The sequence below is a fragment of the Stegastes partitus genome, unplaced genomic scaffold (genome assembly GCF_000690725.1).
Source record: "Stegastes partitus isolate 25-593 unplaced genomic scaffold, Stegastes_partitus-1.0.2 Scaffold1912, whole genome shotgun sequence".
Classification (NCBI taxonomy): Eukaryota; Metazoa; Chordata; class Actinopteri; family Pomacentridae; genus Stegastes; species Stegastes partitus.
Window position 1 is genome coordinate 33349 of NW_007579643.1, and position 69236 is coordinate 102584.

The following is a 69236-nucleotide window of genomic DNA, read 5'->3' on the forward strand; positions in this document are numbered from 1 at the left end:
TGATTGCAACCGTAATGATTTCCTTGATAACAATATACATTAAAATATGTATGCAACTAGCATCATATTGAACAATCAAATAAGTGCTCATCTTATTGAACCAAATCATGTTAGGTGTGATATGTTTGACAGCTTGATGAAGGCTTGTTGCTGATACATATCACAGTTTATTTTAAAGGTCCCAAATGACCATGCCATGACAATACAGGCTATTCCACAATTTTAAAGGAGCCTTGTAGCTTTTTGAGATTTTTTAATATAATAAAAACAACACTGAACTTTTGCCTAGCCTTCATCACCTGTTTCATTGTCCACTTCGCCTCATCCGGTGGACAAGACTCTTTCATTTGTTTCCTGAGAAAGCTGTGAGCCACCTCGAATTCAGAGTCTGCAGCAGGTGTCTTGGTCAGGTCAAGTAAAGGCTTCACCTTGACGACATCCAAGAATGCGGCTTGAGTGGGATCCAAGGCATTGAGTGCTTCCATCAGCTCACGATTATGTTTTCCGAATCGATTTTTCATTTCCCCACATACTGAATCAATGCAACTGTAATAAATCCTACGCAGCTCTGTTTCATCATTACAATCTGCATGTGTGCTGATTTCTTCAACCACATCGTCAGCAAGGGCAGAGTTTTGTGTGCGTCTTCTCTTTGATGGCCTCGTTGTGACACTCTCACAATGCACTAGGATTGCCTGGAATTCTGTCTCAGTGCAGATGTTCCAGGGCAGGTGCATGAGCTGCAAACCTAACAGAACAGACACCCCGCCTTATTGTTACTGTACTGATTACAACTAAATCTACAGTGCAGAATGGCATGACGAGACACAGGGAAATGCAACAAAACAAACAAATGCAGCACTAAATGCACCCGAGGCAGACCCAGAACCCGACCCTGGATAAGTGGAAAAAAATGGATGGATGGATTTTTAAATTCTTGACATAAAAACAGAAGCTCAGTGATACATTAGCAAATAAATAAAGCGAGCTAAAGCTTCGGCATGCTAAGATATTGCTTAAATATACAGATACATATAGTCAGCTGGTTAAAAAAAAAGTCAACCATTATCAGTTCAGACAGATAATACTTCTTTTTTTTTTAACTGCTGGTTAGCTATTATGCTACTGTATTAGATAATGGTGCTCATGATTTATCATTATGTTAAAATTAGCAAGGCTAGTGTCATAGATGACTTATATGATTCTGAAGTCAACCCTAAAAACAATTTGTATATGTATATTCCTACTAAAAAAAACAACAACAACAAAAAACGGTGGCTTACATACAGTGTTAAAATGTGATATTAACAAACCTGAAACCCATTTGATATTCTTAGACCAGTAAAAAGGATTTTAGCGCTATTTGAAGATCAACATCATCCCAGAAAGGAGCTGAAATGAAAACAAAATGGCCAGAAGAATTATGGTTGGCGGGGCCTCATACCTAGTTTTATCCTACACACCAGCTGATTGTTATTTTAAAGTGAATCCTAACGGGGGCAGTTCACAGAAACGTGTGTTTTGCAGCAGTTTCCTTCGCAACTCATTCAAATGACGGGGCTTTTATTTTGTACAGGAACATCCGCCGGAGCGCTCGGACTTTTGTTTTGGAAAGCCGCTCCCAGCGGCCGCCATTATTCTTCGTGACTTGACGGTCGACATAAAGACGGTTTAACACTTTTAAACATTATATTTGTGGGTAAACCGCCACATTCTCAGTCCGTTTGGTGCGTTCTGTTGAATTAGCGGCGTACCCAATGTACAGAATGGAGAAACGCTCCGATACTGCAGGTACGTTGCTAAGCTAACGTTAGCAAGCTAACAGTAGCTGCCGCTGAGTGTGGGGCTCAGAAAATAAGATGCAACGGAGAGCACGCTGTTTGCTGTGAACCGCTGTATAACATGAGCAAAGCTACGTCTGTCCGGTCAATTGTGAGGAATTGTGGTAGTTAGCTAGCTAGCAAGCTTTACAGGGCTGTCCAGGCGGTTGGGTTTCAAATTAACTTATACATCCATCCATGCTCGGATCGCCCGCTGCATCAGGTTCTATCAGCTACAGTGAGGTAGTGGTGTGATGGGTGAACCATCTGCTTAAAGTTTGAAGCTAACTTCTGCACTTTGGCGCCCATTCTCTTCATCTCTTTTCCAAACCCGCTGCAGCTTATCTGCAGCCTTCAAAGCATGTCTTTAGCATCTACTGTATATGCCCGTCCGCACTGCAGCACCACCTACAGCTACATGAAGCTCCACCTCACAGTCCAGCTCTCTGTTGGTGGCAGTTTGCATGATCTCTTTGATTCTCAAGCAGTTTCTTGCCATTTTATTTGCTCCTGTCATGTTTTTACTCACTGCTGCTCAGTTTTTGTTTTTTGTTTTTAATTAAAAAGCCCTGGACCTGTATGGAAACAGCACAAGCAGCCAGAAGCAGAGAGAACCCAAACATGTCTTCTGTGCAGTATGGCACCGTTGTTATGCCATCAATCAAATTAAGATGGATTTCTTTAAATTATTCTTTTCATGCAAAAAACAAAACAAACAAACAAAAAACTGAACAAACCGAATCAACACAAGCAGTGTTTTCCAAACATCCAGATGTGTGGACATACAGGGGTTTGGATGAAACTTCATTTCAAGCTTAGATTTGATTTAGTTTCTCATCAGAACTGCACACTCTCAGTGGTTCCTTCATGGACTTACAGGAAGCTTAAAATCTGATGATTATTTCTATTTTTACAGCTTCTGGTGCTGATTTGTGGTTAGTTTTTTTATTTAGGTATTTTTACAAGTGAACATACTTTTTGGCTGGTTTGGGGGATTGTAGGGTTAAGCAAATTCATTATCATTATCATTCATAGATTTACATTATATTTACCTTTTTACAAACAAGGGATGGGGTTGGTAATATCAACTTTTAGTTCTAAAAAGGTATCAAGTGCAGAACTGTAGCTCTTTTCCCATTGTGCAACAGGCTCAATGTAACAGTGTCACTTGTAAGCTTTTAAATACATATTTTTTCAACTCACTTTCAGGAGGAGGACTTCCCCTGGCGTCCCTTCGCCTCATGGCTTCTCCTCTGCAGCTGACCTACTCGTACATATGGCAGGTCATACGGCAGCGAAAGGTGAAACAGTACTGGAAAGTGGAGGAATTTGTAACCATGGTGACGCAGACTGTTCCTGAGGTCCTGAGTTTTAAGCAGACTGCCCAGCTTATCTTGGGTTTGAGAGCAAGGGTGAGAGTTTGTTTTCACTTGTGTATGAAAAAGTGCAATGTAATTTGCGTGAGAAGCAGATTTTAAAGCAGTGCATTTAACTATCCATCCATTATCTATACACCGCTTAATCCTCAGTGGGGTTGCGGGGGGCTGGAGCCTATCCCAGTCAATCGCAGGGCTACACACAGAGACAGACAACCAAGCACACTCACATTCACACCTACGGACAATTTAGACTCACCAGTTAACCTCGGCATGTTTTTGGACTTGTGGGAGGAAGCCGGAGAACCCGGAGAGAACCCACACTGCACAGGAAGAACATGCAAACCCCACGCAAAAAAATCCTGGGTGATGCGAACCGGCAACCTTCTAGCTGCGAGGCGACAGTGCTAACCACCGCTCCACCTTACAGCCGTGCATTTAGCTAGAGAGAGATCAAACTGACAGACACACTTTACAAGAATCAGGCTTGGTGTTGATTAATTGCCTCTTTAACACTGAAGTACATTCTCACTTTGTGCTGGTTATGTTGTGTTGTTCATTGAAGTTTTGTGTTTTCAAAGGTTTTACCTTCTCTGGTGTCCAATCTGTGCTCTTGTACTATAGATTATTTTGGATTTGCTTCACAAGGAAGGCCAACCAGATGCCAAGGCTATTCAAGCTCTTATCAATAAATTGAAGGTCACCACATCCTCAGGGGTAAGCATGCAAACTTGTTTCTCCTTAGGAACATGTACAGTTGCACCAGCTTTATGAAAGCAGGTTAAAATGTAGAGTTTTTATTGTATGAACTATATTTGCTGTCCTCTGTTTACAGAAGGATGCAGAAGTGGAGAAATCCCAAACAAACTTCATGGTGCTGGTCCAGAATCTGCTTAAAAACCCTGCTGAGCGGAAACGCTTCTTCCAGGTGTCCACATCTGTCTTAATGTCATATTACTCACAGTTAGTGGATCTCATCATGCAAATGTTTTTTGTGCTTTTTGCACATTTAAATGCGGTAAAGCTTAGCTATGTTCAATGCCCAGCCTGTCCTGAAACTTTACCTGTACATTTGGCTGCATTAAAGCACAATGCATGTGAAGATATAAGACATTTAATTCTTAGACCTTTCCTTATTAACAAAGTGTTCCCAATTTGAAAGTCATGCATGGTTTAACGTGTTTCTGTCTCTGCAGGAAGTGTTTCCTGTTCAGTACGGCACAAAGTTTGACACGGCACTGCAGACTCTGACTGCAGGCCTGGTGTGCAAGCTGGAGCAACTTCTTCCTGTTCCCAATTTGTCCCAGGTATGCACATCTGACGTCACTCGGTTATGATATTTACCCTGGGGCAGGCACAGTAGAATGGGCAACTGGTTGGTAAGGTTAGTTTCCTGGTGCTTAATGGGCCCCCAGGCTAAGTAATTCAAGATCATAGTATCGATGAGCTCAGGTGTTAGTGGCAGCGGAGAAATTACAAAAATAAATTCGCATTTTATCGTACCACCTCTGTCCCTAGTTCGTTTATGATGCATTTTGCGATTTCTTATGATCCCACCTTTTTTTTTTGTCACATGCTGCAGCACTGTGAAGCACACACAGAAACTCTTAGTAAGAGTGATGGCGAGAACTAAATGTCCAAAAGTGCGATTACACTTCAATAGAGTCGATGCTGACAGTTGCTACAAGTGCAACAAGTCTTTTGCATGTAAGGACAAAAAAAGAAAAAGCAGTGTGTTAAAACATTCAGTAAAACTTGATCACATACAGGCAGAGAAATTCAGTTTTCAAGTTTAAATGTTGATGTTGGGGGAGGTTTCAAAGGCATGTTTTTTTTTTTCTTCCGAAAAATTAAAAAAACAGAAAGAAATGTCAGATTTTCAATTTGTCCACGGTCCTCCCACTACTTCTCTGTGACATGCTGTTCTGTTGTGAAATTGACCCATGTATAAACCTAAAATTGTCATATTTCATTGAAACCACTGTATTTTACATGTGATATTTAAAAATGTGTAGGGTCTGTAGGGTCACAGGGGGGCTGGAGTCTATCCCAGCTGACTTAGGGCGAAGGCAGGCGAAACCCTGGACAGGTCGGTCCACCACAGGGCTACACTTAGAGACAGACAAGTACACTCACATTCACACCTTTGAGGCGACAGCACTAAGCACTGCATCACTGTGCTCCCCTTGCAGAACCCAAATTCTGCACTCCTTGGTGCAGCAGGGAAGCCATGACTGACTCAGCTGCAGTCAACAGTCAGCAGAAATTCAGGGATTTTTCAACTGAACTGCAGGCTGTACTCACACAAAACACATAGGAGTCAGGAATGAAAACAACCTAAAATATTAAGTAGAAAAATATCTATAGTAGTAGAGTCACTATTTTTTCTCCAGTATTTTTTCCTGTTGTAACAAGCCTTATAGAATAATGTGTGCTCTGTGTATGTGGTGGCTTTATACATGATTTTTTGATGTTTTATGAAATCACATAAAATGTCTGATCTCAGAGGGTAGAATGAAATCTGCACGTTGTATTCATTACTTCCCTTACTTGCCTCTCTACTTCAGCTGGGTGCCATGATCTCCACGGAGCCCGCTGTCCTGGAGGCGTGTGGAGGCTTCATTCCTGACCCGGGTGACCTGAAGACTCTCCTTCTACACCAGCAGGCCAAAGGGCTCATTGGTGTTAAAGGTATACTTCAGGTCGTCATTTGATGAAAGATGGAAAATAAGGAATATGTCACTAAGTAGTAAAAACTCATATCAAAACATAATTTGTGTAAACAAGGTCAACAGACATTAGATCGGTGTATGGGTGACTAAACCTCTTAAATGCAGTGAAAAAGAAATTTACACAGCCTCTCCTTTCTCTGCAGCAACCATCTCGTCTTCGGTGGGTGACTGTGTGCTCTCTTCACTTGCCTTTCGGCCCAAACCAGTAGAACCACCGCTGCCGCCGCCACCACCACCAGAATCACCAAAGCCATTAGAGGTCACCTTCAGCGAAACAAGCCAAGCCTCCCTCAGTGACGCTGAAGACTTGGGCATGATGTCAGATGACTCTGACAGTTCAGCAGCTCCTGTTCTTGGACCTCAGCAAGGAGGAAAATCCAGCCATGAAGCAGCTGTTAGCATTGCAGCAAAAAATAAGAGCATGACTGTAACACCTCAGAAAGAGAATCTGCTGCCAGAGAAGAGTTCTACGCCGGTTCAGTCAGCCACACCTCTGCAAAGCAGAGAGAACGAGGGAGCACCACCACCAGAAAAACCAGACCCACCACAACTGCCTGTAAAATCAATCCCTTTCAAGGTAGTTCCAGTGCCGATCAAAACAGTCTCCCCCTCTCAGAATGCCGGCAGTGCAGTAACAAAAGATGGCCAAAAGCCCCAGACTCAACGAGTCACACTGCATCAGTGGGTGTCACAGATTGCCACCAACTCACTGGCACTCCCAGCCTTACCACCGCTTCCTCCTGCCAGGCTCAGTGCTGTAGATGACATAAGGCCAAGCATAAGAAGAAAAAAGCCATTCAGGCCTCTAGCTGACAGATTTACTTGCAGCGTGTGTGATAAGAGCTTCCCCTACCAGTCCAAGCTGTTGGACCATGAGCGCATTCACACAGGAGAGAAACCATTCTTGTGCACGGCATGCAACAAAAGTTTCCGAACACAGGCTTTCCTCAACAACCATCTGAAGACCCACAGCACGACGCGGCCCTATGCTTGCGGCCAGTGCGGCAAGTGCTTCATAAAGCTGCAGAGTCTGACGAAGCACATGCTCGCCCACAGCGGCCAGAAGCCCTTCTACTGTAACATCTGCAGCAAGGGCTTCACACAGTCCACCTACTTCAAAAGACACATGGAGTGTCACACCAGCCAGATGACGTTTCCATGCAAGCAGTGCAACAAAAGCTTCCCGACGGCATTCAAACTGTCAAACCACGAGCGCTGGCACACCAGAGATCGTCCTCACATGTGCGAACGTTGCGGGAAAAGATTCCTCGTCCCCAGCTTGTTGAAGAGACACATGGGCTACCATATCGGTGACCGCCAGTATCTCTGCTCCCAGTGCGGGAAGACCTTCGTTTATTTGTCTGACCTGAAGAGGCACCAGCAGGACCACGTGCCCAAAGCAAAGATCCCATGTCCAGTCTGCCAAAAGAAGTTCTCCAGCAAGTACTGCCTGAGGGTTCATCTGAGGATCCACACCAGAGAAAGGCCCTACCAGTGCACTATATGCGACAAGACCTTCACTCAGGTCGGAAATCTGAAGGTCCACATCAGGTTGCACACCAACGAGCGGCCCTACAGCTGCGATGTGTGCGGGAAGACCTACAAGCTGGCGTCCCATCTGAACGTCCACAAAAGGACTCATACATGTAAGAAGCCCTGGACGTGCGACACGTGCGGGAAAGGATTCTCGGTCCCCGGCCTTCTGAAGAAGCACGAGCAGCTGCACACGAGGGATGCCAACCCTGACTTTACCGGTAAACGGAGGCACAAGGGAAAGCACAAGAAGCAGTCGCTCAAGAGGAAGTATGACGAGGAAGACGAGGGCAGCGATGATTATTAACCAAAGAAGCACTTGGTTATGAGTAGAGAGGCTCAGATCAGGTTTATGCTGATCACTGACAGAACAGGTTAATCTAGAAAGCTACAGAACAGGCAACCATGTAGTTTTCAAAGTTGGACTTGCTACCTTGTGGTTGATATTAAGCGACCGTGTGGTTTGGCCAGTGAAAACACATTTTGAGTTAGAATTTGACTTATACGGTGTATCAGCAGGCTCTGACCATTGCCTGACCAGCTGCAACTAACAAAGTCCATTGTTTTAGTGCTCTTTTTCATATAATAAGGTGACTTAACAAAGCGAGTTTAGGTAGTAAAGCTACCCAAAGATGTTAGATTTTGAGAAAAATAAGGTAGCAATAGAGCATTTCTGATTACTTTCTCGTCCATTTTTTGAGTTCATCCTTATATATGGTGATCATTTCCTTTACAAAGAAAATGATGCTTTTTGAAAGTTGAGAAAATGTTTTCCATGCATCATGCTTGTCAAGAGGCTTAATATAGCGAACGTTCAGTAGATGACCATCATGTAAACAATCCAAGTATTTCAAAGCATGTGATTGTAGATCATTTATCTCCTGTGTAATAAAATGCTGTAGTGTCTCTATGAAACATTGAAATATGTTACTGTGTCCGTGTTGTGGAAATTGGAGTAATTCAAAACTACTTTCACCACACGCTTTTCTTATGCAACTCTGAACTGTAACCATTTCACCAGCTCTGCTTTTTTTTGTTTAGGGTGAAAGAGGCTCTTTTGTCTTTATCACTATGTAACATTTACAACTTTAATGCAGGTTGAGTGCAACCGTTTGATAATATGCAGGTGTGTGATGAGGTTGTGCCGTGATTCCCATTTTTCCTTTACTTACTGTAGTGTGAGCAACCATGTATATAACCCACTAAGTCGTGTACCTGTTCTCTGTATTTTTGTTGTTTTTGATGCTTTTCAAAAAAAAATAAATGCACTTGGCAAAGAACTGTTTTCTTCCTGGTGCATCATGTGAAATTCTAGAGCACTGCACACCTGAGCAAATTCACCATTATGAGATGGGAAATAGATAGAGATTTGTGATTAGTCAGCTGTGGTGGGGGAAGCATTCAGACCTATTACACTTACAGTCATGCCAGTTGCATTGAAGTCAATTAGTATTATTCGAAAAAAGTGCTTAACCCTAATCCTGGGATCACCAATAATAAACAACTTAAAGAAACAACCATCATTGCAAAATATTAACTTATTTTGTCTGAAAACATCAGTTATTTAATTAATCTATTATATATTATTGCAACTTTTATCCCAGTTGAATGAAATTAATAAATAGATTTCCTTATAAGTCATATGTGCAAATAAACAATTTAATTGTAAATACATTTTTTATGTATTATTGCAGAGCCTACCAAATACATTAAGCCAGACATGTTAAAAAAAAAAAAAAGTGCCAATAAACGTCCTAAAAATGTTAATTTTTTGCAATAAAACTAATAAGGCAGTCTTTTTTAAAGCCGTATTTAACAGGAAACTTGATTTTATTTTATTTTTTACTTGGCTCCATTGTAAATGAGGCCTCCTTACCTCAGTGTACTCTGAATTTAAATAAAGTTACAAATAAATTACTATTATTTATAGTAGTTAGATAGTCAGATAGACTGTGAACGGATTTTGCAACTATTTTTTATTTTCTATATTTTTGGGATATTAAGTTACTGGGGAGGTTCTGTCACCGACATTACTATTCAATTAAATTTATGAAAGCAAGTATTTTCAAGGCACACTTTTACATATAGTGATAGCACTGAAAGCCATATAAATCACTCGCTGTAACATTATTGTGAGTTTTTAAAAATATATTTATTTTGCAATTTTAAAATTGATTACAACAATCCGAAAATTGCACAATTTAGAGTTTAAAATCTAAATGCTGATTCAGTTTTCGCCCCCAATCGCAAGTATAGTCCAGCACATGAAAGCACATTTCCACTGGCCCGGCACGGCACGCCTCTGCCCCGCTATGCGAGCCAAACCGTTATCACACACACCTCCCGTTCATCTTCACGGCCGCCGTCTCCGCCCACAGCCGAGCCCAGCCGAGCCGAGCCGAGCCGTATCCAGGCAACGCGCCACTGACTGGCTCGAATTACATGACGTGTGCAGGCGCCGGGCGGAGGGAGCGCCATTTTGAAAAAAAAAAAAAAAGAAAAGAAAAGAAAAGTGAAAACACTCCACAGGAACGGTTTCTATTTCTGCTTTTCTCTCGGTTTCAGAAGCAAAAAGGAAGGAAAAAAAAGAAGATGGAGCCTCAAATGAACTGGTCCCAGGCGGAGACCCGGGCGCTGCTCGACGTGTGGTCGGAGGAGAAAATCCAGAGGGACCTGGAGGAGTCCTTCAGAAATGAGAACGTTTACAGAGAAGTGTCAGGCAGGCTGGCCGCCATGGGCATGAGCCGCTCTGCAAAACAGTGCAGGGAGAAGATAAAGAAGCTAAAGCAGGAATACAGGAAAACGAAACAGCACGGCGAGAGGAGTGGCGCCGTCAAGAGGACCTTCAGGTGGTACGACGCCATGGACGCCATCTTGAACGACAAACCCGCTGCGACAGACGAGTCGGCCGCTATGATACTTGAATTCATGATTTCAGACGTGGAGACAGGTCGGTTTTATTTGCAGTATGTGGTACACAACTTAAAATACAATAAATAGTAGTGCAAAATGCCACATATACTAACCACAGTCCACAAATAAGTCTCATAAAACCTTTTAGAACATGGGCGTCTGGTGTTTTGCATGCTAGTTCGATGTCACACTGTCATGGTTTAGATATAATGGAGCCTCTAATCTTAGTAACACCTGTGCTGTGTCTCCTGCGACACGTCAAAATTAGCCCTTTCTACTAATCTGGTAGAATCTAAATGTACCAGCTTCGTGTGTGAATGAGCGTCCCAGTTGTGTTTTTATAAAAGTCGCAACAACAGCGACACCAGATCTGACCGAGTAACATTTCGCCGTCACTTTCATTCAACTGCAGCTAGTCACAGTGAACCACGACTACAAGTGCAAAAGGCAACGTGCGTCTGCCAATATCATAAAACATCTTTCTGTTTTACATTGTACGACAACTTCACATCTGTAATGAACTTTACTGCAGGTAAAAACACACAAACTGCTTATGAACAATAATGAAGGTAACCTTTTTGGTTTCCCCACAAGACGTTCACATGAGCTGAAGTTCAGTTTGTTGCTTCCAGCTGTGTGGAGGAGTCTTCTAGTTTATTAAATACCAGCAGCATGAAAGAGCAGCAGGATCCATGTGAGTGCCTTCATTGCAAGAGAGTTGAATGTTTTGCACGTGTGGAACAACAGTAGCTTCACTAAGCACTTAGAAATTAAACCTGACATGGAGACAAGATCGATCAGGCTTCAACAACACTTCACGCTGTGTGAGTTTCTCAGACACACAGGTGAGTGCTGCAGTTAAAGGTGGAGTTCTGGGCTCCATCACAGATGGCGGGATATTTTTGTTTTACAGTTGGCATCGTGGAGTTCGATTATTTATTTATTTATTATTTATTACTTGTCTGCACTTTGTCCACGTCCATCCATCCATTATCTATACACCGCTTAATCCTCACTAGGGTCGCGGGGGGCTGGAGTCTGACTGAAGGCAGGGGACACCCTGGACAGGTCACCGGTCTATCACAGGGCCACACTTAGAGACAGACAACCAAGCACACTCACATTCACACCTACGGACAATTTAGAATCACCAATTAACCTCAACATGTTTTTGGACTGTGTGGGAGGACTTTTTTTTATTTTCTATTATTTTTTTATTGTATGCTTTTATCTCTTACACACTTATATCATTCTAATCTATTCTGGTTTTTAGCTGTTTTACTCAGTTTTAATCTAACTTACTTTGTCGGTACTGTTTTTGATTAATTTCATTTATTAATTACATTTTGATTACAGAGTTTATTTCAATTCCATTTCAATCTACCTGTAAAGCACTTTGAATTACCTTGATGTATGATAAAGGTGCTGTGTAGATAAACTTGCTCACTTGTGCAAATTTTTGTGTAGTATACATTACTTGATGTGCGGTCTAATCTCATATGAATGCCACATTTCATGCGTACTGTGGTTTTCTCTGTCGCTGTGGTGGCAATATCTGAATGAAGCCATGAACAACATGGTGCCTGAGTAACGAAATGTTGTCACTCATGTCTGACTCTTTAGATTCTATTGTTTGGCTTTGTTCTATACATTTTAGCTTCTGTCACTATTTTAGTGGTTGTTCTGAGAAATCTAGACACTATTGATGTTCATTCACAAAGCCAGCAGCCCGTATTTGATCAGTGTGCAGGATACTGCCAGCTTTGATCTGGCTTGGATGCCATTAAACAAACACACCTGACGTTACACAGCAGCTATTTATACAGCACAATATTTGTGAAAAGTCTGAGAACGTGCCAAATGTGATTCTGTTTGGAGGACTGCAGTAGCAAAACTGACCAATATCTATGCAGAAAAACAACCATCACACGTGTAGTTTATCTCTGTTATAAAACATTGTGTAGTGAGTGTGTTGTGTTGCCTTTTTTGTATAAGATTCACACTGCCCAACTTAAATGAAGTGGAAAAAAGTCAGATTGATGCAAAAACAGCTTTTACTGGTACCACATCCTCTTGTTTTGGCTTTTATTGAATGAGAAAATCAAACCGGCCTTATTATTTGACTCAACAGCAGCAAAACAAATAATGTTATATTGTAGTGAGTTATAGCATCTATTAAAAGAGTTCTTTATTTTTTCTTGCTCTCGTCTAAAGCACTATGCGACTGATCATTTTAGCTTAAGGTGTTTTAGTCTTTATGTAACTACAGTATGTTAGAAATCTGCACAGACCCGGAGCGACGATGAATGTTGCTGGAGATGATTATTAAAACTCCATATTGGCTTTTTCAAACATGTAATACTGAACATTGCTGACCTTATCAGTCTGTTCACGTGATGACATTCTGTCATTCAGACATTGGCCACTTTCACATTAAAATTCCTCACTAATTCATTCAGATGTGTAAATGCTTACAAGTTGTCTTTCTTTGTTTATGCTCATATTGATCCTGCTGCTGTTACATCAGGTGACATAGCACTGTAACAACTCACCTTTTTGAAAGAAAGAAATACACAGTGTGATGTGCTGTTAGATCCTAACCGATCCTGTCTCCATATCAGCGATCATTTAGAATTAACTTGTAAGTAATTATTGAAGTTATTTCAGTTGTTTTTATTTACAGTAAGTAGCAGCAAATTAGCTCCTGTCAATGTTTTGTCAAAGCCTGGATTAAAATGGCTAATCTGTCCTTTTAATCTGTTGTCACCACAGGAAAGGTTTATTTTTATGGACATTTCAGTTTTTAATAGATGTGAAATTGTAGAGCAAAGCGGATAAGAAAGCTGTTTTATGATTTTTGCAGGTCAACTGTGTCTTTTGTACTCAGTGATGGTTTTGGATTAATGTTGGTGCTGAATTGTGGCAAAAGTTTTTCCCAGATTGCTTCACAAAACATGAAGTGTGTTACCTGTGTGTGCCTGTGATGTCATGCAGATCAGTATTGTGCTCTGTTGAAATAGGCAGATGTTACTAGGTCCAAGCCCATGCACCTTTTACGTAAAAGTCAGCAGAGGGCTCATTCAGGCGATAAACAGACATGTTCGAATGCTGTCAGGGAAAGGAGTGCATGTCCGAAAGGTGCTATAGTCATGTTTTAATCATACAATTACAACACCATTCCTCACTTTCAAGGTGTGCAATGTGGATGTTTAATAGTTTAGCAGAGTAGTTTCCTAAATAATTAATAAACTGTATGTACAATATTATACAGAATGTTGTTGAGGTACACAACCTGATAGGTTAGTTTAGCGTTTAACTAAGGTCTGTTCACTCAGGTGTATTTCTCTCGCAGATTCACCCGCTATGACAGACATTCATGAAAGCTGCACTACGCCGGGCCATGTTCTGCCATTTACTATGCCTGGTCCAACACCTCATCCCATGGAGAACCCACAAGTACCTGACTTCTACTCTGTTCAACCAGAAGACTGTGACGGTCCGTCTACAAGCACCGCAGTGACCTCCACTGCAGTGCAAACATCAGTCAAAGGCAAGTAGTACTGCAGCCTCTCAAGAGCAATAAATGAAGTCTTATAAAGATACATGCATAATGCAGTGTTTTTTCCTGGCTCAGAAACGGCCATGGCAGTAGGCATGATCAGTCCGCCTACAGCAAAGGCAATGAGTCCACTTTACTTTATTTGACAGAAATCTATGCCTTTTCATATATCCGGTCATTAGATAAACTAAAATGTGAGAACCCAATCAACAGGCTTATTAAAACACTGAATTGCTATTTTTCATTATCATTTTTTTTTTTTTTTATCAGTTTAGTACTTCTGATGTTTATTTAACACTAGCTAAAGCCTCTTTGGGGGCACCAAGGATTCCTCTGCAGGAAGAACTCTGGTATGTGCTAAATTAGACGTGTTGGTCCGAGGCTAAAGGCTTTTTAGAATAACTATGTGTTGGAACCTTTGGCAATCTCACGATTCAGTTTTGAGTTAATTCTTGATTAAAAACTTTTTTTTTTTAAACTTTGAGTGCCAAGCCGCGACCCTTATTTGTAAAAATACTTTTGGTATTTATGAATCAATTCAGACTGTACAGGATAAGAATGGAGGTGCATATATATAAACTTTTCCTCCACCTTTCCTTAAGAAAAAGTAGTAAAAAATCATGTTTAATGTTAATTTACTTCACTCAAGTATATGCACTCTTTATTCAAATATACTTGTTATTGTGCTGCATTGACTTGATAAATTATGTTCTGTTTCCTTCACAGATACGCCCTTGTGTTGTTGGTCAAATAGAGAGGTCCAGGCATTGTTGACACTTTGGGCAAATCCCACAGTTCAACAAGAGCTGCTCCTCAACGTGAGAAATAATAAAGTTTACACATGCCTCAGTGCCAAACTGGCTTCACTTGGATTTAACAAAGCGCCAAAGAAGTGCAGAGAGAAAATCAAAAAACTGAAGCAGGAATACAAGAGGATCAAGAACGGTCATCACATGGGTGGGAGCAGCAGTGTTTGGTTTGCCATTATGGATGAAGTCCTCAGTTCCCAGCCTGCAGCAGTGAAACATTCAGAAACAGCAGATCCTTCCTCCACAGAGCCCTCTCTGCCCACTGAGTCAGTTGTCTTGGATGTCGACACGGATGGTGAGTGGAATCTTAACTAGAAACCAAGTAAATGCAGATTTGATATTTGTCACCAGCTGAAGATTGCTCTTTTCATGCACACATTTTTCTTTTATGCCATTTCAAACGAGCCACAGCAAGGCAGGCAGAGGACGTATTAGCTCCAGAGAGTTGAAGACTTTGTGATGCCTCGGCAGAAAATACAGTGCAGGAAGTACTGCTTAAAAATGAGGAGTCTTTTCACCAGCATTCACTCCCAGGTCATGGGCCGAGATTTTATTAAGAAAAGATTCAAAGTATAGTGTTGATTCTTGGATATCAAACATAGTTATATTCCTCATTGTGCCAGAGCAAAGAGCAATTCAGTGATGGGATGTGAGCTATCTCTATCTTTTGACCTTTTAAGTAGGGGTTGATTAGTAATTGGTCTGATCAATTATTGGATCTGATGTGCAACATTTTTGCATTATATCATATCGTTTTATGGTTTTGATTTTATCAGGTTTTCCAAGAAATAACTTAATCTCATAATGAGCCTAAATGTTTAGATTTTGTCTTTAAGTTAAACATATGTTAAACATAAATAAACAGCATTTCAACAGTTTAGTGTTGAAACAACAAGTTTTTACTTCAAATAAGTATCGGTTTCCTTGATTACTGATAACTGGTGTTGATATCAGCCCCAACAAAAACAGGTTGGTCAACCTCTACTTAAACCCAGAACTCTTAACTCTTCTGCTCCCCCGTTGTTGAACTTGTCACAGTTTGTTAAAGCTGATCAAGTTTACCGCTGCTGACAAATTCTCATTGGTTCAAATGAGAAAAAAAGTACAATCAGGGGAATGTTGTATTAATATTTTTTATATTTAAAAAAAATAAAAAATCAAATACTGATCAACATCATTTTCACTGCATCTAAATTAGGTAACGTTTTGCAAAAACATTTTTCGAAATAGAGCAAGAAATGATCTGGCTAAACCTAATTTAATTTTATTGATAATGTTTAAATAACAAAAAGAGCAACATGAAACAAAAACAACATTAAATATCAACCTCATTATCTTTTTTTAAAAATTGTATTTTCACAGATGAGCTCCAGTGGCTGCCTGATGAAATCCAAGTGTTGATGACTCTCTGGGCACAACCCAACATTCAGAAACAGCTTCTCACCTCAGCGACCGACAATCAAGTTTTCACGTATCTCAGCAGCGAACTGGCTTTGGTGGGATTTAACAAGACGCCGCATCAGTGCAGTCTGAAAGTGAACAACCTTAAAGAGGAGTACAAAAGAATCAAGCAATTCGGACTATTTGGGGATGTGAAAAGCGACTGGTTTGCTATTCTGGACAGTGTCCTCGGCCCTGATGGAGAGGCGTTGAAAGAAGTGGATTCATCTGCTGTGCTGACAGAACCTAAATCACCAGAAGATGAGCATGTGAATGGTATGTTGCTTTGATCCTAATGAAAACATGTTCAGCTGAGTCTTTGCGAGATGACACTGTACTAACTCTCTTGCATTGCTTTAACCAGATTCACTCCGAGCTGTTTGGACGTCCGATGAAGTCAAAGTGCTGCTCACTCGATGGGCAGAGGAGAGCATCCAGGAGCAGCTCAGATCAACTCAAAGAAATGAGAGAGTGTTCGCCCAGCTGAGCTCAGAACTTGCCACTCAGGGCTTTGATAAGACCACCAGCCAGTGCAGGTCAAAGATAAGACTGCTGAAGCAGAAGTACAGAAGGATTAAGCTGCAGAAAGACTCTAAAAAGCAAAAAAGCAGATGGTTCGCCATTATGGATAAAGTCCTTGACTGCCGCAAGTCTGAGTTTGAGACTAAAATAGCTGCTGAAGTCACAGATTCAGACCAGACATCTCTACAGGCATCTCAGCAAGACATACCTGAAGCTGCGGAAGGTAAAATAAGCAGTTGTTTTTTCACTTTAAAGTGACTTGCAGCTTAGTACATGTGGCAGGAACTGAATGATCCTGCTTTGGGAAATATGAGATGTCTGACTCCAGACAGGCTCAACAGGACTTCACAGTTGTTTATGTGATGATTGGAGCAAAGATGACAACACTTCGTATAGCTTTTCTTGTGAAGTTGTGATGCAGTGTTTGATCTTTTGGTACTATTTTACATTACAGTGTTTACGAATCACTTGTCACATTATGATCTACGTCCCCTTTATGCAGTTATAGGATGCTGCACTGTTTGTAAGATAACTCTCAAGCAAGCATGTGGATAATATTGATTTAAGTTCTTTAATATAACCTTCAAACATGTTAATGACAAACTGGTTGATGTGATCACTTTGGTAATAGATTTTCTGTCCAGACACCCAGTCAAAAAGTAGTTGTTTGTTTTTTTTACACTAATTTTGGGGAACCTTTCAGGTGTTAGTTAAAGTGTGAAATGTTTTTTTTCTTAATGGGGTTATTTAATGAGGAAATGTGAAATTTGATGTGACTTTTTTTTTTCTTTTTTTTTTTTTGCAACTTTGGAATTGGATGAAATTGCAAACTGTCACGCACAACAAGGGGACTAGTTGAATTACAGGCTTGCAGTTAGAATATTTGCATGTGAATTTATTATTATATTTTTTTTAAATAGCTGCAAGTTGTTTGAGTAATTCTGATTAATCATTCCTTCTAATTGCAGGTTGCCGTTTGCCCGTCTCCTCATTGTGTCTGCTGGTTCCAACCCTGCGTCTGATGAGTGCCTTTACCTGGCAGGTGGTCCAGTGTAGTAATGTGGCGCATTATGGAAAGGTGGAGGATCTGGTGAGGTTGGTGACAGAGTTGGCTCCAGAGCTGCTGACACCCAGAGAGAAAGTGCAGCTGCTGCTCAGGCTAAGAGCAAGGGTGAGACGCAAGAGATGTTTTCAAGTATCAGTGGATTCTGCTGTTAATGCCCAACATTTAATTGCATTTTTATTCATATTCATCAATGAAATAAGGAGAAAAATAATCATTTTAATGTCAATCATAAGTAAAATACAAGCAAAATGTGTTGCCAAGCACTTGTAACTGTGTGTTTCAGCTTGTGCTGGAGTTGTGTCTCAGTGAGAGCACAGCCAACCTGCTGAATGTCCAGCCCCACCTGAACATCATTCAAGACCTCACGATAAGCTCCAGCTCTAATCAAGAGGTACGTCTGTTGAATACGTCTGTTGAATACGTCTGTTGCGATAAAAGCAACTTTCAAATGAAATATCCTGCGCACAATATGTCATTTGATTCGCTGTAAATATTTCCAAATGGGTCTTTACAAACGAATATAATAAATGAAGCTCAATTGTCAGCAAATGATAGGATGACTCTGGTTCCTTTGTTTGTTTCCTGTTTCCTGTTTTATGAATTTATTATTTTATTTTTATGTTGAAGTCTGCTCACCAGCCCCCGTTCACAGAACGCTCTTTGCCATCCTGTCAGCGTCCACATGCAGAAATGTTGAGAACCTCCTCTCATAGAGACAGAAGTCAAAGTCAGAGCTACTTTATTGTCAGTTCTGCTACACGTTCTGCTCTAAGTGTGTGCACCAAATTATTTAGTCTTTCTAATAGATCTTTACTTTTTTTTATCTTTCCGTGCAGCTGTTTTTTTTTTTTTTTAATTTCAGTCCCATTGTATTTCTCTTTGATGTTTGATGATGTTTTTTTTGCCGAAGCTTAAAATTTGATGTGCTTTTTGTTGCCTCTCTGAAATATTCTTTAACGACCAACATGTTTAATGTTATCTTCCTTGTTTTTGATCAATTGATAGGAGTTGGAGGAGTTGGAAAAATCAAAGTCAAACTTTGTGGAGATTGTTCATACTTTGGTCGAGGACACAGAAGAGAGAAAGAGGTTTTTCAAGGTCAGACACTCTAAACACAGTTCACATAACTAAAAAGCACTGGAGGGCAGGCTGCTGTATTAGTAGCAACATGGAATTTATCACTAGATTAATGCTTTTGTTAGTGAATACAAAAGAGAAAAGAATGGACACGTGACAGCTGAATATTTTTCTTGCATAATGTCTTCACAGAGAAGAAACCAAGCTGTGTGCACATGTGTGATGTTTCACTTTCTTTTTCCTCAGGAAGTCTTCCCTATCCACTATGGCCAACAGTATGAAGTCACATTACGCACACTAGTATGGAAATTTATCTCCAGACTGGACAATCTATTACCCATCCCTGATATTAAACAGGTAAGTTGCAGGATATTGTTAAAGCTTAAACAGAGACCTTGGTTTAATATTGATACGTCTTGCTAATTAAAATGTATAAAATTGATGCACGCCATCTTCAATGTGCTATAAATAGAAATGTTACTTCTGATCACACTTTGTTATGTGACTAAACAAGATATTGAATGTTTCGTTGCCTTTGCACAACATGCTCATGAATGTGTTTTATGCATACTTCACAGACTGCAGAGTGGCTCAGCACCAGTCCCTCCATTATGGAAGAATGTGGACAACTAGTTTTGGAACCAGATCAGCTGAAGGCGCTACTTCACTTCCATCAGCAACAGTCGGGAAACACAAACACGTGTAAGTCATTTACTGCAGTGTCTCATAAAAGCAATCAAAGCCTGGGCCATCTAACACATCCAGTGATTCCTAAAAGACGCAAGGTAAACATTTCGCAGAATATTTAAAAGTGACCTTGGAGCTTGCGTTTTTCAGCACACAAAGCAAATGTTGTTTTGGTGGTTAAACCTATTGGAATACAACAAAACTAGAAGAACTGCATTTTACTGACATTTTGAGGATGCAAAACAAGAAAAATGCTTCTTATAATACATTAAAAGACAATATTTATGTAAAAAATCTTAACAGCACACATCCACTTACAAGTCTGAGCACACAGCAGCAGGATGTTGATATGATCTTAGTAACCGTGACCAAATTCTACAATCAAGTCAGAACAACACAGCTGCTATGCCTGCAGACAAAATAGTAGTAGTAAGTCATCTGCTGCTATAGCTGTATCCTTTAGCTATGGCATCTAATGCTAACGAGTATCTTTGGACATTTTCTGTGAGATGAATATTGTTTTCCCCTCAATGGGTATTCAGAAAGGTGTTTGTTTTTTTCTCACAGGCGTCTCTCAAGCACAGACTATGTTTTTGCCGGCGCTGTCTCTTCATTTCAAAGCAAACTCGAAGCAGCTTGCTTCAGAGCAACAGGAAATGTCTACAGATGATGAAGGACAGTTTGATTATAGTGAAGACGACGAGCCAGTTGATGAAAGCCAAACTGGCGATGAGTTAACTCTGGATGACTGCAGCAAAGGAAATGAAGACCTGAAGTTCAACGAAGAACAAAGGAATGGCATGACAACAGCAAACGCCGCAAGTATGCAAGCATCCACTTTTACACAGCAGTAAAAGAAGAACCGCTTCCCACTTCGATATTCACGAGTTTGTTTATTTGTTTGAGCATCTGTTGTAATACTGCTTGGACTGATTTCACAGATGTAAAGAAAGATGAGGTCGTTAGTAGGTGAATAAATCTGTCACTGTGACAAAAACACTCATCTCAATTAACAGGTACATTAAAAACCTTCATTCTGGTAGCATTTCACTTCGTCTGAACCTACTCATCCTCTCTTTCAGATTTAAAGCATGCACCTTTACGCCTTCATACCTGCTCACTGTGTCCGTACTCCGACAGCCAGGTGTCCGGACTTCTGAATCACATCAGAAAGGAGCATCTGATCCAGGATCCCAGTGGCCTTTTCTCTACAGAATTTGGGCAAGATGGCGTCCTTCAAAAAGTCGACGCGCAGATGCTCAGGAGCACAACAGACACTTGTGAGTATTGCGGGAAGGTCTTCAAGGACATAGCAACCCTGAACACCCACATTAAAACACACACTCTGCTATATCACTGCGACAAGTGTGACAAGAAATACTCCTCCAAGGCGTCCCTGACTGTGCACCAACGGATTCACACGGGCGAGATTCCATATTTGTGTTCGCACTGTGGACAAGGCTTCAGGTCTTCGTACACCCTCGGGCAGCACGTTCGCATACACACAGGAGACCGGCGCTACAAATGTCACATATGTGGGAAGACGTCGATCCAACATCTGGCGAGACACATGCGCATGCACAGAGGGGAAAAGAACTATCTGTGTACGGAATGTGGGAAGGCTTTTCTGTCCTCTGGGGAGCTGCGGCTACACACGAGGTTTCACACAGGCGAGCGGCCTTACATATGCAAACACTGCGGCAAAGGTTTCATCGCAAAGTGCCAACTGACGGTTCACACGCGGCGACACACAGGAGAGAGTCCGTACGGGTGTTCGCTGTGTCCAAAATCCTTTCACACTTTGAGAGCCCAGAAAAGGCACATGATGATTCACTCCAACAAGAAGTCTTTCCAGTGTTTAAAGTGTGGTAAAATATTCAGGCAAGAGGAAACTTTTAAAATGCACGCTGAGACACACAAATGATTTAATATAAAGCGTAAACTAACTTATTGTTAATTTGGTTTAAATAGTGCAACCCATGGCCAAGCAGGTGGGTTTAAAAAAATCCCATCCAGTGACTGTTGACTCTGGTAATCATTTGGTCAAGGTGAAATTACACTTGCTACATAAAAATGCCTATTAAAGAGCCTGCGATAAGCTCTTATGGTTTTTCTGCTTCATTCAATGTGTTAAAGTCTGCAAACTTACAAAGTCATGCCAAAAGGAGTTTTTCTCTCCCACAGAAAATGCTGCTCCTTACCTGCATAAAACACTTTGAAGTCCAGGCTTTCCTCCTTTTTCTTTTTAATAACACATTTGCATAACACCTGCCTAACGTTTGGCAAACAAGGAATGAGCAGCTTCCCCATTTGTTTTAACAGGTTTTGGGATAATTGTGGCAAAAACCTCTTCCTGCATCATGCTACAGTGGAGGAGAATGGACTTTAGTTTATCCTACTCTCAGTACTGAAAACTTGATAAACAGTTCACAGTCTGCATCTGAATTACTCTACCAAAGAAATAATCCCTTTGTATTTACTCACCCATCTTGTAGTACAGCCAGTGCTCTTGCTGAGCCTCGTTTCAGGCTTCAACACACTGTCGACGTCACTTCCTCTGCTCAATGAACTGCATGTTCACACTGAGGACTAATGCCACTGTTGTGTAATATTTAGTCATTTTGCTATATGAAAGTAGCTTGACAGTGAAAGTGTCTTTTCTTGGCCTTAGCTTGAAGCCTTAAAGTGTCATGACTTTTGAAAGTGTCATATTTAGACAGAAGAGGCTAAATTCTACTAATGTCACATTAAAGGGATACTCGCCCAGTTTTTTTTTAAAACCAATTTTAGTCAAACTCTGTGCTGCCCAGACGTTGCTTCTTCTATGTTTTGCAGTATGCCGGCATACGTGTCATGCTGTTCCCTATAGCTGCCTTTTCCAAACTTTTTTTCTCACTGGGCTCCTTTGACCTGAAAGTTTGATGGCATGTGGCGTCTGTGATACCTTCACCATCATTTGTGTGTGTGATGTTGTGTTCTGCATGTGGGAATACGCTCAGTAATGAAAGCTTTAACCCTCTGCACTGCAAGCAGCTCCTGGCTGTTTTTCACTCCTCTCACATTTTTACTCAATGCAGGCTCGTTTTCCACTGCAACATAAAGTCCTGCATCTCTATGGAAACAGCACAACCATGACTAGAAATAGAGAGAACTCAATAGTGTCTTGTTTGCATAATGACTTAATTTATTAATCCCATAAATCATAGAAACTGGAAAAAAAGTAGAATTTCTTTAATTTCTTTCTTAATTTCTTTATTCATTGATCCTTACAAAAAAATAGAAGAAACCTGAAACCAACACATGCAACATTTTCCCAGTCTGTGTAAACACAGCCCGGGTTCATCCCAGGTCAGCCAAAAAGTCCCGGGGTTTTTGGCACATGACTGCTGGTTGGAAGTCACTAATGCCTTCCTGATTGTGTCAGGAAGCGCAGAGTTTTGTATTTTCTTACAGAATCTGTTAAGTGCAAACAGTTTATTTTTCAAACAACACACATAGAATAAAGTTACTGTGATGAAAGATCATGTTTTTAGGTTGGTAAACTTAGTTAAGTTTTCAGATGGAACGATGTATCACAGGTGAGTAGTTTAAGGACCGTCAGAAAGTTACAAATTCTGAAATTCTTTCTGTTTCTGTGGTTTCTAGCTTTGATAAACGGTGTTGTTTTACTGATCTTTTTAAAGACAACATGCCTTTCAAACCCACTGCTGTCCTTGGAGGTGCATAGAGTTGTTCACGTGTCTGTTATGTGGTGATAAGTGTGTTGCTAACTAACAATGATTGTTAGTTTTAGACATGGTTATCATTCTGTCCCTGACTCACCCTAATGTAGTTTAGGCAGCAAAATAGATTTATTCTACACTGTTTAAATCAAAATATTGCTGAATGTTGGGGCTTAAGACTGAGGGATGGATAAAAAAAAAAAAAGGATATTTGAGACGAGGGTGAGAAATAGAAAGGACATGTTTGGACCAGAAAATGTTTATTCATTAAAATTGTTACAAAATTGTATGTACATGTTTTATGATGTGGTAACAAACTTAACATTACACTGAGTGATATGCTTTTATACTGAAATAAACACATTTCATATTCATTTTAAATTCATGGCTTGTTGTGTTGCTTATAAGTAGTTTATACAAGGAGACATTATGGCAAATCATGACGCATTTCTGTAAGTTTGGGTCCCAGGGTATGGAAGCAAATCAGGCTCGTCCGATTTTGAATTTTAAAAGCTGTTGAATTTCTATCTTTGAATTTTGTTGCCATCGAAATTGTGTATGTCTGAATTTTACGGTGGCCGACGGGGGTAAATGACGTGCGTATACACAAACGAGCTACATGTACATGAATGTGTTGCATAAACAGAAATGCGCTGCAAAAAGAAAACACTGCATATCCACTCCACCGTAGAATTTAGCCCATGTAAATTTCAATAAGTCAAAATTTCATAAAATTCAAAGATGTTCAAATTCGACAGGTTCAAAATTCGCCGTAAAAAAATTTGCCTTTTACATCTGGGGACGAAGTCGATCCAACGCCCAGCCAGTCAAGTTACTTGATTGACTGGGCGTTAGATCGACTTCGGCCAGAATCGATTGTTTATGTCTAAGTCCCTGGATGTGAAAGGCAATTTTTTTTTATGGCAAATTTTGAACCTGTTGAATTTGAGCACCTTTGAATTTTCATGGCTTCTTATATTTACACCTGAAATGTTGACTTGTTGAAATTTAAATTCAGACAAAATAATTCACATACACAATTTCGATGCCAACAAAATTTAAAGTTAGAAATTCAACAGCTTTTAAAATTCAAAATCGGATGAGCCTGGTTTCCTTCCATACCGGGGAGACAGCAAGTGTCTGTTTTGCGTCTCTAATTGCAAAGTTCTGAAACCCAAGCCCTAAGAAGAAAATAAGACATACAGAAAAATGTACTATACACAGCTAATTATCATTATTATCAAGAGTTTGTTCCATTTATATCACACAAGCATCATTAAATTTTGCCAGTAAAGGAATGTCAAACACTTTTTACTCTTGGATTTCACTTTTGGTAATGCTTCTCCTAATGTTCATTATTCAGTTTTTCGCTTTCCTCCCCATCTGTCTGGATTTTAGCCAAGTCATATGCGTTCCTGTTCCTTTCAGCGTCACTTTTCAAAAGCCTCTTCAGACACTCCGTCAGCTGTGACACTAGTATGATAGTTCCTGTTGTGACGAGCATGATGGCAGTGCGAAAAGGAAACAGGCGATGTCTCTGACCATCCTCCTGTATCTTGTCCCACGGCAGGGGCAGAAAGTCAGGAAGACCTATCAAAGGTTCCCCAACCAGAGCTCTCAGCAGTATTGCCAACACAAAACCAGAACAGGCTCCGTACTGGTTCACCCACCGGGATAAGAAGAAGATGCATGTCACCTGGGGAGACATCATCGAATACAGGACATCTGCGCTGACCACCCAGAACAGGTGAACGGACGAAGTTGTCATAGCCAGAGCTGTTCCCATCAGTCCACAAAGCAGCACTGACACCTTAACCACCATAAGAATCGTTTTTTCTGATGCCTAAAAGCAGAGGAATACATGAGTAAGATTGTGTTAAACAAAGTGTATCAAGTTCTAAGTAAAACCTAAGTACTGTACATGTAGTGATAGTTTAAAAATGTGTTACGTACTTGTTTATAAATGATGTTCTTGAAGACATTTCGGCCCAGTTGTGAGGCAGCAGACAGAAGTGCAGAGTCGGCTGAGGACATCACAGAAGCAGCGAGTGATCCGATGCCGACCACTGAGATGTAGAAAGGGCAGAGATGCTGAAGGGCAATTGGCAGGATCATGCCAGCTCTGCCCTGTTCATACGGACTGGGTGAGCCGTACGTGGTCTGGTTCCAATCTGATGGGCATTAAGCATTTGGAATTAAAGAACAAACATCGGAGTCACAGTGATAAATATGAGTTTAAAAAAAGATGTGTCTTCCACAAGCACGAGGGTGTGCTTTATTCTGACATAACTGCACAATTCTAACATAGCAGATTCTTTTCAGTTGCTCCCTTTAGTTGTCTAAGGGTGCTTTTAGTAGAAAAGTAATGCTTGTTCCAAGATTAGCAAAGATAGGTAAGACTGTGTACTGGTAGATGCTGCCACTGCCCCAATAATGAGTGATGGGATGCCGAGGATTGGGCATAAAACTGCTGCAGCAAAGCAGGTGATCTTAGCTTGGGCATCAGTGGCTGTGGACAGAACTCTCTGGTAGAAAGCCTGGTAGCAGATCCCTCCAATGCCCTTTGAAACAAACATAAACAAAGTCAATTTCAGGAAGTTTTATTTCATGCCGTCACAGTGTATTGGATTTGCAATGCTAAAATGTGTGATTTCAGGCTGTTACCAATAGCAGCAGGTCATCTATCCAGCGACCTGTATCTTTAGGCTCCAGCTTGCCGAGCCAAGGCTCCTGGTACAGTGTGGTTACTGCAGCAACAGTGAAGTTAGCAGAGCTGGGGCTTGTCATAATGAAAGGCACACAGAGCCACTGAAATAAGAAGGAAATAGTGTGTCAGTCCTGTGGATAAAAAAATAACTGTAGTTACAAGATACAAACTGAAGCTGACAGGAACACTATCATGTTTGCCCTGATAAAGGCACTAAAAGTAAAACTAAGGGATCAACAAAGTAATTCAGAAATCCGTTAATCAGAAGTAAACCATGAATGTCTTCACCAAACACTATTTCAGTTCAGCCAATGGTTTTTAAGACATTAATCCGAAAACTATTAGATGAAAAATCAAGCGATTATCAGAATTCGTGCAGTTCGTCCTCTGATTATTTGTATAAAATAGTTATTGAGCGAGCATATATATACTTTGCCACTAAGCTGCAGCAAATTTTATTTAAACTAGAGTATTTAAACTAGACTTTTGAACTCTGTAGTAGTCACCAATGCATGTATTGACCCCAAAATCTAATCACTCTGAAAAGGGACCATACCGAGGTCATATATGAAGTGTCAGGTTCAAACTGCTCTCCTATCAAGTGCTAGACTGTTAACAGAGAAAAAAACACACACACGCACAAAAACAAACACGCGGGCACGATTACTTTATAGTTGCCCATCGATGGGCAACTTTAAAAAAAATATTTACCAAGCCAAGGAGCATGAAACTGAGCTGGATGACATCAGTATAGGCCACAGAGTACAGTCCTCCCATTAATGTGTAAAGGATTGCCACAGATGCCGAGATTCCCACAGCCAGGGAGGAGGAGATATCCATAACCACGCTGACTGTCCCTCCTGTAACCATAAACATACATTCAGAGTGAGGCACTCAAGACAGTTGATGTCAGGGAGTTATTCTTGCTACTATTTTTTAAAAACTTGATCATTTTAGCACCTTGTAGGTCAATGCAAGGAGCATGATGCTTGCATTGCGTCTTTGTTATTGACTTACCCAGCGCACCAAGAATGCACGCTACCCACAAGATGTCTCCGAGGAGAGCGGGGATGAAGAGAACAGCACCTACAGTGTTGCCATATTTCTCTTGAAACGGGTCCATGAGGGTAACATAGTTCTTTGAGCGCATGGGTTTGATAAAGAAGAGTCCACCTGAGGTCACACAGATGCAAACATTTTAACTGCGTGAAACCCTCAACCACAACTTTTGGAGGAAATGTAAGGAAACTACCAAACATTTCCCCGAGTGCCAAGCATAATGGTAAAGAAGTCAATTATACGCACCCAAACAGCAACATTAGCTATTAATGCCATCTCTAAAATAAATGGAACCAAACAGTTGACATTTTAGATCATTGACAGTTGCAGTAACATTTGACTTCACTCACCTAAAACCAGGTTCATTGCAAAGGCAAAAGGTCCGATGGCCCACACCAACCCCTTTGTTGGATCGTAGACCACTTCAGCATTACCCAGAATATAGCCTCCTCCCACCCACGTGGCTGCAAAACATCAGGACACATAGTGAGAAGCAAAACTATTTTCAACTCCATCTGCTTGTAGATGGATATGATTTAAAACCTGAATCGTTTATCCACTGATTTCACAAACTAAGACTCAATAAACTACAACCATTTAAGGCACCTTTGATCAGCAGTGCTCATCCATTGCATCATGATTGTCATCACTGTTATTATTGTACCTGTCATAGTAAATATGCTGACGATGATGTTCAGGTTTCGTCCTCCCACCATTGCGACTTCGCTGCGACTCCCGGGGCTTTTCTTCTCTTCATATTTGGCCTTCCTCGAGGCCCAGATGCCTGTTGCAAGTATGATCATGTAAAAGACTCCTATGGACAGCAGTCCGAGCCAGTTTACTGCCATCTTCACTGTCTGTGGTAATGGGACACCAAGGAAAAAAGACACATATCCCTATTAGGTAATACTACAAACAGTCAATCGAACTCAGATTTCACTTTGAAGTAAGAAAAATGTTTTAGGATTTGCAGCTGAGGAAGAGGATTTGTCAGTATTAGAAACATAGTGTGTAGATAGATAGATAGATAGATAGATAGATAGATAGATAGATAGATAGATAGATAGATAGATAGATAGATAGATAGATAGATAGATACCCAAACAAGTATGTATTTTGATGTATTCTCTGGTGAAGTACGTGAGATGTTGTCGTATGTGATTAGTCACCGCCGCCTACCCCACAACTCAGCCACATCATAGATTAGTCTGCCTACTGAGCTTTGTTGTCCTAGATGCTGTAGTTTACTCTTTTTCAGTGGCTGTCAGTTCCGATAAGCCAATCATTGTCAGCTGATGTGAAATGCACTGCTACCTGTGCGCCACTGTGGTAACGTCGCCACAAAAGTAGTATTTAAATCTCTGATACAATACTAGTAAATACAGAGACTTACTTAACTCTGATAGGCTTAAGTAGCATTGTGTAAACGTGTTTAGCAAGGGCTTGAATGTAATATAACGTGTGGTGTTTGCTTATATATAAAGGTCCCACACTCTAGCTTTAACATTTCAAAACAAATTGATCAGGCTCTTGGTTTAAGCGCATTATTTGAGGTTCTAATAAAAAGGTTTCATCCTGATATTTAAAGCTGCAGTGGGCAAAAATAAGATGGAGGTAAAACAAACAAACAAAAAAGATTTAGAAAATTTACAGCCCCCTTCCTGTAGTTCTTCACCCAGGACTCGACTCAAACTCTCTTGGAAGTTTTCATTCTCGCTCATTGCAGGACCACATCCCTGTCTTACTTAAGGACTTTGTTGATATTGATACTGCTGCAGCTAACTGGTAAAAAGCCTTGTGATTGGCAACATTTTCCTGTCATGCCAGCCTGTCTAAGGGAAACACATCCAGGAGGAGGTTCTCCTCAGAACACGTTAATTACAACATGATAAAAGTTTAATAGCACTGGGAGTTTTTGCCCAATAATGCCAAAAAAAATATTACCTACCACTGCTTTAACTTTAGAACCAATGGAGAAACACAAGATCACCAAAACCTAAAATTTTAGAAGAAAGCAGAAAAATATACTTACAAACATCAAGCAAGATGAAAATACAACTAAAATGTTATTAAGAATGTGGTTTTGTCGTTTGAAAAAAGTTTTTTTTTCTTTGTTCCTTTTCCTTTTTTTTATAGACGGGACACACATGAACGCATAAAGTCCTAGCATTATGAAACTTGTTGTTAAAATGTTCAGGATATATTAATTACAGTGTGCACTAATAATTTAATTGTTGTTCAGTGTTACTTTACCACTGCTGCTCAACACCACTTCTCCCAATCAACACGTGTCATTTTCCACCATTTGTCAACTGATGCCAGCTAACTGTTTTTCGCGGGAGTGATTTGTGGCGTTGTTTTGTTATTGAAAACACAAAGAACGAGATGTGGAGAAGAGAAACAGCCTTAAAAATTACAAGACTCTGGAGGATTCTTTGTAGATTTAGATAGCAAAAAAAAAGTGCGTTTATTAGTTTAACAATAAATACAAGCTGCAAGTTGAATATTTTACAACACAATGATTTTTAAAAATGTAGATTTTCATTCAATCTACAGCAAATTTTCCAATCACACAGCTGCTTTTGCATTGCTGTAGCTTGGGTTTATTGACAGACCAGGACCGGCCTGGACTTCTGCCAAGACACCTAAAATAAACACCGCAAACTCAACAGCCAAACTTATTACAAAAAGATAACAGTCCTACAGTACCCTGTTACTCTTCTTTCACTACAAGATCAAAACAAAACTGGAATATTTGCTCTGTCTCAAAATAACTGTTCAAAGTATATATTGTAATTACCTGTGTTGTCCGTAGGAATTGTTGAGGAGGGTACCAGTTGGAGTAAAGAGCCCTAAAGCCACCGATCACAACAGTGAGGAGGAAGAGGAGGAGGCACGATGAAGCTCCAGAGAGGGTAATGAAGACTGGGTGTAGTTTTAACCCTTTTTGCTCAACGTGTAACCGACACCTGCAAACACCTGACACCTGTTTCACCTCCTTCGTTGCTTCCTGACTCCTAGCAGCATGACTCGTTTGTCACACCGGTGCATCCAGCGCTTGGTTTTATCATCAGATGAATACTTGTCGAAAAGAACCAAACACTTCAGAATCAGAAAGTGGACATCAGAAAGTTTAGACAGAGCAGACATCACCTCTGATCCTTCAGGCTGTTCATTGTGACAGTGCTGTCAGAGATGTTGTCCAGCTGTTGACCAGGCTGCACCACACAAACTAGTTCTTGGGGTGTTGATAGTTAATATTTACTCCAAGTCTTACTTACAACTGACAAAGCTAATGTTAGCTTGCTAATATCTGACCTGTTTAGAGGACAGAGCAAAAGAGGTAAACAGTTGACGTATCTAACCTTAAACTTAGATTTATGATGGAAATATTAAAGATGGAAACATGTTTTCTAAAAAATACTATTTAGTTCATCAGCAGACAACAACAAAAGCTTTTCAAACTCAAACACTAGAAAACAAAGACAATATTCTTCACGTAGCATACCAGACTGACAGAGATCACAGATCAAATAATAAATTTCATTAATCGGATCACTCATTGTAAACTGTGTGAATACTACTAACTGTGAACAGCATATTTCTTGTGTGTGTGTGCATGTATAAATAATAATAAAAAAGATATTTAAAAAGACCATTAGCGCCTTTAAAATAAAACTTTTTAGAAGTTATGTTTGCTTGTGATGCTACAGTTACCTCCTGTTTAAAGAAATAATTGCTCTTAATTAGGCAGATTTTCTTAAAAATCACTTGTTTGCAGTTTATCAATTTGCTAAACTATGCTCACGAAGGCCAGTTTAACAAGTTTTCACCACGTTAGCGGAGAATGTTGTCTTTAATGAACAGTGAACACATACTCTGGCATTGTCACTCTCATAAACTGAACTGTATGACAACTTCAAATACACACAGTATGTGCTGCAGCTATGCCAGCTTTGCCTCTAATGCTAATATTAAATATATGCATCCAGTTAATCGAGTTTCTTGTTTACCAAATCTGCAATTTTCAAAACATGTCTCCTGTGTCTGTTAAATGTTACCTGTGTGTTGTTCTGGTTTCTGTTTGTTAGTGTTCGTTTTACAGCATGTACTTTTAGCCTGTGTTTTACAGATTTTCACCATCTTCTGAAGTAGTTTTATACCCATGGCTGCATCGCTGACACAGGACGCTGACAACATTTCAAAGAGAAACTTTGTGAACCGGACAAAAAAGCTCAAATGTGGGAGAGACTTATGCCTCGTTACCAACACATCTGACTTTTAGGTACATTTTCCACTGGGCTAGTACAATATTAATACGTGTGTGTACAGTAGCATCTGATTTTTCGTTGTAAAGTCCAGTTTTCACTCAGTTTTATAAGCTTAATAACATATTTCATTTAGCCAGCTTTTCCCTGAGTGATGGGATGCCTATACAAACCCCACAGCTTGAAATATTTTACCTGAGAGATTTCTTCCTGTGTTTGTTTCTCCGTGCTCTACTCGCTTGTTTAAAGTGAGTTCAGTAGCTCAATGAGAGAAAATGTGCTTCTGGAGGATCAGGTCAGAGTTTAGCCACTAGCAATCTGATCACAGTCAATGCCAGTCAAATTTAATCAACGCACATCATTCAGAAAAACTAAATTAGCAGATTAATTTTTATTTGATAATGATATTTTAAGTTGTTTTTAGCCGTGCTATGGGCATGGTTTGAAGGAAGGCGATGTTTCTCAACTGGTCAGATTGTCAGGCCGTCATTTTTAGACTAAAATATCTCAACAAAATACTAATGGATAGTCATGAAATTTTGCACACATGCTCACAGTTTGTTTAGGATTATAACCCCCGATTTTGGAGATGTGTTCTTGAGTTCCATCATAAGGTTGCAGTTTTTATTAAAATATCCAGTCTGCCTATAGGATGGGTTGCCATGATAGTGGTATGGAAAGCTCTGTCGACACATTTGCTGATTCTCTTTGTATTTAGCATGATCATTCGGTCTAAATGTGAGTTTATCTAATACTTTATGACCAAACAAAACTAAGGACATAATCATCAAGCTTCATTCTGTTTAGTTCTAATAAGGATATAAAACTAGCATGACCATAGACACTTGGCCCTGTTTGAACTGCGATTGTTGCTTATTGAGTTCTAAACATCCAAAGTTAAGTCAAAGACATAATCACACAACTGTTTTAGCAAAACATGTTGCATCGCTTGAGAAATAACAAAAGTAGAATCCAGATTAAAAGACTCTGAACCTGCACTAAGAGCCTGAAGTGAGATCAGCCATCTGTGACCTTCAGTAACAAAAGTCACTAATAGAGCCGCCGGTAGCCTTTCAGGTATCTTAGTAACCACTACTGACTTGTAACTGGACCTGCAGCAACATATCAGCACAGAACGAGCTCCGTTAATGATTGCTTTGAGGATCAGGTTCTGTCCAGCTGTAAACATACACTGTTTGTTGGCGGTGCTTCACTGTGCTTACATGCAGTGTGTGGGAATTTTTGGCCCCTTTTACTCTGAGGGGTGATTCAGCGGACGGTTTTGGGACTACTGCACGTGATCCTTACTGAGCTGCGTCAGTTTTCATTTCAGAGTAATGACACGGAAGGACGGAAGCGTGCCTGATGAAGAAGGCTGGATGGAGGAAAACAGTGGATCTCTGCTTGCAAAACACGCCAGAGCCATTGATGTAGTTGGTTCCGGTGAATTTCATGGATGGTACCAATCATTTACAACGCAGATGGTAGACGTAGAATTCAATGCACTTTAGAATACAATTTGCATGTTTAGTGAGATTTTAAGAATGTTTTTTTTTTTTTAGAAGAATACCAGCACTTTTAGGGTTCATTACCCTCCAAGATATAAAGATGAAAGATATGGAGTGTAGTGGGTTGGATGTTACCTGGATTTGAGTCCAATAGTCAGAGGTCATGGATGACCTCTCAGTAAACCACCCAGGTCCATTTAGCCAAAAACCCATCCTGTCACTTAAAACCCTGGATTTTTACCTCAAACTGTTGCTGCTGCTCCAGAATGTGATACACAATCAAAGTTTAATGCAACATTGTCTCATAAGGACAGAAGCTGGAGGGTTTCCAAACTTCACGTCAGAAGCAGGATCTCCTTTCTTTTTTAGGCTCCCCATCCCTGCAGGACACACACAGGTGAGCGGAGTATTTCGTAAAGATTAATAAAACTGACATTATTGAGCAGATGTGTCAATGCAATGGTACCATTAAGAGAAAGCATTTTCCCTCATTTATGGAGTGGAATGTGTTCACCACCTGGAGAAATAGACTTCTCCTTAGATCCTGGTGTAAGGGTGGTTGTTGCACTTTCCTACACTCTAACATCAATGTATAGCACATCTGAGTTGCCACAGCTATGTGTTCATTCATACCGCACTGCTTGGTGACTGCCTGCAATATCACAAAGACAGTTTTTTAAAAAAACATTGTGACAGAAGGAAGACAGAATGCACTAAACATAGTCATGTTTTCTTTTTAGTTTTAGATCTCCCACTGCTGTCTACTTTACATTTGATGTGCATTACATCTGATATTGAAGTACAGTTCCAGTATTTGAAGACTTTACAGTCCAGTCCTGCAGCTGCAGCACTTCTGAATACTTGTACAGACTATATAGGCATCTATGGACTTGTGTTCCCTTACGTTTAATGCTGTGTTTGTGGCCAGAGGAATGCTGTGCAATGTGGTCAACCAAGCTCTTTCACTATTTACTTAAATGCTCACACTAATTAAATCCTTACCTTTTTACTTTTAACCCGCAGCTATCCCTGGCTGATGGAGACAGCACTCTGCCTCACTGGATAGTATTTAGGCAACAGACCAGCAGTCTTGCTGGCTTGGCCTTGACTGAGGATTGTGGAATATATCACCTTGAAGTGTCCATCACTGGTGAGAGGTGCACGGCCCACTTTTATCTGCACATCCTGAACAGAACAGTGACTGACAAGAATCCACAACGGTAAGAAATCAAAACACTTTATGAGGGGATGTGTCCACTTATAGTTATTATTTTGTCTTTACAGCTTATTGTGCTGCCACCAAGTAACCAAAACATGGCCGATAATGCAGGTCACAAATACACAGTTTCTTCTGGATACTGTGGTTTTGAGAACGCATCTCTCAAACATTAGTATATAGAGCTTTTTAAAATCTAGTTCAGGCTGCAGATTTGATGAACTTATGAGTATTTATGGCATTGTAACAGTTTATTCTTTATGTAGCTCTTAGTAGAAGAACATGATTGTGTGCCCCTGTGATAGACTGGTGACCTGTCCAGGGTGTCCTCTGCCTTCACCCTGAGTCAGCTGGGATAGACTCCAGCTCCCCACGACACTAGTGAGGGTTAAGTGGTGTATAGATAATGGATGGATGGAGGACTGTGTGCCTTTTAAACTTGTGAACTTTATGGCACAAGAAATAAACTTCATTAGATTTTGGCTACACAGAATATGATTGTTAGTAGAATATACTCATTGTTGGTTTTGGTTTGGGTTGTCAGAATATCAGATTTTTACTACGTCATTTATTTATCTATAAAAACAAATTGAGTGAATGCAGGAGGAGATTCTGTAACCATAACCTTACTGTAGGCTGTTAATATGTTGGAATGTTAACCAGATGGAACATTAACAACATTATTATGTGTGTCTTATTGGCATGGTATCAATAGTAGATATTTTAGTTTGTCACACTTCTAGTTTTGATCTTTTCATGGAAATGACTTACAAAATGAATGAAAGTGTTGTTGCTTTGTGTCTAACAGGGATAGTTTGTCCTGCTCTGGAGGACAGATGACCACCTGGGCGACCCTTCTCCTCCAGCTCAACCCTACGACTCTTGACGCCAACCAGCGCATCCATCTGGTCAGCACCATGGCCGACTACCTGCGCCTGCTGCTCAGCTTTGTCTCTCTATTTTCACAAAGAAAACCCTTCACACTAAAGCAAGACAAGCTCAGAGTTTGTAGACAAGGCGGGCTTGCTGAGAAACGAGATGCTATAGGAGATGTTGCTGAGATTGTGTGGCCCGTCGGTTGTCAAGAAGAGGAACGACAAGTTGATGTAGCTAAAGTCCTGGAACACAGTATGAAGACAGGAAGTTTGGAGAAGTTACTGGGAGCTAAAGTTGTGGGATTTAGGGTGCTATGTGCAGCCGGTGAAGTGCGACATAGAGTTAAGAGAGACTTGCAAAGGCAGAGATTTACACCTACTCCTATTATGATTGTTCTACGTCCAACTCAGGTCCGACAGAGTGTGGAACTTAAACACATACATGCAGTTCCTTTAAAACTGGAACCAAGTTTTTCAACTGTTTCCTTGCATATGAACCACATGGGGATGAAACACAGGAAGGACTCAACTGGAAATACTGTAGTCTTTGGCAGGCAGACTGATGCGTCCCTAGAAGCACCTGAGAAGGTGTCCAAGTTGACCTACGAAGTGCACAAATTCAAAACACTGAAGTATCAACCCGATATAAATCCTGAGATGAAAATCGCCAACAACATGCAAAAAACACAGAAACACACAACTTTCCTTTTCTCTGTTGAGCAGACAAATTTGTACCCATATATCACGAGTCCTAACAGTCTCCTGGGGCGACAAGTGTCGACTGACAAAATGATTTTGACACCTGACAGTCTTGCAAAATGGATATCAGTTCACAACTCTCAGCAACATATAAAGCAAACTGGGCTGTCTCCATCACAGATAAAACCTCTTATTGAAGTGACTGGTTGCATTAAACAAGTACCAGCAGTTACATTGTGGACCACAGAGTTATTAGATTCACCCTTTTTTCCCAAACATCCATCGACAGCTGGTCACAACAGGCTGAACTTGGAAACTTTCACAACACCACACAGTATTTACCCCTCACTGCCACTGACCCGGGCCTCTCACAGCGTCACCTCCACGCTGACACACGAAGCCGCCGACAGAGATTCGCTCGCCACTCGTCTGACCCTGCGACCTCCCCAGAAGGAAACCCCCTTCTGGACCGAATCCTGGACAGCCGACCGCACTGAGTCAGAGAGTCAGTCCTCAGTGAGCTCACAGTGTAGGTCTGCTGCTGTTGACTTCTTTATGACTATCTGGGATTGTTCTGGGCGCTCAGTCATGCAGATCATATGTTGTAATGACTTGACCTTGTTTGAAAGGGAGTCTGCAGCTGAACGGAGCTCGAGGGATGAATGAATGGAAGAACATATGGGCTAATGTAGTCAGGGAAGTATGGAAAACAAATGACTGTGTTAGAGTTGTGAGTGATGCTGAGGATCACATAAAGAAATGCAGAAACAGAAGAATTTAAACACACTGCATGAACGGATTTTCTGGCCTCTTGAATGCAGCTTTACAGTGATAATTACTTCCTACGTTGCTACAGACACTTAAATCAGCCTCCAAGTTGTTATTCTATTCTACATTTTCTGTTTTTGTTTTAACCACTGCTACAGAGATGTCTCCAACAGTATTATATAACTGACAAATGGAACCGTAAAAGTGTCTTCAAAGCTACCCTTATTTATTCTTATTTTGGAATATTTTTGCAATTTCGCGTCTATTTGGTGCTTGGTAAACAAGACACTAAACTATTCCAAAGTTTGTGAGTTGGTTCAACAAGCGCGTTGTCACTTGATGAATTGTTTCATAAAAATCTACTATAGAAACCATAAATTCGGTGGATGAATGCAGTAAACAGCTTTTTGAACTCTTGTCTGTTTGTTGGTGGGAGCACTGAATAAGTCATGACTGAAATGAAATGTTTTTCTCTCCTAGGTCACACTGTCCATAACGAAGGGCCTTTTAAAGACCACAGCGTTGCCAAACCAGCGCCCCCTCAACTCTCATCTGTTTCCCATCCACTTTGTACGGAGAGTTACGATGCCCTCCTGCTGAGCTCCTCATTTCCGACAATACAATCACTGCCATCATCAGACAAAACGGCTCCCCCTGTGGTGTTCCCAGATGTGTCACTACACATAACGATGGAGCGGCTATCAGTAACTCAGCCCTTTGGCACGAATCAAAATGTGTCCCCAGTCACATCTGGGATGAATCAGGATCAGATGTCTCAGCTAAATGTCACAACTCAGGATGTGTCATCGACCTCATTAGCAGGTCAGGTGATGATGTCTGCACACACTGAACGGGAGTCTTCGCTGTCAACATTTTCACTGTCCAGTCTGGAGCCCTCATTGGTGACATTAACACCAGCTGTACCGTCCGAGCTTGGCGTTTTCAGTTGGCAGCGTGAGACACCTGATATTACAAATCCATTATTTACTGAAGAGTCTCTCAAAGTCTCATCATCTCAGATGCCACCGCTTCAGATGTTTTCCATACCTTCATTTCCTGATGTTGGTGCTTCTTCTTTGCAGCAGAATCTTGAAGATTTTAAGTCAGAATCAAAGACAGAAGTATGTTTGGATCAAAACACACTAACACAGACATTAAACTTAGGAGTCGTATCGGGTTCACTGCTACCAACATCTCTTCCAATGAGCCTTCCTTTGTTCAAACCTCCTCAAATCATTTCATTACCAACAATGTTCAAAGAAAAATCCATAACATCTTTCAAGTCAAGCAGTGGGAGAGCACAAGTCATATCATCAGTGGAACAAACTATCCAGTCACAGCTTCTTGAGAAATCCCAGCATGTTGAGAAGTTTTCCCACATATCCTTTGTCACTGGAATCACAGCAAGTGCATTTTTCAGTTTAACGTTTCTGACTTTGATCCCACCAGACCTAAAAACTATAACTGTGATTTATCCTCTGTCAGAAACCTGGATTACCAGACCAGTGTCTGGTGGATATGTTGATCCCACGGCTCCCTCTACTGCTCAGGAACCACACACTGCATCCACCAGTCAACAAATGGAGAGTCTAGAGCCTTCGTTCCCGTTATGTGGCCAATTTATGGATGTAAATGGTTGTACTCTACCAATCAAAAGCACCTCTACTGAGAACACAATGGTGCATGTTCTAACCAGTTATTTACATGACAAGAAGTATCCGACTGACTCAACTGAGACTTTGGTGGAATATCTTTCATCACAGCTCCTCTCAAGAGATGTTTTAGAGGAGCATTCTGAGTGGAATGTGTTTGCATCCTTGCTGTCTGTCAGCAAGACTTCAGAAATAAACCATGTGACAGCTAGTCAACAAGCGGACCTCTCTGTGATGCTACCTCCTTTAGAAGGCAGCGGTTCCTCCATAATAACACACACATCATTGACTCTGAGCTCCTCTGACCTTTGTGGAAACTGTGCCACTTCAGAGAATTCCTTGTTAATCTGGAAATCATTTATTAGACACAGCCGGATCACAACAGTGCTTTCTACTCAGCAGATTCTATCTTGGAGTATATCTAATGGGATGCCAACCTCATTACAAGCTGTAATTTCCTCAAACAGAAGACAGAGCTCAGTCCAGCCATCCCGCACTTCAGTTTCCATCTCAAGTAAGTATCATCATCTACGGCCCTGAGTAAGGCCCTTAATTCTCAGTAGCAGCTGTAAAAGGTGCAGAAGCCAGCAGGTGAACATGAGGCAGAGAAAACCCAAAGATGTTTGGTTTCCTGACATCTTTTCCAGCAACATATAACACATTGTCGCAATCGAGGAGCTGGAAGCAGCAACTGTTTGTCATTTTTTTCTTTAAAAATTGCCAAAATTATGAATATAAAATCAAAATAGTTGCATTTTTTTTTGGTCAATTAAATGTTGCAGCTCAACAAAAGATGCAAAAAAAAAAATAGGAACCCAGATATCAAGATGTTGCTCTACACCACTACTAGTGAACAAGGTTCCTTAAAAATCATTTCTGTGGCTACAGCTGTATCTACTTCGAGTACCAACTTTAAAATATTAAATTTGTATGGATTTTTATTTACAGGCATGTGCATTTAAATGAAACAACTTTAACATAACTTGATTTTGTCCTTCAGGTTCCCTCAATCTTCCACCCAAAGTGTTACAGTCTATTCCAGCTCTCATGGCCACTGTTGGCTTCCCTTTCCACTACATGATCCCGCCTAAAACCTTTGTGGATCCAGAGGATGGTGAGGCGGACACTCTGTCTCTGGAGATGTGGCTGATTAATGGGCCACCTGTCAGTGTGGGTACCTGGCTGGCTCTGGACGGTTTGGAGCTTCATGGTGTTCCTCTGGAGGTGGACCTGCAGTTTGCTCCTCAGGATCTGGTCCTGGTGGCCCGGGACAGTCAGGGCCTGAGCACCAGGCTGCCCCTCACTCTGGATCTGCACCGCAGCCCGATCGACCCATGCCATGTTTTCACCCTAACAGCTCAATGCAGCCTCCACTCCATGCTCCGCCATCGCCACAGAGTGGAGCTGCTACTGAGGAAACTATCTGGTTTCTTCAACAGCTCCAGCAGCCACCATCTTTCTGTTGTTTCCATGACGCCTGGATCCACTGTGGTGTCTTGGTACAACTACAGCCTGTGTGAAACTGGCAGAACTAGAGTATCACACTGTCACACTGATCTAGTACGAAGTATGTGGTTGGCAATGAACTCTGCAGATGGATCAGTCAACGATGCATTTAGAGCAGCAATGCTTCCAGAGTTCCTTATTACCAACGTTGGATCTGTGAGATTCAGACGAGACTGTTATCCCACCACTCCCACATTTGGTAGTTCAACTCCTAGTGTCCAAACAACACTGGATACAGGTTTAGGCACTAATACTTCCATCAGTTCCACCACTAACACTCATGCCTCTGCATCTCCAGCTGTCACTGCCACCTCACAACAGACAGACTCGTATCAATGGATGGCCGGCATGTTGACAGCTCTCCTCATCGTCTGTCTCCTCATCCTGATCGTCCTGCTTGTTGCTGCAGTTCTCTATTTCTGCAAAGGTCACGCACGGTCGAGAGTAGTTGCCATCTGGCCTGCAGGCAGGCTGCTCTCGGTTCAAAACAGAGACCTGACAGCCATACGACCAAGACGGCCTCCAATATTCCAGCCTGAGCTTCCTCCTCCTCCACTGAGACTGTGGATCAACCTTTCAAATGAGGACGAGTGGCAACTACCATCAGATTATGACAAGATACTACAGCCACGTCCTCCACGGTATGACACTTCGAGCGTATAACAAGAAAAAAAAAGGAAAATTTGTCTGAATAATTTGACTTTGATCAGCTGTAAATGTTTGAAACAGCACAGAGGCTATTTTATGAATAAATTGCAACCATTTACTGTTAGTAGAAGCAGTTATCGTCACAATGTTTAAGGAAAGTATCTGGAGGCACAGTGTTGATAGAATGCATTAATTCCATATTCAGAAAAAGTATAAACACGAAAGTGTAAAATAAGAAGAAAACAAAGGGCAGAAACAGTTAGTGATTGGCTGCTGCTTTTGTCAAACCAATCGCTTATGTTTCACATCTATATAATTTATGTCATCACTAATTTCATGATGTCTTTTTTATGTCACACTGACCACTTTAGGTGTACACTTCCTTCTTCATCAAAATGAAGATTTCATTAAGGTAATAACATATTAAAATTCTCATATCAACATTCATATGACTTGCGCAAAACCCAACAGCATCGTTATCTACTGACAGCTTTTATTGTGTTACACAATATGTGAACAGCATATCTACAAAATCAGGGGTAAAAAATTATAAATTTCATGTTAAAGTTCACTGTCCATTTCATTTGGCGTCCTCGTTCTGGAAGCATACGGTGACACCCAAGTCTGAAAAAACACTCTGGACCACAATCTCATCCTCGGAAAAGTTGAAGCGACGGCTCTGTGGAGACATCATCTGGAGGCCTTCCCGTTTTCATGAACATCCATCCTGTAAATGGGAAAAATATCAAGTTCAAAGACTTACAGATTGGTTAAAAGACTTTTTTTTTTCTAGCTTGTATGTATCTGTTACTGCATTTGTAAAATGTGTGGACAAGATCAAGACATACAAAGCAGCATGTTCAGTATAATCACATTCACATCACATTACAGGTGATCGGTTATTCACAACCCACCCATTCTCGTCTTTGAGGTGCTGATACAACTCGAACTTGTTGTTCACGGAGCTCGCTCTTCCAACAAACTCTTGGTGCTTCCTGGAATTGGCTGCAGTGATCCGGTTGGTCCACATGGTGAGGAGTGAGACGGGACCTGCAGAGACAGCAAGAAAAGGCCACAGATAAAAACATGAACGCTAAGTGAAAAACAAAGAATGCAGTTAGTTTACAAAAAGGCCTTGGAAGACATTTTTGATCTAATTTACAAAAGTGTTTAGTAAGAAAACTCTTTCTTTCTTGGAGGCTGTAAACAGTAACATGTTGATTTACTGCTGGGACTTATTAACAAAAAGGTAACATAAAGGTTAAAAAAGTATGTTCTTATTAAATAATTACCATCCTTATGATTCATACTGGTTTTTCTTTCATATGCGATATCAAAAAGTCTGAAATTTATCCTGTGAACCCTTTAATATAAACTTCCATAAGAAAATCTTTCATGTCCAGAACAGAGACCAATGCGAAAATGGACTCAACTGCACAGCATTCAAAAAACTGAGAACTGCTTGAAAAGTGACAAAAATGTCACTGATTTCTCTTTTTTTCCAGTTTCTGTCCCGAGCAGACATAAGAGGATGAGCTCTGGTACCTTTTGCTCTCTCCGGAGGCTGAACTTCCTCTGTGGTCAGACGAGGCTTCTTGTTCAGCGGCTCTGGTGAGTCTGGAGAATCCTTGATCACCTCTGCCTCCTGGTCTTCTTTATCCAGCAAACCCTTTAGCCTTCAAAACAGTGTAGCAGGAGAAAATATTAATGGAATCTAGGCAAGAATGTCTTTTTTTTTTTCCTCTGTTCTGAATGCTCCTAGGGAAAATTAGTGTAATACTAAAAAGCTGAACATAAAGGCAGCAAATCTGACTTTTCTACACCCATGATGACTATTTTCACATATAAACAAACTACAGATATACAAAGAGGCCCTGCTGACCTCTCAGATTCCTGCCAGCTTTTGTCGTCCGTGTCCTTGCTGCCATTTTTCTCCGTCCTGTCCTCCCTGTCCTCCCTCTTCCTCCCTCTCTTCTTCCTCTCCTCCTCCTCTGGAGGTTTGCTGCGACAGGCGATGATACAGTCCAGAACTCGCTGGTGTCTGTCAGTAGCTCCGGCGTGAGTTTTCACTAATGTTTCCAGCTCGTTCCACATTATGCGGTACTGTTCGTCCCTGGAGACGACAACGGTGCAGAAACATTAGAAAGACTGTTTACTTCCAGAAGCTGTGTGGTTGATGCTCATTTCCGCTGGTAAACAAAGCATGGAGGATGTTCTCAAAGCTGAATAAATACCTCTTGGGGCCTTTGCCTCTGGATCCCACTGTGGAAATGGGGAGTGGGTCATTCTTCCTCTCCATGTCCACCAGATTGTAGACGGTCTTCTGGCAGGTCAGAACGTCCTCATCAGTCAGAGTCTCTTTTACGATCAGGTTAGCCAGAGGAACCACCTAGTGGAGGAAAACAAAAGGACACAGAAGGTGCTAAAGGATGGGCCAACGTGGAAACTAGCACAGTCCAAATTCCCATGAAAACCCAGTGTTCAGATTCTATTTTAGGTTACAGCAAGCTGAATATATTTAGAATGAGGTCTAAACTTCTAAACAACTCTAAACTGAACCCCAGCACAGTATCTCCACATTATGCTCACTGCTTGCATGTTGAAGATGGTGGTCTGGGAGATGATCATGGGCCAGTATCTGGTGTGACGTTCCAGCTGAGCTTTGGCCCTCTCAGCTGGCAGCTTCCCAGAGGGATCATGGGAAGACTCTGAAACAGGAGTCAGCCGGTTCTCCCTCATAAATTCACCAAAATCCTGGGGAAAAATAGTTTTGATCAGAATAGTTTATTTAGTTGCATGTTTTAAAACAGATTCTGTGAGCTGGACGTACAGTGATTCTGTAGTCCGTCACTCGGCCTCCGCAGCCCTCGCTGATGGAAGGCGGATCCTCTAAGGTGGAGCGGTTGCTGTTGAGCACATGCAGGAAGATCTCGCCTCCGTGGCTGCTGAGCATGTGGCTGATGACTTTTGAACCCGACTTCCTTGGCTGCTCCAGCAGCACTGATCGACCTGTCAATAAAAAAGGAAATCAGTCGACAACTCAATTAGTCTGCAGATCAATCCAAAGCCAGAAAATGTTACGACTATTTTCTTCAGGTGAATCTTTGTTTTGAGTGTAAAGATAGCTTCATTGGACATCGTAGAAAAGCAGAAGAAAAACAGCTTCAATAAACAATCAGTGAACTGACTGGATGAAATAGGAAACAAATGACGATTATAAAAGGTTTTTCCAGCTCACCGTTCAGGAGAAAGTTTGTCAAACAAGACGAAGGACGACTGTTTACGTCTGTGGGGGAGATGCGATAGGCTCCTGTGCAGTAATGCAGCTCTGAGGTGGAGAAACAAACACTCTCAACAATCTTTGACGACAAATGTACGAGTTGATTTTTCCATACTACATCAATAATGCTGTTCTTCATTGTTGTGAAATATTTTTGTCAAAAAATGCTGGAAATGCTGTCTGACTTTGCTTAAGAATTGCAACTTCTTCAAAGCACTTTCCATTTAATGTCAGAATTATCACAGCTTCATAACTTCAAAAGAAGCTATTTAACTCATGAAAAATATGTCACCTAACCTGGCATTAGTCTAATAATTAAAAAGCCATTTCCTTACTATTTTTTTTATTTTTTAATGTAGCACCAAAAGTTGGAAAAACTTTTCTGAACACAGTGTGAAAAGTGTGAAACCTCTAGAATGAAATAACCGACAAGTAAGCGCTTATGTTGCCCACCTATGCTGTTGGTTCGTGGAGTGCACCATTTCAGTGTAACAGTCTCTTTAAGTCCATTTTCTCGAGTGCTGGTGCCTGCCATATGCAAATCTCCTGCACGACACAAAGAGAACATATCAAGTATTAATTTTAATGACAAATGTAGAACATTAAATATACATAAAATGATTAAGGATCAAAGACCCTGCAAATTGATTTCAGAATGAGGTGCTAATTATACAAACAGTAAAGGTTACAGTTTACTTTTGAACTAGTTTATTCTGTGCAGTTGTGTATAGAGACCACTAAACTAAAAACTTGAACCCACTGCTCTGCTTGAATGTCTTACTGTGATTTATATACGTTCTTTAACATGAGTACCCACCACTTTTAAAGAACTCCAGGTGAGCGTCTCTGTGATGCAGGAGCTCAACGTCATAATTAGCCGATGTGTTGGCATGCTGCTCTTCCTGTCCATCCACACACACACATAGTAACAAAAGAAGGTCAGCATGATGTCAGCTCTTAAAATGTGCACGTTCACACTCACAAACTCACTCACACACACGCGAACAAACACACATCAACACTGCTGATTTCATGTTCCGAAGGGGAAAATGACAATGGACAAAGTAAAAGGAAAATGTCGGCTCGCTCAGTGACTCAAGCATGTTTTCGCTCAGAGACTAGTGTTGAGTGTGAATGTGGTTTAATTCTCACCATGTGGAGCTTCTGCTGGGCTTATAGTTGTTTGACAATGTTAAGAAAAAACTGCTTTATATAGTGTATTTATGCTGAAGTTAAAACATGGGGCCTGGCAACCACTGAATGCTGGCTTTGAATCGACAACATAGTAGACTTACAAAGTGGTAGAGTAGAACTATCTAAAGGTGGAATCAAGTTTAAACATTTAAGGGATGGTCATGTTTAAAAAACTAGTTATCAAGACAGCACAATGGATCACACCGAGACACTAAATGGAAAGTGTTTGTCATGGGAGGAGAAGGATTTAAAGGAGGGGGGACAGAGACCATGGGGGAGTTTAAACATATTTTAAGATATACACACCTAACAGACACTGACAGGATTTCATAACTCAGAAGAGGCAACGCTGGTCGTAAAAACAGCTGAATGCAACATTCACATAATGCAGGTTTTTTTCTGTTTGGCATAAATATGATCTTTTGAAACCACACAAACAAATTATTTTCCCACAGCAATTTAAAATCCTTGATATCATATAATTAGCAGTTTAAAACAATTAATTCATGTTTACACGTTGACATCAAACTCCAAACTCTGCATTCACATGAGACCAGAGTTGCCTGTCCTTGACTTGAGTCTCGCCAGCAAATCTGCAGAGCAACTGTCACATCAATATGAAGTATTGGTAAGACTGTTTGCAACAGTAGAGCTCACAAAAAAAGAAAGAAAAACACTACATGTTGTAAACTCTGCCCCTTCCTCAAGTTGATGTGTGTGTGATCAGGGTACTAACCTGTTCGCAAACATTTAATGTGGGCTAGCAAAACAGAAAATACAGCATGAAACCAGCAGCAGGTTCACAGTCAAATCAACATGCAGATGAGGAAAACAAAAAAAGATGAGACTGTAGAGTTTCATGAGTTATTATAGGGGAGGAAGGGCTTAAGCAAGCAAAAAGAAAAGTGTGAGGGAGAAAATAACTCAAAAGTAAGCAATTAATCAAACTAAAAAAGTGAGCGATGCACCGTATTCTGAACATGACAAGACTTTTATACTAGTAGCAGGAAAAAAAAAACATGTAAAAGTTAATGTAGGTTAACATTTTGGCGAAGGATGTGCAAGACAAAAAGCAACAAGAAGCAGCTCTTTACCTTCATGGGGATGTTTGTTATGGTGGTGGAGGCCAAGTCAAAGTGCTGCTGGACCAAAATGTTGAGTTTGGTGGCCAAGTGCCTCCCAGCACGAACACTGTGAACCTCGCTGGTGAGCAAAGGAGAGATCTGGGAGGGATACAGTGAGAAAAAACGTCATTAAATGTCATGTTTTCACTTTCTTTTATGGTTGACTTTTAATACGAGCTCCTAGCTTTGCACCCACCTCTTTCTTGGGTCGATCTGACACCAGCGTGTCTTCACCCTGCGGGTAGATGTGAACTAGAACCAGCTCACACTGCTGGATGGCCATCAGCCTAAAACCCACAGCAATTAAAAAAGACATTTTTATAAACCTTTCATTGCTGCATAGTGTATTTCATGTCACATATGTGTCATACTGTTTTCTGAGAATGATTTATGGCATATTTGAGTCAAGTTTAACCCATTACATCAAGATCATTTTAGTCAGTGAGACGTCTCGTTGCATCTTCTACCGACCTGTCTGAGCCGGCTGCCAGCTTGTTTTGATCTAAAATGGTCTCCTGGATGCAGTCCTCCAGCATGCGCACATGAGTGTCGCTGTATGATAAAACACAAGAGCAGCTTGGATAAGCAATGTCCTTTACATAACAGCATACAGACATACAAAACAGTGAATATACGCAGCTGCACAGGGGCACATATTTATATACATTTGCTTACAAAGTAAAAATGTTCCACTTAATGTAAGTATGAGTCAAATAGAGCTGGAACAAAACATCGACCAGGTATCAAGGATTAAGGTTATGCCAACTAGGAAAAAGCTGAACTCCTGCTTCATTAATTTAAATATCTTTTGGCTTCTTTACTTCTCTATGACAGGAAACTGAGTATCTTTGGGTTGTGGAAAAACAAGACATTTGAAAAAGTCAACTTAGGCTTTGGGGAAAACTGATCAGCATTTTTCAGTGTTTCCTCACATTTTATAGATCAAACAACTACTTGGTTACTCAAGAAAATAGTCGGCAACAATAATCGTCATTATTGTTGCAGCCCTGGAATAAAAGGGTGCTTCTTTTCTCGTCTGTTCCTCTGGGCTCTCTATCACCCTCTTAGCTCTGCATACTGTGCAGTAATGTTCACCGCTTGAGTAGCGATAAGAATGTAATTATTGTCTAAAATTAGCTTACAGCCTTTACCCACATTGTACAAGGTTTCTGGTACAATCAGTCCTCTGACTGACACCATGTACATTTGTGACACTGGGAGAGAGGTACTGATTCAGCTCCATTTTTAAGGTTGTTTTGGATTGCATCATACTGTTACGTGTTTGTAATATTTTTGATCCTGTATATAAACAAATGAGGTGAACAAAGATCTGATACAAAAATCTGACGTGGATTTTAGCCAAATCTACATCATCTGATCAATGGCTACTGTTGATCTTCAGGCACGATAACGACAGTGTTTACCTTTTAGCATTAGTGAGGCAGATAATACGGCCTCTGTTGGCGACTCTCTCAGCTGTGTCCATTAGAGCGGTGCGCCTCTCGTGCTGCAGCTCTGTAATCTTGCATAACGACTCCACGGCAGCAACCAGCCCGTGTAAGATGCTGCAACACTCGGGGTCCTCACGTGGGTTTGGAGGCCCAACAGCTGCCAGAGCTGACATGAGCTGCAATGAGGGAGAGAAAACATTTAATCCTATTACAAGCTTATTTCTGAAGAAGCGTTGTGTTGTTTATTGGAAGTGCGGCTCCTCTGCAAAATGTGACAATGCAAATACAATCATATTTAGCTGGCTCGTTGAATTGTTTTGTCGTGGATTACCTCATGAGTGCTCTGATCTTCTCGCCTCCAGCTGTTCAATATGTGGAACTCTGAATCACTCACAATGTAATTAATCTGTAGAATAAAAGTAAAATGTCAGTGGCATTGTTGATGTCACAGATGCACTATAACTAAATTGATGAAAACTTCTCAACCACATCTCATACATTAGACATCCCCTCAGAACCACAACTGTCTTTTCCAACCATCTCCAGTCGTTTAGCTGCAGCACTTAAGTGAAACCACATTTCAGTGCGACTTAAAACCAAGAAGCTAACCAGTTTGTCCTTTGGATAAATATCGTAGAGGATCCGACAGTACTCCATGGAACACTCCACAGCACAGGTCCACAGTGATTTGGACACAGGGGCCAGAGGGATGACTCCTTGAGCTCGGCTCTTTGTCAGCACATCGCACTCCACCTGCTGACGACTGGACTCTGCCATGTAGGGACAATGGTCCACCACAAAGACAGTCTTGTGTGCCACTGAGAACATCTTCATTTTGCAAATCTTTAGTGTGCGCTGAACTGTAAGAGTAACAGAAGAACGGATTAATGTTAAGCTCTGCATACATTTTTCATCCTCTGTTTTCTTAAGCTGTTTAACTTAAACTGTAATCTGATGTTCCCCTTTGTCACAATCAAATATACAGCAGAGTATAAACAAACTAAACATAAATATATACACAGCATGCAAAAGGTATTCTGTTCTGACTTAGAGGAACAAGTTAAAAATCAACAACCTCATTAACGCTACACAATGCAAATGACAGGTACACTGAGTTGTGATATCTGGTCTATGACCCCTCTCTCAATCTGCTCTTGTCAATTCCAAAGAAGTGAATACTTTGTTGTTATTGGAAATCCATTCTGTTCTAAAGATGCTGTGTGTTGGAACAACAGATACATATTCACCTACTTCAAAATAATGTTCAGGATTTAAGAACCATTACATGCTGTGTTTACATTTTAGTCAGTATTCAATATTTAATCCATATTTCCTGGGAATTGTTGTGGCACTGGAGACTAACATTAGTAGGAATGACTGCCTTAAACAAGCTTGGTGTGTATGTAAGAGCAACTGATGAATAATATTTTTGTGTCTGATCATTTATAAACCTCATTTTTTATGGGATCATTTTGGCAATTAAGCAGCAGCAACTCAAACCTGACAAATGCATTCCCACCAACATCTTAAATAACAATACAATGGTTAAAAATATTACAGCATACATTACAACAATCAAGGCGATCCCCAACAATGCGATTAAAAAATATATATATATATATATGCACGAAAGTAAATACAAGCTAATGTGACCAAGACCTAGAATAAACCCTGTGTGAATTACATTGTATTTGTCGTATGAAGTCTGTATGACACCGGTCACATTCAGGCTCGATCCATTTTAGTTTCACTGCTACACAATTAAGTGGGCGCTTACAGGAAGTATCATTTGACGTGTTAACTACTGCTTCATTTAAATAAATTTCCATATTACCTGTTGGTCAGTGAACGTCAACTCACCTGGAGAAAAAAAAAAACTTGTCAGTGGACCGCTTTCCAATTAAAAAATAATTTGAACCGTCTGAACACTTCCTCTCCTTTGGGTGAAGTTTTAACCGTTATAATTGTTATCCGGCTACTAAACGAGGGTCCTAATCAGCCTCAAGACATGTTAATCGCCGACCGTTAGCAGGCTAACATGACACGACCTGCTCCAGTAGCATGCATGTCACTGACCGCCGCGTTAGCCTGCTAGCTAACACTAGCCGGAATCATTTGTTTGCTGATTCACGTTTATAACCGCCGATATGCACATTTACTCATTGTGGCATCTGTGTGATAGTAAGCTGAACTTCTGCCAATCAACTCACTTCCAAATTATCACAACCTAACTGTGTTTATCCATTTGAAAAGGAAAAGAGCAAACAATACACTTCTAGGCGTTGTAAGCTAGCAGGTTTGTTATTGGCGGAAATGTGTCCGGTGGTGTGCCGTCGCCGTTTTCCTTCCGCGAGTGGATAAACTACTGCGAGATGGTTCCTATCTCCGTTTGTCACCTGAGTTCCCCCTTTCGTTTGCGTCAAAGTTTACGACGGACACGAAGGGGGAAAAATAAAAATATTAACACTGATATTTTAAATATATTTTATTATCTTCTACTTCAGCAGAATGACTAGGGGCGACATTAACGGTTAAATCAAAGTCTTGCACGCGCTGCCCTGCTTCTTCTTCTCCGCTGGAGAAACCACGGAGGAGCGGAGCAGCAGTGATGAAAAGTGGGTTAAAATAACTTGTTTAAAAGTTGTTTTTGCGCCAGGAACACGTGTAACTTTCCTTGGACGTCGTAGAGGTGTTTGAAGTTGCAGGTAAAAACAGACTACATTCAGGTTTCCTCCTAAATTTGTGCGAAAGAAGCAGCTCGTTAAAAGCTGGAATGCTAAAAAAAAAAAAAACAATCTCAGCCAAAAGAACTTAATTAACATTTAAAAGTTATATGTTGTTCTTCTACGTACACATAAGTCTACGTGCTTTCATAAATAATTAATGTAACGTAATGAGCAGTGAGTTCAGCTAAACTAACTCGTGATGAATGTAGCGGCTCCAGTGGGCGTTAACGTGGCTTTATCAGACGCGTCTTGAACACTCTCCGCCTCCCTCCGACCCCACCCGATTCATTTCCATTCTCTCAAGTCACAACTTGACCAAACTTTGTGTTGCCGTAACTATGTTGAGAAATAAAACAGGAATGTACAGAGGACGGGGCTGCGCTTTAAAACCACTGTAACACTCCAGGACAGCGGCTGTTGGGGAATTGTTCTCGTGTTTCTTCTGTTTGTTTTTATTGTGATGTGACTGAAGCCCACCAGACCAGAGCTATGAGTGAAAACGACATCCTGGAGATGGACTCTATGTCTGACACCGAGGAGCTGCAGGGTGATGCAGAGCTGGGCATGGTAGACGAGGAAGTGGGTAAGAGAGCTGCTTTGTGTTTCGCAAGAGGTGTTGTTGCTTTTGTGTGCTTGTTGTGGGACCAAAGTGGGGCAAAGTCTGGTTTTTACACCCGCTGTTTGTCAGGCAGCTGAAATACAGATGTTAATCCATATTGTCTGTGGGCACTCACCACCTACTTATCCATCACTCTCTGTAGGTTCATCTCAACTTTCTTTCTTCTCTTTTTTTTTACAACTTAAAAAGCCTGAACCACAATCAAGCACCTTCACTCACATATTTATACAATTAAGTGTAATTTTGAGATACTTGTTTGTCACTTCTTTCTATGTTCTGCCGTTTACTTTCCAAACAACTGTTCACCAATGGGGGTGTGGCTCACACATTTTTACAGTCTCTAGCTCACGCCACAGCATCAGTAACATCAATTATAAATATGAGTTTATCAACAGTTCAACAAATACTCCCTGAAAACGAACTTTTTGTTTTGTAGATTTTAGATGTGGCACCTCAGAGAGGCTCCGGTGCGTGTGGAAGTGATTGCATCTCTCTACACTCTATTGTTATTTGGATTTTCTACATTCCTCACATTACAAACAGAAACTTCGCCGTTGAATAGAATTAGCCCTGGCTTGTCTTTAAAGCATATGCGACTACGGAAATCTCCGCTGACAGTACAGTATGCCATAGTGACTGTGGTAAAGGCGGGAAGGATTTCTCAATCTGTAAGCTCCTTTGTGTCTGCCTTGTCCACAACACTGACTTACTGTCTGCTATTACACACTGTATTTCTTTTTCTTTTTTCTCTTTTTAACTCAGTGTACTGAGAGACAAATGGTCCTTTGGGTTTATACTGATAGTTGTCAGTCATGAAGAACAGCGCCTAACCACATGGAAATGACCACAGCATTTCACACTGGTTCATAAAGGGCACGCCACAGTGCACTCTATTTTATGGCGCCTATTCTCCATTGTCATAAATTATTAATGTTCACACTTAGATGATACCGTGGTGCTCAGTACACTGGCACACATATTACTTTTACAGTTTGTTTCAACTTCCTAAAGTCCACAATGAACACACTGTGATGATTCAGGAAAGCTCACTCATATTTGACATCTAGCCCACACAGGCAACCTGACGCTTTACTCAGGCATGACAGAGATTCTCGAGAATAATGCATGTTATGGAAACAGCTACGTTTCCCAGGAGGAGGTGTATTGCTCAACCGCTCTTGTAAGGGATGTCATCTGCAGGAAGCATTTTTGCAATTATAATTAATGATCTGTAATTCTGTTTCACATGCAGAATACACAATTATAGGCTGTAACTGTGAATACTGCAGCAAGATCGTAGAGCTGATTCTGTTCCTGGAGAGGACATTAGACTCAGTTTCTACCAAATGTTAGGCGATTCCCCAGTGTTTGATTCAGAGAAGCATTTCCTGACATATGGTGAGAGAGACTCTGTATTAAACTAGGCATGTTAGCTTTTAGGCACTGTAATGCTGCTGCTGCTGCTGCTGCTGCTGCTGCTGCTGCAAAGAAAAAAGCTGTTTCTATTGGAGAATGGAGCCCATTTCCGTGTTTGTTAGGTTGGCCTTTTTATTTTTGTGCGCAGATATGGAGATTGCCCTCTAGAGAGGAAGTCAGCACTGGCATGCTGGGTTGTGGCAAGAAAACAGATTTTATTACTGGCAACATGTGGTGGCCGTAGATTTGACGTGCTTCTCAAGTGAATCACTGAGTCTCTGAAGGCTGCAGAGGTTTTGCAATGTCACGTCCATGATTTAGTTTCAAATTAAATGCATGAAAGCACAGAGAATGAAGAACAAAAGGTATGTAACTGTCTAACTAGTTGCAGTTTGGGCCGCATGTTATGTTACAATACTGACTTTCTACTATAGGAGGCTGTGGTGGAGTTCTGACTGTTTAAGAACTTTGGGAAAGGAAAGTCTCGTTTGATGAGCAGTGATTCCACAGGGAAGTTTCCCAGCGTGTTACTATGGCCAGTGTTTTGAAAACAACATCTGTCTTAAATTAGCTCTCTCATAGTCTTCTGCTTTATACGGAAAGATTACAGGACTTTCCATATTTAATGGTGTCATCTGTTTTGCAAAAAAAACGGTCCTTACAAAGCACTTCTGAGGCTTACAATAGAGCTTACAGTATTTGATTAGTTTTTCTTTTTTTTTTTTTTCATTTTGGAGTGGTTAGTGGTGTGAATACTGTATGCCGAGTATTTTGGGGAAGTGGAGCAGCAGACAGTAACCTTTTTTTCTTTTCTTTTTGCAGCGAATAATAAAACACCGTGGTAAGAGGGAGACTGTGAGCAAGCTTTAACAAAGTGGCCACAAGAGCGTGACGTTTAGGGGAATGAATAACAGTCTGTGCTGCTTCAGTGAGCGGCACCGCGGTAGGCCGTGAATATTGTTGTGGTGAGAAAGAACCTGTTCAGGAAACGCAGCGCATGAACAAAAAAAGACTTGACAGATGTGCAACAACTCAATGGCAAATGATGGCTAAAGAGAACTAAGGTGACTGTGTTGCTTTATAGGGCTTACTTCAGCAACATTATACAGGGTTTCTTTCAGTACACATGTACACCACAATATAAAACGTGTGTCGACAATGATAACTCCCTTTATGCTGCATTTTGAATAATCTGTGAAATACGTTGGTTCACAATAAGTGTTTTGTTGTGTGTTTTTCTTTACCTATTTTTAGCTTTAGATAACTTGTTCGCTGACAAACTGATGTTTTGTCGTCCTTGCAGTTAGTAGTGTTACATTCACATATAATAACTTACTACAATACATACCTTTAAATGTTGCAGTAAGTGTTATAAGCTCACTGTAGTTGATCCTTTCAGTTTCTCAAATACTATACAACCTGATTTCTTAATAGTCACTTTAGACAAATAGAACAATGTTTAAAAATAGTTCCACATTCATTTCATTTTATTTTGAAACCTCATGATTTATTTTTTTCTGAAAACGGATGTTTAAACTAGTTTTATATCATAAACCAGTGATTCCCAGTCAGGGGTACTTGTATCTCACTTCTGCGGTGCCAATGGATGCATGGAAAGATTAGCTCAAGTCATCTGAAAAACAGAAGTTACAATTTATTCAAAGCCCGAAGTTTACCTGAGTAGGTTCCGTTAACAGTTAACCAAAAGTACGGATAATCATTAGAAATAGACGGCTAGAAGGAATGCATGAATGATTAAAACAGATATATAAAGATGAAAAAGTGACGAAGTGGTTCATATAGTTAACAGTTGAAATTGTTTCCTAATGGTATGAATAAATAGTTGAAACTGTTTGCCAAAGATATGGATAAAAAAAAAGAAAAGAAAATTGTTATCAAACAGTATGGGTAAACAATACATTTTTTAGCTAAACATAATGGATAAACGGTTGAAATAGGAATGTAAAATAAGGAATAAACTGTTAGAAATCGTTATCTAAAAGTATGGATTAACAATAGTTTAAATTGATGAATAAAAAGCTCCAAGTAAAGTGACCTGAACATTGACAGTTCAACTAGAAGAAACAATATTTTAACAGTATTCACTTTTGTATAAAGTGTTAATTAACCTTCGGTTTGACATGAGTTCAGATGAATATATTTGAACATGAGGGGTTAATGAAGCAGTCAGTGTGACAAACCTGTGGAGGTACGTCAGAGGAAAAAAGCTGGCAACTGCTACTTAACTTAAAACACAGCTAAACTAATGACAGAATGAGATAAAACATTTAAGATAATGCAAAATTTGTACAGGTGTAATCGAAGTTGATATCATTTTGAAAAAACAAAACCATAATAGATAAAAATAAAAAAACACACATTGCAAATCACATATAGAAAAAACAATAAAACTCGCCCTGTCATCATTTTTCCAGACATGCCACCAGTTAACAGCATGTTATAATCTGTTATTGGCCTCTAATATCAGGCTGCCAGTGTGCCGGTCAGGCTGTGGTTCTGGGTCTCTTTGATTATTATCATTTTTGTGTTTCTATTCATGTGTCTGCTCTTTTTTTCACAGTTTACCCTGAAGAGTTTTTACCAACATATCATAGTATTCGAGAAGGAGCAAAAGTAGCCACAGCACAACAGGTGAGTCAGCACTATCTGTTGATGTCAACTAGCTGCATATCAACAAATGTAATCCACTGGTATGTGTTTGGGTATACATACTAAATGTTGTTGACTGGCTGATGGATCCTACAGGACTTGTATTTACTAATATGATTATAAAAAGTGTGGCCAAAATAACTTACCTTGGGCATTTCTCGTGGAAGTTATATCGAGCTGAAAGAAAGCAGACAATGAAGCTACTGTAACGTGACGCACAGTTGTCAAATATAACTACACAAAACACACTTTAATAATAATGCTGGGTGTCACAAGTCTGGTTGTGTGTGGAGAGAGAGAGAGAGAGAGAGAGAGATGGGAGAGGTAAAGGGCGAGTGTTGTAATATTTGTTGACTCTTCCCATCTCTCCTGCATGGCCCACAAAACCACATAATTGGGCTTGTCAAGGTCAGTATTTACCAGGATCTCTGCCCAGGTTGGCCTCTGTCGTATATTCAACATGTATGACATTATGGAAGAGGAGCAGTATGAGTTTCAGGCTGCAGACTTACCTGATGGGCCTTGTTTTTGCCCTCAGGCAGAGTTTAACGGCAAACCCGACTCCCTGTTCTTCAATGACGGTGTGCGGAGGATCGACTTCATCCTGGTGTATGAAGATGAGGAAAAGAAGGAGTTTGAGAAGAGGCACACATTCCAGAGGCGCAAGGTAGGTTCCTTATTTTCTAAATTGTCTGTGTTGGTTGCTTGAGTACATGATATTAAATCTGCAGGTGTTGTAAGTACTGCAAAGTATATACATTTTACTACAATACCTGTGTACAGTTGAGAGATGATAGGAATGTGAACATGACGTACACCAAGATTCTGCAAAGACAATAAATTCTGATGTGACAATGAAGAAGTTATGTATAAATATTGAAATTAGAGCTTTTTTTTTATAAGATTTGGTGTCAAATCATGTGTGTTAGTGAAAAATATAACTGTATTCTATGAATGGAGATTAAAGTAACTGTGGAGTTTGCTTAAAACATCAGTTTAATATCATGTTCACTCAGTAAAAGTTGACCGAGGACATCAATTGTATACAAAGTAATTTCATTAAGACATATTTATTGTGCAATGAATTGTAAAGTTATTCTTAACTACTTCAATGGACAAATACGTCTGTATGTTTAATTACTCATACAAACTATATTGACTCATCCTTATTTGTAAAAGGAGTTTTTATTTGCACCAGGAGAATAGTCTATGACGTTATATTAGTTACTTGTGACGGTGTATGTATTAGGCTGAATATTCTTTTAACTGTTACTTATCCAGGAAATGCAACAGCACACTTTAATAGTGAAAAGCGATTTCTTTCCTTTAAGTCAGTTGTGTTGAACTGAAGGACGCTGAGACATGCACTTTCATAGCAAGGCGTGTTTGTTGCTACCAGCATCTTTCACAACAGGTTTACTTGAGGTATGTGCAATGTAATGCTTGGAAAAACAGTACAGCCGCACACTTCAGAGAACTGAAATGTCACAACTTTAACCCTCAAGTGATTTTGAAATGGAGACAAGGTTCTGTGAAGGCTAAAATCTTATATCAGTAATAATTGGCAAAGCTAGTAAGAAATGGCAAACAATTAGGTCTTTAAATTGTGAAAAAACTTGCGAATATATGACGTGATAGCTCCAGTAGATAATTGGTATGTTGTGTCTCTGCAGCAGCTATGCATGCAGTTACTGGTTATAGACAGAACACATGCCCTGTAATACAGATCTCCGTCTGTAGAAGCTGATCAGCCTGTTTCAGCCAATTCCTTGTAAAAGGTGGGCTGGCAGAGCTAATAAAGTCAGAGCTTATGCTTTTGCACAACAGATTCTCCTCCGGGACTGAGCCAATTTATCATCCGTAATCATTCCAAACCAAACTAATTCCAGCGTGGAAGGGCTCCACCAGGCACTCCCTTCATTTGTTTTTTCAGAGCCAAACTTGGGTCAAACTGTTTCATAATATTTTTCTAGAAAGGAGGGATTCAGTTCAGATGGCAAAATAGTTCGCTTTAAAGATGTTCTTTTTATGTTTGTGTAAAATGTCATACTCTTGTGGTATGTCACAGAATCATCTGACTTTAACAGGATTGGCCCAAACAAACAGTAAAGGTATTTCAGCTTTGCTTTGTCAACAGTTACACAAAGGTTTTCGTTATAATGCTGCTGGCAAGGACAATTAAACATCAAACATCAAAGGTTGTGTTCACTCAGAAAGACTGAATTGTCTTGAATGATAATGACCCGTACTTGTCAAAATAACTTGTGCTACCTTTTCTATTATCTGAATATTTTCCAAACTTTTCCTACAAATTCATCTTTCTGTAATATTTTCTTGTTCTGTGTAATATAATATATGGTGATATTCCGTCAACAGAAACCTGTCTAGTGACCTCCTCCGACCTGCTGTATTTACATTCCTGAGGTTTATATATTGTGTAAAGAATGAATCTATTATGGAAATGGAAATATCTGATTAAATGAGCTGCCAACTCTAAAATTTGTCCTCGATCAGTTTTGTTAAAGATCATCTCAAACAACACTATTGATTAAGTTTAACCATGTAAAGGTTACTAAAGTGGAAATACATGTCTTCCAGAAACACGTCTGCACTCATTCAGATTATTATCTATTGCATTCCTTACACACTTTGGCACAAAAGTAGTGTATACAGCAGAACAATTTGGATCATAGTGCTTAGGAGGATGTTTGAACTAACATCTTGTTCAACTTCTTTTCTGTCTTCTCTGCAGAGGCGGCGAGAGTACTTTGAGGCCAGCCTGATGAAGATGGGCATGGAGTTAGAGGCTACACCATCTGTAAGTGGAAATCCTTGGAAGTTGTTGTTTTCCTTCCTTCCTCTTGTACTTCTACTAAAGCTTCTTTGTGTTCTGCAGGTAGTAGATGACAAACTCACATTTGTGAAAATTCACATGCCGTGGGACGTGCTGTGCACCTACGCTGAAGTCCTACACATCAAGCTCCCCATCCAGGTCAATGACCTGTCCTCCCGCCCCTCCCCGTGGCGATATTTCTCCTGGATCGCGAAGCCCTTCTCTCCCAACGAAGACCTGATCAGAAAGGAGACCGAGTTCTTCACGGCACCCTTTGAGAAAGACCGTCTGGACTATTTCTATGTCAAGGACAGAGACATCTTCTTCACTTCATCGATGAGGAGCAGGATGGCAAGTTACCCATGTTGTAGCAGTTAGTTTAGGCTGCCTGCAAGTTTTTTTCGTTGGTTTACTTTTAGAAATTGAGTTACTCTAAGGATCTGTGTAGGACTGTAAACATCCTTTGCTCATAGATTTCATATTAAAATATAAAAAGAGCAGCTAAAAAAAAAAAGCTTTAAAGTTACAGAGATCATGCTGTCTGTGGTGTACTGAAGAAACATTTTAACACAGTGAACATATGATAACACGACATAAAGATAGCGTTTAAGCTCTTTTTCTTTTCCCAGGCATATTACATCCTGAGCCGAGCACCTTATGAAATACGAGGAACCATAAAGAAGTTTGGCATCACCAAACTGCTGGATGGTGGCGTGTACAAAGCTGCCTATCCTCTCCATGACGTAAGTAATAAAGGGTTTCTACTTTTTCTTTAGCTGACTGCACACTGTAGTGTTTTGGTGACATTAGTTTACAGTACATGTGTTAAACTGTAATGTGTGTGTGGCCTCTTTGTTTTCAGTGCAGGTTTAATGTCAGGTCCAACGAAGAGGGCTGCCCCAATGAGAGGTATCTGCTCTATGAAGAATGGGCTCATCCCAAAAGCTTCTACAAGACGCAACCACTTGACCTCATAAGGTGGGAAAACACTCTGTGTTACATTTAAGTGCTACAAGTCTCAGTGTTTCAGTTGGGAAAAAAGCAGAAACCCAGTCATGTGCATTATCAGTAAAGATGTGTACAGTGAGTGTTTGACAGCAGAGCAAAATAAATCGTTTTTATGTCTTCGTCCTTGTACGGTGATCTTTATTTCCCGAGGACTCCAGTGAGCAGCAGAGCCACAGTAGTAATCAGTATGAATATGTTTTTATTTCTACAGGAAGTACTATGGGGAGAAGATCGGCATTTACTTTGCCTGGTTGGGTTTCTACACAATAATGCTTGCTCTGGCTGCTGCTGTGGGACTTGGCTGTTTCATTTATGGATACACCACTCAAGAAACCAGCACCTGGAGGTACTGCACATTAATGACATGTATATAATGTTTGGGGAATTTAATTTCACCTACAAATGAGCACGAGAAGCATTCCTCACATTGTTGTTAATCTTTGTTTCCTTTAAAGATTTCATTCTTTAATATTCTCTGTTCTGTGTTTTAAATATGGCAGCAAAGAGGTGTGCGACCCTGATATAGGAGGAAAGCTTGTAATGTGTCCACAGTGCGACTCATGCAAATACTGGACATTAAACAGCACCTGTGACACTTCAAAAGTGAGTTTTATTTTATGTTAACAGTTAACGTTCTTGATAGTTAATATATCAATATGATTGTTTTTTTTGTTTGTTTTTTTACCTTCATGTCAACAAAACATGTGACTGATATTTTACCTTTTGACACAGAAACAGTTGTTTGTTTGTTTTTTTTTTTTTTTTTTGCTGATTTAGATGTAATCTCCATGTTTCTTTTTGTATTTTTTTCTAGAAACTTTGCATATTTGATAACTTTGGAACTTTGGTGTTTGCAGTCTTCATGGCAGTCTGGGGTAAGTTTGAAAGAGTTTCACCAAGACATTCGTTTTCATCAGTTCCACAGGAAGCTAATATCCCTGCTTAGTCACAAGTTTATTTATCATGTGTTTGTTTTCACATCATCTTTGGTAGTATTAAAGGCAAAAATAACTTGTTTGGTTACTACACTTAACAGAGCTACTTATGGCGGAAGCCACAGACAATACTCGGTATATAGTGCTGCTTCCTGCCCTCTCATGATTGCCTGCCTTGTTTTTTTCCTGCTTCTGATCATTTTCTCCAGTAACTTTGTTCCTGGAGTTTTGGAAGCGCTACCAGGCAGAGCTCGAGTACGAATGGGACACTGTGGAGTTTCTGGAACAGGAAGAGCCACCTCGCCCAGAATATGAAGCCAAATGTATCTATGAGAGGAAAAACCCAGTCACAGGGGTAAATCACTCAATGATCTCGATCTCATTGGAAGAAAGCTTGTTTACTCTTTTGTTCAATGATCACAAAACATAACAAGGAAAAATTAGGATGAGTATTAAACAAGAATTCAGACAGATTTTCTCTCCTATTCAGAGGTGCTATGTTTAAAATGAGTTTTATGCTTTGCCATGTTAAAGTATTTCATAGCATTTCTGTGTGATTTAGGTGAAAGAAAAGGTTCCATATACAGCCTGTGGACGATGTGTTCGGGTGTCAATAGGAATGGGGACCGTCTTGTTCTGGGTAATGTAATTAAATTCCATATTTATTTTTATTTTTTTTGTGGTACACTTTGATGTCACTGATCTGCAATTTCCCAACAATTTCTCTGGAAGAAAAAACATCTCCTAAATTTGTTACTATAAGTGGAACAGTTTTTCCTGATAGAAAATGTCAGTTTCACCCTCTGAACGTCAGGCAGTTTCTGGGCTTTGTTTCAGTTCAGCCAGATAGTTCCTGAATTTTTGTAACATGACTGCTGATTGCAATTAATTCCCTAATGTTTTTACAGAGCACAGAAGTTTTGCTTTTTACAGGATCTGGGTAGTGCAAACGGTTTATTTAAACGAGACATGTAGAATGAAAGGATTTTGATAAAATGTCATGGTTTTAGGCTTAGATTTGTTCTAGTTTTTTGACAGGACACTACGTCACAGATGCAATAGTAGTTGTAGGACTGTCGGAAATTAGACCATCCAATGATTCACTCATTTCTGATGAGTGATTCTTTCTCCAACAACTGGTGTAATTTTGCCAATTTAAAAAAAAAAAAAAAAGATCAAATGCTTTTCAAACCCACTGGCAAATTTTGGGGTTCAGAGGGTCACCCAGTGTAATTATGAATTCATTAATTTCTCATTTATTTTTGGGAACTAAACCTTCCATATATATTTAATTGTATGCTAGCATGTAGACAAACAACAGTAGGTTTAGCTGACATGCTCACTGATTATAGACACTCGTACTTTTTCTGTATTTAGAGTTCTTTTTTTGAAATAACTCAAAGTTATTCGGACAACCATCCATCGAGTTGTAGGGTAGGGCTCACACCATATGGGCTAAAATACCCGCAGCAGCTGAGTTCCCTATCTGATCCTAGCTAGCACCCCAGCAGGACTTCATTCCCCTGCTCTCTTTCTCTACATATCCTCATTAACTAAATAAAGTCAAAAATGTTTAAAACAGAATGTAAAATAATCCTGCCAAATGCATTTTGTCCTTTAGATTATGTTGATCCTGGCGTCCATTGTGGCCATCACTGTGTACCGCCTGGCTGTCTTCATCACCTTCTCATCTAAACTCAGAAACACCGACCTGAAGGATCTGGAGCCATTAAAGGAGTATGTGACGCCTCAAATGGCCACTTCTGTCACAGCCTCACTCATCAGCTTTGTTGTAATTATGATCCTCAATGTTCTCTACGAGCGAGTCGCCATCTGGATCACAGATTTTGGTGAGTTTGACTTGAGACTGTACTTAAACTCTTTCACGAGTTGAAAACTGTTTCGTCTCTAATCCTCTCATATCTGACACAATAACAGAGCTTCCACGGACCAAGACAGACTACGAGAACAGCTTGACTCTAAAGATGTTCCTCTTTCAGTTTGTCAACTATTACTCCTCCTGTTTCTACATCGCCTTCGCAAAAGGGAAAGCAGTTGGCTATCCTGGAAAGCCTGTTTATCTCCTGGGAAAATACAGGAACGAGGAGGTACTGTTAGTCCATCTAGCTGTTACATGTCTACCGACTTGTTATTCTTGGCTCTTAATGTGTGTCTTGCTTCTGCAGTGTGATCCTGGTGGTTGTCTGATTGAGCTGACAACTCAGCTCGCTATCATCATGGGTGGAAAAGCCATCTGGAACAACATCCAGGAGGTCTTGTTACCGTAAGAAGACAGAATCTTTTTTACTGCATTTAAATTAAGTAGCCCAATGGCAATTCCATATGTCTCCGTGACTGTAAACGGTGTCAAAGCCTAAATCTTACCTTAGCTCTCCATTGTCACACTGCATTATCATTACAGTTTCTTAATGTGATCTTTTCCGCTCCTCCACAGGTGGGTGAAGAATTTGATTTTTCGCTACTGCTCCAGTGCAGCATCTGAAAAGGTGATTCCTCGCTGGGAGCAGGACTACCAACTCCAGCCCAGTTCAAAGCTTGGACTGTTCTATGAATATCTTGAAATGGGTAAGATGGGAAACAGCCTTCAGGCCCTTTGTATTGTTTACAGGTAGAAAAGTATGAATCACTAAATATACCAAAGAAGATACTGTAAGTGTAAATTGTACAACCTGACTGACCTGACTAAGCATGATTAAAATTACTCTCAAAATTAGTTATCAGTTCACTAATTCCAAGCACAATTCTGTTTGGTGCTGACAACACTATCTTGTTCCTTACAGTCATCCAGTTTGGCTTCGTTACCCTGTTCGTGGCCTCCTTCCCTCTGGCTCCGGTCCTGGCTCTGATCAACAATCTGGCTGAGATTCGGGTTGATGCCTGGAAAACCACAACTCAGTTTCGCCGCATAGTGCCAGAGAAGGCCCAGGATATAGGAGCCTGGCAGCCCATTCTTCAAGGCATCGCCATCTTAGCCGTGGCAACAAATGTACGTCGGTGTTTACACTCACGTACTACTGTATTAGAGAAAGATGTAAAATATTTTGCAATCTTCAGTAAATCCAACATTTGAAAGCACAATGTTCAGTTTTTGTTTCCAATACAATGCAGTCAAATGAAATACTACAGTAGTCAAGGTTTATAACACTACATATATTGGAGTCTACACTCATCAAAACACTGGAAATATTGTAAGCTGTACAAAAGAAGGATCTGCTGCAGGACTTGAGAGTTTATGTATGACAGCACAGGTGTACCTACTTCACAGTGACTCACTGGTTTCTCTTCTGATAGCATTTTTTTCGAATATCCACTTCTGCCAGATGTATTGTGCAAGAACACAGTTTGCCATGACCTCATTCATGCAGAGGCACACATACCATTCACAGCCAGTTTGCTGCTTTCATTGCCTTCACTTTTGTCTCAACAGGCCATGATCATTGCTTTTACATCAGACATGATTCCACGGTTGGTGTACTACTGGTCCTTCTCTGTGTACCCGTATGGAGAGCACCCTACGAACACCATGGAGGGCTACATCAACAGCTCCCTGTCCGTGTTCAATATCAATGATTTCCACAGCAATTCACTCATCACCAACACTTCAGTGCCCCCCAACTTCAGCACCTGCAGGTAAAACGACTGTTTCACTTTTTCCCTTGTTAAATTGTGGAGAAAGCAGCAGATAGTCTTAGTAATGATCCATTCTCTTTTACGTTATCACTTTAACTTTATTAAGGTTTTATTTTTTCAAAACTATTCCTTCTTTAGAGAACTTTAATGCTTTTAATTATTTATTATGATTAAAATGTCTTTCCTAGACAAACCAATACTATATTTTTAACTGAATCTCTGGAAAAATACTAAGATTATGACAAACAAGACTGAACTGATGACATTATTATCATTAAGTTTTTTTTATAAACTGATGTATCACACTGAGAGAAACATTTTTGAGTGGCACAGAAGCATCATGCATTTATGGAAGAATCAGCAGGCCAGCGTCCCTGTAATGAGATTTATGTCTGTAAATTGCATTCAATAAAATGAAGAGACGATGGTGTGATAGCAACCTTAGCATCAACAGAGACAATCCCTGCGAGCATGTGTGTGATTACCTGATTGGTTCACAGCTTAGGGATGGTATTTAAACAGACTGTTTGACCTGTGAAGTCGAGGAAGTCGATGAACTGGGAAGTTGAGGATCAGTTTTGTTCAGTGCTGCTGGTTGACATTAACACAGACTTGAAACAGGGAACTTCAGGCACCATACAGGGAGGAAATTTGCTTTGTCTTCACTTTTGGAGGCTTATTGATGGTCATTAGTCCGAGCTTGCACTTGCTCTGTTATATTGATCATTATCTTTGTTTTATTTTATCATATGCAGACAGAAAACAGGAAAAAAAAGCTTTGTAACTGAGTAATATCATGGATTTTGTGTGGAAAGTCAATGGGGCCTAAAAAAACTATTAAAAACTTTTCTCTTTTAGGTATCGAGATTTTCGCTTTCCTCCTGGACACCCCAGACAGTACGAGCACAATGCCTATTACTGGCATGTGATTGCTGCCAAAATGGCTTTTATAATTGTTGTGGAGGTGAGTATAAACAGGAAACTTTCCTCACTATAAAAATAGGATTGATCCATTAATTATTAAGTATATTAATGGAGGTGTCTGCTTCTTCTTTTTCCTCTCCTCCCAGCACATTGTTTACTTCACCAAGTTCATCCTGTCCTACGTGATCCCTGATGTCCCGTACGCTGTCAAAGAACAAATCAAACGAGAGAAATACTTGACCCAAGTTATCCTCCATGAGACCAACCTTAAGCTGGTGACCAGACGTTTGAAAACCGTCGAAGATGAGATTATGAGCAATATAGAGGCAAAAGTTGCCAAGGAGGAGATTGAGCTGGATTTCTGACAGTAGGTGAAAATGTATGGAAGAAGACATCACACCTTTTCAGGTGTGCTACAAAAACAAAAAGTTCTTCCCTTATGCTGTACATCTATGATTACCAAGTTTTTGCAGCATCCACCTACATCTGTTCCAGTACTGATTAATACCCTGTGAACCAGAGACAAAATTAGACCTGAAACAAGCCACAAACTTTGTTATGAAAAGCTGTCTGGAAGAAGGTGTCTTCCTTGAAGAGCTGCTGGACAAAGAAACGAGGAACCACTGTTGACTGGTCTGCATCCCAAACCACTGTCATCTTTAACCACTTCGTGTGTTTTGCTTAAGTCAGGCTGGAAAAAGAGCAGCTAGTTGATCTGACCTCTATCATTTCTAAGAGTGAACTTTTTCTAGTGGAATTAGGTGAAATAATCCTGTTAGACTTAAAAACATACAGTAATAGCTGACACCACCGAGTGGGACAGTTGATATGAAGATCTTTTGAACCACTTCAACAACAGCTTTTGGCACTGATCTTGAGTTAGGTGCTATTTGCTTAAATCTGAAAGCATTTTTGAGTTTTAACCCTCTGAATTAAAAAAAAACAACAAAAAAAAACTCTACAATTACCCTAATTATCAGAGCAGCCTCGTTAAAGAAATATTCACAGAAATGTCAAATGTTTATATGATTTATTGCATTCATACATGTTTGAGTTCTCTCTACTTCTAGCCATAGTTGTACTGTGTCCATAGACATTCAGGACTTTATACTGCAGTGTAAAGTATGAGTCCACACACTTTACCATATACAAAAATGGCCAAAAAACTGCTTGGGGTTCAGAGGGTTTAACTATTCAGATGTAACGTTTATTAATTTTACACAACAAAACCTTTAGTAAATACTTGAGCAAACACTGACATTAGGCGCAACAAAAGTTTCAGCAGGTTATCGAACCAGCTGGGTGTTTTATGTAATGATGTTTACAATCAGAATTGGATGTAAGAGCAAAGAGAAGCAGGGATACTAAATCAGAGCCCTCCACTGTGAAGCTTCACCATAATGCAACGTCCTAACGGTGTCCACTTACTAGTTTTCTTTCCGGTCCTCTCAGTTCTACCACATGGTCTTTATCAGCAGATGGAACCAGCTGACCTGTCGTTGTTATGATGAGCTGTAGCACTTGTATGACTTCCAGTGTGTTTTAGCTTTATAAGAATGATAACAGTGAGGGTGAAAGACAAATCTGCTAAGGCATTCTTAAATCTTTTTTTGTACTTTAGTGCCTTTCAGTCTTCTGACTATATATATTTTAGCTTTGCTTCATCAGCCTGCAGTGCTGCCAGTAGCATCTCCCTCCGTCCATTCAGCTACGCGTTGCAAGCTCAGAGCTCTTACTGACAGGGAGTGCACTGCAGAGACATTCCTTTAGCCATAAAATATCAGTATTGCGAGATGCAAATTTGCACCACTTTTGAATGCTATGCGACGTTTAACTCAGACCACAGAGCCGAGGTGATCTGTCAAACGGTTCATATTGTTATACAGAGATAATTAGACTGTTCATGAACTAACCTTTTACTACATCTTTGAGCTAAATGTGCTTCAGATTATACTCTGTAAGCTTTGTGTTTTATCACTTTTGAGACAATCACATTAAGTTTTATTTGGAAATAAACTCGTTTGACAGGTGAAAACTGTGGAAAAGCTTTATGTCAAATGCAGTTCAGTTCAGCCTGTGTTGTGTAAATAAAATGACTGCAGCTGTGTGACGTGGATGGTCAAGGATGTGAGTATAGTCTCTCTTTCTGTTCACATGTACTCACGGTTTATTTTCTAGGATTATACACAATGCAGTAATCCTCCTGTGACCACCTCTGCTGTATTATTACTTCACTTTGTTCTAAACCATGGTACTATAACCAACATGTATGCAGACAGTATCATATGTCAGCTGTATCTGAGGATGCATATCTGTTGTCTTTTTGTTTTATATTGTCATTAAATTGTTTTGTATAAAAAGTTTCCCTTCTGTGTCTTACATATAAAACTATAAAAAAGCTATGCAGATTTTAAAAATGTTATCCTTACATGTTTTATTTGTTTTCAAGTTGAATCACTGGATATCCATGCCTCCACTTTGTCAGATCATATCAGTTGTGTGTGCTGAGAAAAAAAAAAACACTAATAGCTACCATATCAGGCATTGTATCAGAATTCTATGGTATTTGTATTAGCTCCTTGGTGTCCTCCATTTGTACTCAGGCAGGGTTGTGAACACTCCTCGGACGTCATCTGGATGCGACGCAGGACCCGTTTTACTTCACGTGTGTTTAGTTTGAGGTGTAGCAGCCTGGAATAACAGTTTATATCGCATTTTTAAAAAAAAATATTTAATCTACAAACCGCACAGTTTATCCAGGATGAGCTCTCAGATCACTTGTGTCGGGTGGGTGAAACGAGGCGTTGCCAAGGAAACCCCGGACAAAGTAAGTAACGTTAGCATGTTAAGCTAGCTGGCTAACGTTAGCCGCCCGGTGGCTAATCTGTCAACATGGCAGAGACAAACTTAAACAGTTCCATTACAGATAATATCTAACCCCAGACTGTCATCTTAAACGCTGTCCTGTAATATTATGTACAGCATTTGGTGTTGTTAGCAGTACTTTCATGTTAAACGTTCGCTTTTTCAAAACTTACAAACGTTTTGCAAATCGTAGCATCCGAATCATTAGAAAAATCAGTATGAGGAAAAGTAATTCAGTTTCCATTTAATGGGAAAGCTGTACCTGAATAATTAAATGAATTCAACAAAACATGCTAGTATGTGCTTGCTGTGAAAGAAAGACTAAGCTGTATTTATTGTCCTAACTGGGACACCTTTAGATGCTAACAGTCTTATTCAGTGCTTATTTAAAGGTCCCATATTGTGCCTATTTTCAACAAATTAATCAAAGTTTCACATGACCTCAGAATGTTTCTTTCAATTTTTCATTTCCGTCACAGCTTTTATTTTACACCATCCAGTTTTTAAGCCTTACAGGCTTTGGAATAGCCTCACTTTCTCTTCCATTGACCTTTTGAAAGGCAAATCTCAAGATGTGCACGTTTTCAATGGCCTGTGGTTGCTTCTAGTGGTCAAAATATTTTAGTATTTTATATTCTTTCCATTAATTGTATTTTAGAATTTGATCTTAGAAGTTGTTTTCTGGGTTCGCCTTGTTATTTAGTATTTTATTTTTGCTTTGTCTTGTTTTAAAAATAGATTTTTCTGTATTTTACATTTTACGTAACTCCAGGTGGAGTTGAGCCAAGACGAGCTGCAGCGCATCATCGCTGAGACAAAAGAAGAGCTGGGGTATGTTAGAATAACAAAAACACACAATATGTTTTCATTCTCTCAAAATGTGTGCATCTTGTGCTCGTGAGTGAGAGCTGATGTTGTAGAACTGTTCCTCTGTATAGAACCTAAATGTTTTATTTATTGATTCAGGGAACTGGCAGCTGAGGAGGAAGAGGAGGAAGATGAGGGTGTGTCTCTTGAACAGAACCGCAGCAACGTCACAGCTGATGATGCTGAAGCTCCAAAGGATGAAAATGAGGAAGATGATGAGCTCGCAGAGTACGGCCTGGACAAATACGACGAAGAGGATACAGGTGGAGTTTATTCTTGTTGTGTTTGATGTGTCTCTCCAGTTCATTTGTGAATTCTTTACACTTTGCTGACATTCAGACTGACCCTGTTTCCGATGTTTGCCTCCATATTAGTGACGGCTAATCTTGGCGACAGCCTCGCTGGTCTCACAGTGTTCAGCTCCAATGAGGAGGATCCTTACATCACCATCAAAGACACAGTGAGAACTCTCAAAGATCATGTTTACGCATTTAGTGTGGTTCCATTTTCTACCTGATATAGAACATGAGGACTGTCAAAGACATTTAAAAAAATGTTATGAAACCTGTGGATAAGTCATTCAAATGTATCTTACTTTAGATTTCTATTTTCTTAAAAAGTTTACTCATTGCTTTTTTCCCCTCTAGGACCAGTATGAGCGAGAAGACTTCCAAATCAAGCCCGGTGACAACTTGATCCTGGCAGGCAAAGCAGAGAAGGACTGCTGCAATTTGGAGATCTTTGGTGAATATCTTTATACATAACTACAAGATGACAGTGAATATTCTTCAGACACAGGAAAATAACTTGTTTTTCACATGGTGTTGCACTACCAGTTTCTGAAAATGTTTTATTTGCTCCTGTCACATTTTTACTTACTGTGGATTCATTTTTCACTGCAATATAAAGTCCTGTACATCTATGGAAACAGCACAACCAGGACTAGAAGGAGAAAGAACTCTTCTTCATTACTCATAAATCTTCATGATTTTTCCTCATAAACGTATCACTGAGCTTTTTTTCTATATTTTTTTGTTTGTTTGTTTGTTTTTTAAATCATATATATTAACAGATGAATTTGTTACTTTACAGTTTATAACTCTGAGGAGGATTCTCTGTACGTTCATCATGACATTCTGCTGCCAGCGTATCCACTGTGTTTGGAGTGGCTGAACTTTGACCCAAACCCCGGCGAAGGAGCAGGTAAGAGCGTCCTGACTTTTGCTAAAAAACAACGTGTTTCTCAGTTGACTTCCTGGTTGAATTAAGGTGAAAACAAAGAACCAATAGTCTTTCCTGTGTGTTTTGACTGCAGCCAACTACGCCGCTGTGGGCAACATGACTCCTCAGATAGACGTGTGGGATCTGGATGTTGTGGACTGTTTAGAGCCAGCTTTCTCTCTGGGGAGTAAAAAAGCTTCCAAGAAGAAGAAGAAGAGCAAAAAGGTACCGAACTGTTCAGTGTGTTATAATGTTTTACAAACATCTGTATAGTGGGAGGGATGTTCGGT

At 40.2% G+C, this 69236-nt stretch overlaps 8 protein-coding genes across 10 annotated transcripts in view; 6 read left to right on the forward strand and 2 right to left on the reverse strand.

Annotated features, from left to right (window-relative positions):
* Positions 1 to 1662: 1662 nt before the first annotated feature.
* LOC103373126 (zinc finger protein 768) lies at positions 1663 to 8741 on the forward strand. Of its 2 annotated transcripts, none has more exons than XM_008302942.1 (7): positions 1663 to 1791; positions 3030 to 3232; positions 3821 to 3913; positions 4035 to 4124; positions 4393 to 4503; positions 5764 to 5887; positions 6072 to 8741. In XM_008302942.1, exons 1-7 carry the CDS (start codon positions 1758 to 1760, stop codon positions 7766 to 7768), a joined length of 2352 nt encoding a protein of 783 aa, XP_008301164.1. In that variant the 5' UTR covers positions 1663 to 1757; the 3' UTR covers positions 7769 to 8741. The 2 variants fall into 2 exon arrangements, with proteins under 2 accessions (XP_008301164.1, XP_008301163.1); XM_008302941.1 differs by having other exon boundaries at positions 1664 to 1791; positions 4032 to 4124.
* A 1263-nt stretch (positions 8742 to 10004) lies between these two features.
* On the forward strand, positions 10005 to 21465 carry LOC103373132 (uncharacterized). Its single transcript, XM_008302950.1, has 12 exons — positions 10005 to 10411; positions 13727 to 13924; positions 14660 to 15037; positions 16105 to 16458; positions 16547 to 16927; positions 17673 to 17875; positions 18054 to 18161; positions 18776 to 18868; positions 19094 to 19204; positions 19426 to 19549; positions 20102 to 20356; positions 20617 to 21465. Exons 1-12 carry the CDS (start codon positions 10054 to 10056, stop codon positions 21456 to 21458), a joined length of 3405 nt encoding a protein of 1134 aa, XP_008301172.1. The 5' UTR covers positions 10005 to 10053; the 3' UTR covers positions 21459 to 21465.
* Positions 21466 to 24601: 3136 nt separating this feature from the next.
* On the reverse strand, positions 24602 to 27870 carry LOC103373133 (high affinity choline transporter 1-like). The gene is made up of 8 exons (XM_008302951.1): positions 27687 to 27870; positions 27373 to 27486; positions 26981 to 27136; positions 26675 to 26823; positions 25921 to 26064; positions 25664 to 25817; positions 25210 to 25427; positions 24602 to 25099 (listed from the first exon to the last, which is right to left on the reverse strand). Exons 1-8 carry the CDS (start codon positions 27868 to 27870, stop codon positions 24602 to 24604), a joined length of 1617 nt encoding a protein of 538 aa, XP_008301173.1.
* Positions 27871 to 37685: 9815 nt separating this feature from the next.
* Positions 37686 to 40177, forward strand: LOC103373135 (uncharacterized). The gene is made up of 2 exons (XM_008302953.1): positions 37686 to 38522; positions 39009 to 40177. The coding sequence occupies exons 1-2, from the start codon at positions 37937 to 37939 to the stop codon at positions 40175 to 40177; spliced, it is 1755 nt and encodes a 584-aa protein (XP_008301175.1). The 5' UTR covers positions 37686 to 37936.
* Positions 40178 to 40634: 457 nt separating this feature from the next.
* Positions 40635 to 49522, reverse strand: ints13 (integrator complex subunit 13). Its single transcript, XM_008302943.1, has 17 exons — positions 49072 to 49522; positions 47821 to 48071; positions 47543 to 47617; positions 47185 to 47387; positions 46232 to 46312; positions 45957 to 46047; positions 45731 to 45859; positions 44260 to 44344; positions 43896 to 43988; positions 43401 to 43490; positions 42993 to 43171; positions 42752 to 42916; positions 42397 to 42551; positions 42045 to 42275; positions 41708 to 41838; positions 41077 to 41212; positions 40635 to 40889 (listed from the first exon to the last, which is right to left on the reverse strand). Exons 2-17 carry the CDS (start codon positions 48043 to 48045, stop codon positions 40853 to 40855), a joined length of 2106 nt encoding a protein of 701 aa, XP_008301165.1. The 5' UTR covers positions 48046 to 48071; positions 49072 to 49522; the 3' UTR covers positions 40635 to 40852.
* A 679-nt stretch (positions 49523 to 50201) lies between these two features.
* On the forward strand, positions 50202 to 66356 carry ano6 (anoctamin 6). The gene is made up of 20 exons (XM_008302944.1): positions 50202 to 50520; positions 54554 to 54624; positions 55181 to 55309; positions 57395 to 57460; positions 57539 to 57826; positions 58105 to 58218; positions 58338 to 58453; positions 58695 to 58829; positions 58984 to 59086; positions 59298 to 59358; positions 59628 to 59773; positions 59981 to 60058; positions 61040 to 61268; positions 61357 to 61526; positions 61605 to 61702; positions 61874 to 62004; positions 62220 to 62425; positions 62867 to 63069; positions 63928 to 64033; positions 64140 to 66356. The coding sequence occupies exons 1-20, from the start codon at positions 50427 to 50429 to the stop codon at positions 64356 to 64358; spliced, it is 2763 nt and encodes a 920-aa protein (XP_008301166.1). The 5' UTR covers positions 50202 to 50426; the 3' UTR covers positions 64359 to 66356.
* A 279-nt stretch (positions 66357 to 66635) lies between these two features.
* The window catches only part of pwp1 (PWP1 homolog, endonuclein), a 6532-nt gene continuing 3931 nt past the window's right edge, over positions 66636 to 69236 (forward strand). For both annotated transcript variants that reach the window (XM_008302948.1, XM_008302949.1), the window contains exons 1-7: positions 66636 to 66820; positions 67631 to 67689; positions 67825 to 67988; positions 68100 to 68185; positions 68373 to 68469; positions 68818 to 68928; positions 69041 to 69171. In XM_008302948.1, the coding sequence (XP_008301170.1) occupies positions 66755 to 66820; positions 67631 to 67689; positions 67825 to 67988; positions 68100 to 68185; positions 68373 to 68469; positions 68818 to 68928; positions 69041 to 69171 (714 nt within the window). In that variant the 5' untranslated portion in view covers positions 66636 to 66754. The remainder of the gene's footprint in view (positions 66821 to 67630; positions 67690 to 67824; positions 67989 to 68099; positions 68186 to 68372; positions 68470 to 68817; positions 68929 to 69040; positions 69172 to 69236) is intronic.
* The window catches only part of mrpl42 (mitochondrial ribosomal protein L42), an 8517-nt gene continuing 7285 nt past the window's right edge, over positions 68005 to 69236 (forward strand). Inside the window, exon 1 of the mRNA XM_008302947.1 lies at positions 68005 to 68015. The gene's annotated coding sequence lies outside the window, so the exon portion shown is untranslated. The remainder of the gene's footprint in view (positions 68016 to 69236) is intronic.

Excerpts from the sequence above, each read along its gene's own strand:
- ano6 (XM_008302944.1), top strand. The coding sequence starts at position 50,427 with ATGAGTGAAAACGACATCCTGGAGATGGACTCTATGTCTGACACCGAG. Across the intron at positions 50,521-54,553 it reads CATGGTAGACGAGGAAGTGG|TTTACCCTGAAGAGTTTTTA; the intron begins GTAAGAGAGCTG and ends TTTTTTTCACAG. Across the intron at positions 58,219-58,337 it reads CTGCCTATCCTCTCCATGAC|TGCAGGTTTAATGTCAGGTC; the intron begins GTAAGTAATAAA and ends CTTTGTTTTCAG.
- LOC103373133 (XM_008302951.1), bottom strand. The coding sequence starts at position 27,870 with ATGGCAGTAAACTGGCTCGGACTGCTGTCCATAGGAGTCTTTTACATG. Across the intron at positions 25,428-25,663 it reads GGCAGTGGCAGCATCTACCA|ATTGGAACCAGACCACGTAC; the intron begins GTACACAGTCTT and ends AATGCCCATCAG. Across the intron at positions 25,100-25,209 it reads AGAACATCATTTATAAACAA|GCATCAGAAAAAACGATTCT; the intron begins GTACGTAACACA and ends CTCTGCTTTTAG.
- LOC103373132 (XM_008302950.1), top strand. The coding sequence starts at position 10,054 with ATGGAGCCTCAAATGAACTGGTCCCAGGCGGAGACCCGGGCGCTGCTC. Across the intron at positions 17,876-18,053 it reads TGCTCAGGCTAAGAGCAAGG|CTTGTGCTGGAGTTGTGTCT; the intron begins GTGAGACGCAAG and ends TGTGTGTTTCAG. Across the intron at positions 18,162-18,775 it reads GCTCCAGCTCTAATCAAGAG|GAGTTGGAGGAGTTGGAAAA; the intron begins GTACGTCTGTTG and ends ATCAATTGATAG.
- ints13 (XM_008302943.1), bottom strand. The coding sequence starts at position 48,045 with ATGAAGATGTTCTCAGTGGCACACAAGACTGTCTTTGTGGTGGACCAT. Across the intron at positions 47,618-47,820 it reads TTTATCCAAAGGACAAACTG|ATTAATTACATTGTGAGTGA; the intron begins GTTAGCTTCTTG and ends TTTATTCTACAG. Across the intron at positions 46,048-46,231 it reads CTGGCAGCCGGCTCAGACAG|GCTGATGGCCATCCAGCAGT; the intron begins GTCGGTAGAAGA and ends TGTGGGTTTTAG.
- LOC103373135 (XM_008302953.1), top strand. The coding sequence starts at position 37,937 with ATGGAGAGTCTAGAGCCTTCGTTCCCGTTATGTGGCCAATTTATGGAT. Across the intron at positions 38,523-39,008 it reads CACTTCAGTTTCCATCTCAA|GTTCCCTCAATCTTCCACCC; the intron begins GTAAGTATCATC and ends TTTGTCCTTCAG.
- LOC103373126 (XM_008302941.1), top strand. The coding sequence starts at position 1,758 with ATGTACAGAATGGAGAAACGCTCCGATACTGCAG. Across the intron at positions 3,233-3,820 it reads TCTTGGGTTTGAGAGCAAGG|ATTATTTTGGATTTGCTTCA; the intron begins GTGAGAGTTTGT and ends CTTGTACTATAG. Across the intron at positions 4,504-5,763 it reads CTGTTCCCAATTTGTCCCAG|CTGGGTGCCATGATCTCCAC; the intron begins GTATGCACATCT and ends TCTCTACTTCAG.